This window comes from Lolium perenne, chromosome 4, assembly GCF_019359855.2.
Source record: "Lolium perenne isolate Kyuss_39 chromosome 4, Kyuss_2.0, whole genome shotgun sequence".
NCBI lineage: Eukaryota > Viridiplantae > Streptophyta > Magnoliopsida > Poales > Poaceae > Lolium > Lolium perenne.
This window is the reverse complement of record NC_067247.2, coordinates 69,317,635-69,389,723: the sequence shown is the minus strand read 5'-3', so window position 1 is coordinate 69,389,723 and position 72,089 is coordinate 69,317,635. Positions and strand designations below refer to the sequence as shown.

The following is a 72,089-nucleotide window of genomic DNA, read 5'->3' as shown; positions in this document are numbered from 1 at the left end:
TTTGGTTGATCACCATTTGAAATAGGGAAAGAATTTGGGGTGATGGTTTTGGGCAAAGTTGTTCACCTTGGTGTTGTCTTGGATGAGGTGCAAAGATTTGGCAAAGTCTAGAAGAGAAATCTCTAAATAACAGGGCTCAAAGTAGGTACCAGATTAAAATTGTCACAAGTGACCATATTGCATGTAACTTGGAATTTGAATTTGATTTTGATTTGATTTGAGTTTCTTTGATCCCAAAAGTGTTTAAAAGTGTTTAGTAACCATTTACAACCAATGGTGCAAGCCAAAGTGGTCTAAGTTAAGAATTTGCAAAAATGGCATAAGCCATATGTGTGTGTTGAGAAGAATTTTATAATTTCTTTTATAATTTCTTTTTCCTTGTATTTGGATGATCCAAAGATTAAAGTTAGGGTTTGGGTGTAAGTGTAATCACACAAGAACATATCATGGCCAATTGCACACTTAAGTAAATAAACAAAGTGGTCTATATGCATAGCACTATATGATGACAAAAAGTTTTTGTTGGTTCTCAAATTTGGGTTTTTGGAACTCTCTCTTTCTTCTTTATTGAAAAGTTGGGATGTTACAACTAGGACACATAAAATGCACAATGCGGCTCCGCGGGATTTTCTGACTTCGTTTAAAGTGCCATTCGGCCAAAACGGGCCCCCACGAAGATGCGATATGCCGTACCGGGCGCGCAGGTGCACCCGTTCACCATCGCGCTAAATGGAAAACATTTAGCACATAAAGTGATGTGTCGTAGACCTAAAAACATTTTTCCCGGAATTTATTGAGCGACAGAAAGTGTAGCCCTAGTTCAAATCCGGTCAGTTTCCAGTGGATTCGGCGGGACACCGCAGGAAGCCACATGGATTCCAAGATATCTAGCGCGCACATGCATATGGCATGTGATATGTGGTACGAAGGCGGTGTCCTACCACTAAGCGGAGGCCTCGCGCAATACTAAAATGCGCCCATGTAGCTGCTTCACAAAAAAAAACCTGTTTTGGCACCCCGAAAATGAAAAAACCATCGTCCATGGGTCGGACTGGAAATCCGCTCCCGGGGCCTTGCTACCCATCCCAGGGACCACGCACGTGCCAAATATGGCCTCGTTTCGACAAACTATGCGGTGTCACGAGCCGTTTCCTACTCATTTCCCCTAAAAGTCATAGAACTCCGGACTTGATAGCCCTGTTCGTGAAGGATTTTCCAAAATAATTGCCGTATCCCAATTTCGTCTTTGGAGTGGTTACTAGGACACATAAAATGATGCCATGCGGCTCTGCGGGATTTTCTGACTTCATTTAAATTGCCATCTGGCCAAAATGGAACCCGAGGACATATAAGAAAGTGTTTGAATTGTTACTATGTTAACATGGTAATGTACATGATTCAAATATGCATGATTTTGATATAAACGGATAGAGGATATTTTTCTGAATATTTTGATACCTTATACGCATTTTTCTGACATCTATGAATTAGTTATGATTTTTACAAAATTAGTCAAATTTGAAAAATGGCCTACGCCGAGGGTGGCCGTCGGCGTAGCCCTGTCTACGCCTAGGACCAAAGATATACCGAGAGCTACCATCGTAGACCTTGCTACGCCGACGGCAACGCTACGCCGAGGGTCTGACCAGCAGGTTGGCCATACGCTGCCCCGACTTTTGGGAGGCCTCCCATTCCTAACCCTAGTCTGGCGATGATGAGGATCTCCATAAATACAAACCAGCGCAAACTCAATTCTAGTAGCTATATTTATAACCATGGCTAAAATAACATGATGATTAGAGAACTTGACATCAACTTGAACTTCATCGGTCCACAGAAGCCAAAGACCACCCGAAAGGCCATTAGAAGGTACAACATAACTATCAGCAATGTTAAAGTGATTATTAAGCTGTACTGAGGTGCATTTAGAAGATCTAGTTTCAGACACAAAAATTAGCTGTGCTCTTGTTGACGACATCAAATTGGCAAGGTACCCCATTTTACTAGAACTATGAAGATTCTTGCCCTTACCTTGACAATTCCATCCGATCATCTTCATGGCACCTTGCAGGCTGACGCCGCTTCCCCATCGAACTGCTTGCTGTATCATGTGACGATCTCCTGTAGTAGAACCATGTTGCTGCTTCCCATTGGTAAAGACTTCATAACCTCCTCTTCTTGCAGGCGTTTGGCAGGAATCTAAAGCAGAGTCAGGAGGTCGGCTTCCCCCACCATGGCGACAATGGAAGGAACGCTGGTGCCCAGCCATGGGCGTTCTTGTTCTCTCCCAAAGATCTCCCTCCACCACTTGCTCGTCCTGAGGGAGCTCAGATCGAGGCCTATAGATGTTGGAACCCTCCCAGCAACAAAGCTGATTGAGTGCCCTTACTGACGAAAATCTTTGGAACACGGGATGAGGCCATAGCCGGAGGGGAAATTCGGTTGGTTGCCTAGAGATTGGTTGGAAAACAACTGAATCTTGCTTGCTCTGGTCGGATGGCTTGGGTTCCTTAGGTCGCTCAGGATTATGAGATGGAATTGGAGAGGAAGCACATGGGGAGAGAGTGGGACGGGGCAGGGGAAAAACTGAGGATGCGAAGGAGAGGAGAGGGTCACTGGTGAAGGAAGGAGGCATGGGGGAGGAGGAGAGAGAGACGGGATCGGAGGGGGAAGGAGGCAAAGAAGGTTCTAGAATCGGCATCACGCCAGTCGCCATAGAGGTATACCTTATCCAAACATCAGGGCTTGCAGAGGTTTGACTCGTACTCACCGCGGTTGGAGGAGCTATGTACGTACATGGCGCGTTCTGGCGGAGAGGCGCCTGTTCCCGTGCCCTGCGCCATGCCAAGTTAGGGTCGGACTCGTGTTGGTACTTGGTACGTGTTTGACTAGGTAAGTTAGTCAAGTTAGGCTCGGATTCGTGTTGGTACGTGTTTGTGCGCGAGTCTATATAAGCAAGCAAGGGCATGCATACCTGATACCTACCGTCAGTTGACAAGAGAAACGAAAAGAAGAAGGAGACGATGGCCGCGGAAACGCTCCCCGATAACGCCATCCTGGAGATCCTCGCGCGCGTGCCGGAAGTGCCCGCGCTCCTCCGCTGCGCCGCCACCTGCAGGCGGTGGCACGCCCTGGTAGCCGACCGCTCCTTCCTCCGCCGCCGCTGGCCGGACACCGCGTACTCCCTCCTTGGCACATTCGCCCCCAAGAAGTTGAACCGCGGAGACGAGGCCTCCTTCCTCCCGGGTCCGACTCCGAGCTCGGCCGGCGACCGCTTGCTCAGCTCTTTCGTCTCCGACGTCGGCAGCCTCCCCGCCGACTACGTGTGGCCGCTGGCGTCGCACGACGGCCTCGTCCTGTTAAGTCTCATCAACCAGAGCCCCGGGGCCGAGAAGATCGATGGCGTTCAGCTGGCCGTGTGCAGTCTGCTCGCCGGCACATGCGACGTGATACCCCCTTTCAAACGGTATACATACTGCAAGGGCCACGCCGTTCTTTCTTTTTTTCTTGAGAGGGGCCACGCCGTTCTGAGAAGTGCGGACTGCCGGCAATCTTTCAAAGTGCTAATGATCGAAGGTCACGACGAGAGGGGCTACGGCCTCCACACCTTCGTGGCTGGCCAGCCGAGCTGGAACGCGCCTACCTTGCACCGATGCAGGGAAGCGGTGGGCTCCCTCATGCACAGCGATGCCGTCGTGTGCCAGGGAAGGGCGAACTGGCTCTTTTGTGCGTCCTCCACCTTCCACATCCTTCACGTCGACGCCGACACCGGCCGCGTCTCCTCAACCAAGCTCAGGAGCCCCATCAGCTCGTGCCCCCATGGCGCCGGTACCACCAATCTCAACGTCGCCCGGCGTGGCCAAAGCCGCCTTGCTACCACCATCGATGGAAAGCTCTTGTCGCTTTGCTTATACGACGCGGACCTCCAGATGGTGGAGATCTGGACGCAACCAGCGACACGCCGTGGACAAGACTGGCCGCGCACCGGGGTGATCGACCTGAAACCATTCCTGGGGCAGCAGCCTCCATGCATCTGGCTGGGACAGAGGTGCGGCAACGGGAAGCTGCTCATCAAGCTCGCACAGCGCCACGGCTACGTTGCCAATCTCCAAACTGGGACGATGCAAGAGCTGGACACCATGTCTTCTAGCTTGATCGCTACAGGCGTCGTCTGCATGGAGATTGATTGGACCACCTTCTTCATGGCTCGCCTAGCATCCAAACCAGCACGCTAGGCAGATGGATAATGTGCAGATGTTGCAACATGCAATCAAGTGACAAGGCGAATTCATTGGTTAGGAAATATTGTCTTGCCTTTCATGTAACCGAATATGCTGTCATTATAAGGCATATTCGGATGAGACACAATCCTGTCAAATCTCCCCTAATCACTCCCTGTAATTCATTGTAACCGAAGATGCTGTGATTATAAGGAAATATTGTCTTGGCTTTCTCATGTATCCAACCTTTTTTTAACGAAATAGTTGTTCTTGATCCGAAATTGGAACCGTTTGCATCTTCTACATTATATTAAGTGATGGGTTGATTACAAGTGGGTGCGAGGGAGGAAGATTCATTCCACTTATTTTTTTTCACCTGACGACCTCTTCCTCAAACACATGTCGACTCGGCCCAATTTATATGGGACCGGCAAAGGCGTCATGAACATAGAGGCAGATGATTGTGCATCTCACTGCAGAATGGACGGAGACACTAGTAGAAACATAGAAGATTTCCAAAAAGGAAATTGAGTTCCATCAAAATGGGGAACACTCCCACTAATCCACTATGGTTTATACTAGACCATGAAAAGCGCGCGTTGCTGCGCCCGTCCATTTTCACGGTAGAATTGTAGAGAATTATATAAATATATAGACATGAAACATGGAGTTAAATTTGCATGAATTTCAAAATATATTGGTTAATTATTGAATACTGGAACTTTAATGAGTTTGAAATGAAATTATGTGGTGGCAGCCCACCGTATATCTCACATGAGCCAAAGTAGACATGAAGAGGGGAGTACAAACTGTACTCTGTATTTTTGTGAATAATTCTGTAAAATAATTTTGGGAAAACAAACCACCAAGATAAGCTCAGATTTAAAGCATAACCACTTACAAATTACCAAGTGGGAAGAAGTTTCTAAAGTCGTACATACGATTTTTTAGAAAAGAAGAGAGTTGCATATATTATAAACTTGATCTTTGGCATACATGACTGAAAAAAGTATAATCCCTTTCATGACGTAGGAGCCATTTCCAACATACAGAAGGTGAACCTATCTTATCAAATAGAGTACCACCCCAAAGGGTGCGCGCCCTGAATCTGTTAGTGGGTGCATCGTAGCTGTAAGTTTGGAAGTAATATTAATTTGTGTGGAGATCACCATGGATTATACTTAAGCTTTCACTGATAAATGGAATTAATACATTTAGCCAACTCCTTTGGGATGATTCAGCTTTTGTGGGATAATATGCTAAAACTTGTTCAAATGGTTAAATAAACAGCAATCGTTATTGTCCAATTGAAAGAAACAATATGCATATCAGTATTATGATGGATTAAGTTGCTAAAGCTGGCATGCACATCGATTTATGTAACTAAACTCAAACAAGTGAGTATGCTACATGAAAATTTCTATGATGCGGAGTAAACTCTTCACTCGCTATTCGTGGAAGCTTACATATCCGTAACTGAAATAAGGAAAATTGCCTGAAAGTGGTAATAATAAAATTTGAAGATGCTTCAGAAGATCTGACAGAACAGTCAGGCTTAATAAAATTTCCAAAATGTGCACACACCTTGAGGCTTGTTCACTCAAAGCTCAACGTTATCCATGAATCTCATTGCTATTTCAATAGTACCAAGAAAATAACTGATCAACCTGCTAACATGGAATGTAAAAAAAAATCAGCACACATAAGTAGTTTTAGTGCAATTAGAAGAGACGATATAATATATTGGACAAAAAGTTCAATAAATAATGGTCTAAGAGGGAAAGCCGAATTACGAAGTCAAAATCTGAAATGTAACATAAGGGAAGGCCTAACTGAAATTTAGAAGTATTTAGGCCTTCGATGGAAATAAATGGAAACAACTCAAACTTAAAACAATAAGCGGACATGCCTAGCAGAAGCTAAGGTTGATATTGTCATTATGAATCAAGTACAGTTTGCATCTCTTACAAAACTATCTAATTGGAGCACACAGCACCAAGAAGTGTTTTAGCATAACAATATTCAGTTGTTGATCCCTCCTTCTATTGCATCGTCAGTAAATGGCATCATAAACATACATCATCGTAGTAGCAAAAAGAAATTTCAGTCTAGCATCTAAAGAAAAAATAAGAAACCTTAAGATAAAATAAAATATGCAGGAGTGAGAGAAATGAATCCGTTGGTAACTTGGTACACATGAAGCAACAAACGCTATGAGAAAATATGAGTCTAAACTAAGTCCTCCAGCTAACTGGTGGTAAATCATTCAGATACACCAAACTGTGTTGAATGCCTGCAAAAAATCACAGAGAAAGAGAATTGGCGCAAATTAATTGAAGTTAAAATTCATAGTGAGAGGATTGACGTAAACTGTGTTGAACAATAAAGTAAACTATAAGATCGTACAATATTTATACATAAGGAGCATGAACCCAACGGTATAACTATTAACATTGTTTCTGAAATCCATATGAAATAGAAACATATATATGCCTAGCAGCATGTCTATGTAAGGTATAGTGCATATAGTGTTCAATTAAACATACTTTGTCAACAACACAGGCAAGCATAAAAAAAATCACGGAAATCCATACAAAGCAGCATATTTGTGATAAATTGTACTTAATTAGTAATGCTCATCAGAGCTTTTTGTAGGATGACCCTGAAAACATGTAGAGTTGGTATAATTATCACACATTGCTACTGGTGATCTGGAATCATAGAAACAAACCATATTTGATGGATTTCATATAGTTATACAAGCAATAATACACTATATTGTAATCAAATAAAAGAAAAGAACACACTTTCTCAAAAAGGTTAAACAAAATATACAAGTAAATATATAGCATGAGTATCTTTTCAATTATGGCCTTGCCTGAATATATTGAAAAAGCAAACTCTTTGCTGAATTTAAGTTGGGTCAACCTACTTGCGGTGGGAGTAGATAAATGGGCAGCCATAATTATGATTCACGAAACAGAGGAAATATAAACCTTTTCACCTCTGAGTTCCGCACGGCGACGATCAGATGTATATATACATGGATCTATGTCCATTGCATAACTTCCAAGTAGTACAATTCAGTTAGATCCAAAGAGTTCAACTCTAAAAACAAAAAAGCTAAACAACACTAAGTGAGAATAGCCAACAAGGAGGCAATCTATTAACAATCCTATGATTTTTTTTAAGAAAGCCTAAATCTTTATTATGAAACCAGGGGCAAATCGCCCACCACAACTTCGGACATGTGCCGGTACATCATTCACCCAGATTACAGACTCCTCTGCATTACACAATTTACCTAGCTTGGCAACCTCATGCGCAGCTTACATATTACTATAAGATAAGAAAACCAGATACTTAACTGAAGCTTCAAATCATCCAAAGGTACCGCCAAGGGAGAAGACGGAGTCTCGAAAATTTAGTGCCAAAGCAAGAAGTGAATTTGTTTCAAAGATTGCCCTTATAGATCCAATATGCACTGCCAAATCTATTGCATTTATTATTGCATAAAGCTCTGCATTATATGCATCTGATATACCATCTGATCTACCTTCAGATGCAGTAATGAGTATTCCCCATTGATGCTTGATCCCAAACGATTATACCCCACCCATCTTCATTTTCTCCATGGGCATAAGCTGCATCAGTATTTATCGATCAGCAGGAAACCATCCTTAGGTGGTATCCATCTTTCCACTGCAATATGAATCTGTTTCATTTTCTTGCAAAACAACTCCATAAATTCTCCTTCCAGCATCTTGTTTCTATTATTCCACCAATACTACCAGGTTGCGAGAACCAGCACCCGCACCTCCTCCAACAACTCCCTTAACACCTCTTCTTCCCAAATTATTCCGCAACTCTAGGAAATTATGAGCAATACGCCACATAAACATCTTAATCTTATTTGGACATGGTAATGACAGACTCTCTTCTAGAATTATCCTCAGAAGAATTTAGATTTCCTACAATCATTGTACTACTGCCAGAATCTTCCCAACGCTACCTCTTCTCAATTTCCACACATAGCTTATAGGCCGGTTTCACCAAATAATAGATTATAAACCTATATCATGAAAATGCTATGATATTAATTCATCAACACCATCTCTTAAACGGATTTCCAGTATCAATTTTGCATCAGCTTCAGAAAAAGTATAAAATACTAAATTTTTTTAAATGGAGGCAAAAGTTTTGCCTCATCCATTAATTAAGCAGAAGGTGCCCGGTTTTTAGGAGAAAATCAGGCAAAAATCAACAACAACAACTGTGCCAGAGCACACCCACAACCACACACACTGCCACAAGGCACACCCAGCCACACCCTGGCTACCCACAAAAGCTAAGAAGCTCAAGCCGGCCTATGCCAAACAGATGGCTCTTCGGGAAGAGACCGGCAGCTCCGCTTCTGAAGACGAGCCTCGGAGAGGAGATGCGCAAGACAAGCACCGAATAGGACCTTCATCGGGTCGCCCCTCACAGGTCATCGTACACCGCCCGAGGGTGGCTTCGACTTCACAGCAAGAAAAGACCACCACGAAGACATTCGAACACGCCGGAACGGAGCCGACTAACATGAACTTGCCACAAGCAAACCTTGGCCACCACCATCGTCGTTGCCTCTCAAGCCTCCACCCGGAACACCCGCATCTCCAGTTGACCACCTGCCAACCAAGATGACATGTGTGCCGAGGCCACCGGAGGGCGCGAAGGGGATCACCAACTTCAAGACGACGCCCTCAAGAGGGGGCACGATGAAGAATCGACGCTGTCATCCGATCCCGCGGGATCTAGGCTTTCACCCGAAGACATGAACCCGAGGCAGCGAAGGCCGTAGAGCTCCACGACCGCCCCCCAATAAGGACAGCGACATCCACAGACGCCGCGCGGTCAGGCTTTCGCCCGGAGCAAACGAGCCACCACACCCTCACGCAGCCGAACAGCGAGACGAAGACCGAAAACGCTGCCAGCCTGCACTCCGAAGACACACCTCATGTGCAGAAGCGGCGCCACCGCCGCACACAAGCCACCACCACCACCAAGACCAGACCAAGGAGCTTTGCGAGCTCCGCTACCACCACCCGCACCGCGCGGGGTTGAAGAGCCGAGTCGCACCATTACTGACGACCAAGCTCACCGAGAAGAGCTCCGCGGGGGTCGCCAACCGCCATAGAGAGGGGGCTTCAACGGACGCCAACACAGGGGTCCAAGGCCGAGCCGTCGGCCGCAGCAGCACGAGCTTCCCGGTCCAGCCGCCATGCCGCCCACGCAGCCACAACGGCCGCCAAGCCACCCATGGCACAAACCGGGCCGCCGCCCCGCAGACCACCCCCGCAGCCACGCACTTGGACCTGTGCGCGCGCTGCCACACCCCGCCCCGCTGCACCACCAGGACAGCACGCCGCGCGCCTCGGCCATCACAGCACCGCACACCAAAACCCCTGCCATCCCCGCACCGCACGCCGGCCGGGAACCGCGCGCGTCGCTGCCCTGTCGCCCACACGGCCCGAGTGCCGCCAGATCCGTCAGGCTGCCGCCACGGCCCGCCTCGCCATCAGATCGGGGCTCACCTGCCCCGGATCCACCACCCCACGGTCCCGGAGCCGCCGCTCCGGCGTCCTAGCGCCGGCGAGCCACCATCTCCGCCCCAGCCAGATCCGGCGGCCGCCCGCGATGCCACGAAGAGAGGGAGCCACCCCCGGCACCATTTGGTAGCGGGGGGCCGCCGCCACCGCGGCGCAAAGGCCGGCAGCAGCGGCGGCGGAGGGTGGCCGAGGAGGAGGACGGGGGGTGGTGCGGGATTTTTGCCCCCGGTGCCGCCTGGGGTGCGGCACGGGGGGAGCTCGGCCAATCCTAATTGTTAATCCCATATTCCCATTCACTTGCTAGGTCCATGCTGTTATATTCTTTTTAATTGCCATAACTTGTAAAAATTTATTGGGGGTCTCGAGATGCTCCTCACTCTGATGCTGAAGTGAGAAAATGATCTCTTGTAGGCACAAGCTATACATGAGGGTATTGCATTGTGGTCATCGCCTGGCGGCCCTCCAGATGGGCACGCTGTCACAACACATGGAAAAACTTGCAACAGAAATCTGAGGAGAATACAGAGTTTCGGTGAGATACAGATCTAAGATGAAAACGATAAATTTGCTGACAAATGATTCACCTGGGTGTTGAGCCAGACAGACAATATGCTCGCTGGCGGCCGTGGGATGCGGTCGTCGCCGCGGAGCAGTGAAACCATGCTGGTCTCTGTGGCTGGTGATTAACTTCTGCGGGGACCTGGCCGACGTCAGAGGTAGAAACGGATAGTGCTGGACGAGCGAGGACGGACAAGGGGTTTCATCGTGGTGTCGACTGTTGAATGAACCAGGCCACCGCTAGGGTTTGCAGTTCTGTGGCCATGAGGAGGGCAGCCGCACGCATGGACAAAGTGTAATCTGCCCACGGAGGAGAGAAAGCGGAACTGGGCCTGGGCCGTCGAAGAATTACGGAATTCAGTACGAGGCCCGACGAAGGAGAAACCGCGCAGGTAGTTCTGTAGAGTAGCAGCCCTCACACTTTTGACGATTAGTATAAGCGCTTCGCTAGCGACGGGTTAAGATGACCTGAACCGTTGGGTGAGTATATCGGACGGCTCCAAACTTCAAATCGCTGTGAGGGGTCCTAGCTAGGTGAGTTTTACTATTAACTAATGAGGCATGGGTGAAGTGTTTTTGGGATAGTCATGGTTGACTTGATGGAAACCTTCTAGAGGAACCGAAGTCCCACTAGAGGTTCCACTAGTTAGGTTCTTAAGCATGACAGTCATTTGTGCCATTTGGCTTTGGACTTCATCCTCCTTTAACTTTTTCTCAGCATCATATGCCGAGAATCTGGATTTCATCTCCTTAACTGAAAGGGTAAAATCTTCATCCAGACCCTCGAATAGTTTATCCATCTCACTCTTAAGGCTGTGAGGCCCTTAAAAAGAGTCCAGGCTCTGATACCAATTGAAAGTTCAGAGATGGTAAACCTAGAGGGGGGTGAATAGGTTTCTACAGATTTTAATTCTCTCTTTGCAATATAAGGCTTTGCGGAATACAAATGTGAGCCTAATGCAAACTAGGTGAGATAACCTATATGAGGATACAAGTAACTTGGCAATGGAGCGGGTTTGGAAAGATATATGGAAACCAGATCCATGCCCAAATCCATCAACCTTGCTCTGCCCTGCCCACAAAAGTATCCATGGGTCTAGATGTCGCTCCAAATCCAAATCCGTCGGATATCCGGATATCCATGTGTGTACACACTATGTACATTAACGTAATAGTATTTGAGCATAACAGTAACATTTTGGCAGATTTTCATAGTATTTTCTATAGCATTTAAACAATAATTATGTGGGCAATGAATAGGATGGGGAGGAAGGACGACGGGATGAGATCAAGCCCACAACCCACCTGCGCGTATTCTAAGCGAAGGAGAGCCGGTCTACCGGAGAGGTGGTAGGGAGGGTCGCTGGCCAAGCCCGCCCTGGCAGCGTGTGAGGGAGTGAGAGGGGATGCCATGAAATAAGTGATAATCGGGGGTTACATGTTAGACTTAGTGGGTCTTTGGTGATTTTACCCTCAAGAGAGGGGCATCTAGGCCTAGGAAAAATCTCATGTCTCACTAACATGTAGGTCCCACATGCTAGATGGATATCTGTTGGATATCCATGGAGCAAAACCTCTACCCATGCCCACCCCATGACTTAACGGATATCCGTCCCATGAAATCCATGGACATAATCTTCCCTCCATACCCATGCCCGCTGGGCCGAATATCAGTGGTTACCCGGATCCATGGATAAAATTGCCATCCTTGTCGAGCACGAAGACTCTCACAGGCAGTTATATCACAAGTAAGGAGTTCGGTTAGAGATAACCGATAGCACGCGGAGACGAGGGTGTATTCTCGTGTTCCCTTCCTTTGCAAGAAGGTACGTCACGTTTGGAGGGGTGGAGGTCCCACGAAGGATTCCCCAACGCCACGAAGGCTCACCCTATTCTCCGTAGCCTATACCACGAAGGAATAGCTCACTCACTTGTGGTAGACTTTGAGGTAGCCTCCAAACCTTCACAATCTTGTCACGAGCAAATCCACAGCCCGGATGCTTCCGGACCTCTCTTGCCCACCTAGGGATTCCAAGGAACCCTAGAGCGCAAGTTTCTTGATGAATACAAGGGGAATGAGATTTGGCTTGGTAGAACAGTAGATCGGGGCCTCCTCTATCTTTTCCCCGGAGGGATTTGAGTTTGGGTGGAGGAGGAGGTAGATCTGAGGCTTTTGGTGTTTCTAACAATGGAGTATGTGAGAGAGAGCTCAAGAACAACTTGTAGTGTAGTGCCTACCCCTTCAGAGGTAGGAGAAGAGGTATATATAGTGTCACTTGAAATATGGTCGTTGATGACTTGCCACCTCAGCAACTTCCTCGAGGAACCCGGTCAACCGGGCCTGGGACCGGGCCGGCCAGCACAGAGTCCGGTCAGACCGGGCCAGGGACCGGGCCAGCCGGTCCAATCCTGAGCTGGGACCGGATCTTGACCGGGGCAGGGCTTTGTCTTGCAGTAATGCTCCCGGATGTCATCAGCGAAAGATCCGGTTGGCGCTGGGGCGCCCGGCCCATAGCCCGGTCCGACCGGGCTCCATAGCCCGGTCCGACCGGGCTCCTGACCGGATTGGTCCGGTCCAAACCGGACCGTCCACCGGGCCGGGAGGTCTCTGTTACTTACAGTACATCCTCCGACTGTCATCAACCCAGGGGCCGGTCTGCGCTGGGCTGGCCAGTGCCAGGGCCGGTCTGACCGGGCCCCTGGCCGGCTAGGTGCTGAAGAGCCCTTCTTGTTTGTTGTCGAAGTGGGGGGTCTCCTTTAGCCTTCTTGTTCCATTGATACACCATTTATGCCTCTTTGGCTAATACCTGAGATTAACCTTATAGACATGTATTAGGCCAAATACCCTAGCACGGTGGCATTGTTACCAAAATAATGGATAAGAGTAAAATACCCTTACAGATGGCCCTCCTCCCCCTCTCGCGCGCAACAACGCCGCAGGACGCCGTCGTTGGTGGAGCGCGCCGGGCCGCACGCTGGAGGTCATCCTCACGCACCTCGAGGGCGGCAACTACCCCGTGCCGCAAATGCCGTCGCCGAGGCTGGTGCTCTCCGTGTCGCGACGACACGGGAGCTCCTGGATGCCACGACGTATGGCTCCCTCGTCGTCGTCATCGGGCTCAGCGTCTCGATCGGCGACGAGGTCGTCTAGATTGGCTCCTCCTGCGACGCCGAGGAGCGGCCTGCGCCCCGTGAAGGCCGAGCAACCGAGGACGCAGTGCCGTCGCCATCGTCATCCGCGAGGGACGTGCCCCGTCTCAATCATGTGGGGGAATCGCACGACAAAGAGGGAGGCCGCATCCGCCGAGGAGGCCGCGATCCGTGAGGCGATTGCGAGGTTGCTGAACGACCTCATCCCCGCCGACAACACCCCCTGCCCATGGACGCGGCTCTCGCCTGGTCCAGGCAAGAGTTGGAGAGGGAGGAAGCGGAGCAGCAACAATGACTGTTGGAGGAAGCTGCCACGCACCGCCCCAGTCATCAAGCTGGAGGACATCAGCGACGGCGAATGGTATCGGCCGTCGCCGTCGCCGCCACGCCGCGGTGACCCTTGCCAGGGTTCTAGCCGTTGGGGACACCCCGGCCAGAGCAGCAGCCAACAGGCGTCGGCCACGCCGCCCAAGGACGACGGCGAGGACGGCGACGACGACTACACGGCGTTCTACCGCCATTTCGACATGTAGAATTGCGTGTTTAATGTTTAATTTATATTTTCCCCTAGCCGAATTGAAATATATTACGAATTCGTCCTATATACGTACAAACTCGCCTATAGATGTAAAATATCTCTAAATTTAGGCTATGTTTGTATGAATTTCGCCATGTTCCGTTTGAATTCAGCCTATTGCCAGGATTTCGGTGTAGGGAGCCCAACAAATAGAGGTGTACTTACTAGTAGGGAGTACTTGCTTTCACTTTCGAAGTAGGACAGATAGAAATTCTAAAAATAAGTAGGCCTACCGACCTACAGATACGATGGAACACGTCGCGAACACATGTAGTATTATTAAACGGAAAGCCTAACTCGCGCGCGACCCCGTTCGCAGCCCAGCACTCAAAAGCCCAGAGGTGGTCGGGGGAGGCGGTCAAGGTAGGGACGAGCTAGGGTTCTTGCAATTTGGGGAGGCTGCAAGTTTCAACTATTCCTCCATCAGGATCCCAGGTATTTCTTCGTATATCCCTTGATTTCGAGCCAAGTTAACTTCAAATGGTCCCCTTCCTTTGATTTCGCGCAAGTCTTGATTCCAAACGATCATCTTCCCTGATTTCGAGCAAGCGTGGGAAATTGATTGTAATTATTCTAGATCGACGCTTGCAGGAGCGGGCCTTCATACTGCTGCATATTGTTCTTCTGTCCTCCCGGTCTTACTGCCGAACGGCGGCGCCCTCGGGTCGTCATCGGCACCAGTCGACGCTGCCGACCCTCAGTCTCCACGCCGCCGACCCTCCACCTGTCCACTGCCGCCAGGTCCGAACCCCCCCTTCCTCGCTTCGCTTTTCCTCATCGTCACCTCCCACCGCGAGGTCGGATTAGGCCCATCGCCGTCTCAGATACCCAACCCCTCGGGCGTGCACCTCTCTCTTTCGTCCCGCCATTGCCGCTGCCTGTCCTTCGGCTCACCTCGTTATTAATTGCTAAAGAACCGATTTTTCCTTATTTTTTTGTCTATTACTATGCATGAGACGATGATGTCCAAAGAACGTGCTGTACTTTTGTCAGTGTTCCTTCTGTTCAAGTTTTTTTCCAAGGACTTGATCATTCCTGCATTCATAGCTTGCTCCATCCATGTGATTGATGCTCTCCTGTAAGTCCAAGAACACTTTTTTTTGGCATCGAGTACTTAGGATTGTACCTGTGAACTTAAGACTTCTTGCATGTTCTTATGTAGTGTCATGCTACCTCCTTCTATAAAACATTTTCTTACCAAAGAATGTAATTATAAGGATGCTGTATCGTGGACTCCACTTATCCACGGTATCTTCCTACTCATTTAGATGTGCTAACACTTTTGGATCCAATTCTGCTGACCTCGTTATATGCATATGCATCTGTGTTTTTTCAGTACTATTCTAGAGCACTATTGATTTTATCTTGAGGATACTGTAGCTGGAGCAAAAATATGGTGAAAAAAAAGTAGATTGATTGATATATATAGCACGCTATAATGAATCTAATCATCTTTAAGCATTGTTTTTTTGGTAGGCTACTCATTGCTTCCCCCCCTCCCCACTTCACTGTGGAATGGCTAGTATTTCTCAATATGGAAGTGTGGCTGTGTGCCAAAGTTTGCAGAAGTAGTTTTAGCAGCCAAATCTCAGTACACCCAATCTAACAATTACTAGAAAAATTTGGAGGATATCTTCAGATACAAGATGAAAAGTAAGAAGGAGAAAGGGGAGCAGAGCCGAGGTGGGAAGGGAGAAGCCACCGTCACCACTTCGTGATCCAACTTGCATCGTTTGTGCGTTGTCCCTCCTGTTATATATGTAGCTTGTAGTCCCAGGCTGGTTGCCACATTGGCTGGGCTTGGATGTCAGTTCAGAAGGCCGACCCACGTTAGGAAGGGTCCTAACATCCCTCCCTCCTTGAAAAGCGGCTTGTCCCCAAGCCAACACCACTAAGAACCAACAAATATCCCATTGGAGGCGATGTCCGTTGGTGTAGTCGGATTCGTTGGAGACTTGGAGTAGCGCAGCTGTGTCCCTAGTAGTCCTTGATCCCAGATGGTTGCAGCTAGCGCATCAAATGTTCCTTGGCAGCAAGGTGTAGCTGCACGTCCAGGGTCCCATGACAATGGCAATCAAAGATCCTTGTGTCGATACACCGCTGGCATATGCATCCCTCCTTGTAATGGTGCTTTGGTTGTCGCAGGGAGGCAACCACCGACACCATGTAGAAACACCAGGGTCCCATGGTGCTCTTGTGCGCTGCATCCGAACTCTGCGGTTCTTCCTTGTGACTGCGTTTTTCATCAGCATCTTGAGTTGACAGTAGATATCAGTAAGTATCAGTAAGTATCAGTAAGTCCCTGGCTGCCATACATAATTCCATTTTCTTATTGTCATGTGGTATTCCGGAAGCTTGCATCAATGGTCTGCTAGTGCTCTGGCAAAAAAGAGTGAATCCAGTGTCCATTCCTCCTCCTTACTCAACTTCTCTGTCCATTATGGTCGACCAAGGGGGGCTTTGGCTGTTGGCACAAGAACAAATACTCCCGAGGCTGTGTAAGAAACTGATTGATTCTAGCTCGGTCCGACTGCAACATAATATGTTGTACATGTCCAGCTGCATTCCCTGATAGTTGCGCCTCTTTCTCAAGTTGACAGAATAAACAAACTGCAGTTATCACTTCTCTCATGGCAGCTGAAAATTATTATGGAACAGGACAGCAAGCTGATGTCCCAAGTCATCCAGAAATTGCTGACACAAGGAAACCCACTTGACAGGAGAATGGCCCGATCACAACAATCAAGAGCCCCGAGATTTTTAGCAGCCCCAAAGTTCGGCACCCTTGATTTGATCGCTACTTATAGGCGTGCGCTCAAAGGATACAAACAGGGATTCACAAACAAAAAGGGGAATTCGTAGTCATTTTTTCGTGTCGCGTAAAAAAAAAGTCTTTACGCGAGAGCAATAGCGGTTGGGATACGTCTATCTCTTCTGCGCAACCTCTTCTGGATTCTTAAGACCACCCTTGCAGTAGGATAGTCCGATCACAACAATCAAGAGCTCTGAGATTTTTAGCAGCCCCAAAGTGCAAATAACCATACGCGAAGTGTCAACAACTTCATGCAGAACATAGGATCCGTCTGCAAGCTTGTTTCCTTGAAAGAGAATGTAGGCGTCTGAACCCTTGAGAAGTATACGCAAGTGACCAGCACCATGAATGAAGGCCAGGGCATGGACCAATGTACTAGTACCCTACTTGTGATGCGTCGACCTGGGCTCAGCCTGAAGAGCTCCTGGTTGGTGTACTCAGTTGGAGTTGTCAGTGAGGATGTAACTAGCCATGGAGTCGCCTTTGGCTGCCGGACCGGGCAATATGTCGAGTAGGTTGCATGCGCCGTGGTAACTCCTCCCTGAGCCATCGTGGTGACACCAATAGTTGAGGTGGTGCCGTGGTGGCCTTCTCTGGCTTGAAGCACTTGAGTGCGGCCACCTTTGGAACCTAGGTATCCAGGCTGGTAGTGTTTGGTGATGATGAGCAGTGGAGCGCCCCTGCCTCCACCATGAGCTCGGAAACACCATCCTGGAGCAGCACCACAATGGTGACACCGGTGATTGGGAAGGAGGTGTCCTTCTCGGGGTCGGGCGCCGTCCCTTCCGACGCAATGATGGCTTGGGTCGCGCATTCAGCCGAACATGATGCATCACGATGTTGATGTCGATGGGAACCGCAGCGGTGAGCATGAGTTGCGTGGTGGTGGGGGCGGAGGCGGCGGTTCGGCGAGCCCCACCGATGCAAATATGATTTCGGTCATGCTAGAGCTCGCCTGCACAGGCCCGGTGGCGCCGCTGGTGGAGTCGTCAGCGGGGGTGGAGTTGTCGCAGTCCAATGCACCGAATTTGGTCAGTGGTCGGTGAAGAGTACCAATCATCTCGTCGTACATATGCTTGTGTTCGGCCTTCCACCATGGTTTTAAAGGCGTCGCTTAGACGACGCTTAAGCGTCCGAAAGCGTTCCAGGAGGGCAAGGCGTCGGCGTCGCCTTTGATTTCTGACCAAGGCGTCCAAAGGCGTCTCTGAGGCGTCCAATGGCGTCTCCTAGGCGCAAAAATGGACGCTTTGCAAGAATCTGGATGCTCTGCTCGCGTTGGGGAGGCCGGCAGATGGGGGAGCGGGAAAGAGAGCTGGCGGCGGGAAAAGTGAAATTGGGGCCAAATTGGAGAGAAATTGAGAGGGTAAAGAGAGGAGAGAAGGAGGGGAACACACCGTGACCTAAATCGAGTGGATTGAGAGAGAGAGAGGAGCTCTCTCTTCTCCGGCGGCCAGCTCCTCCTCCGCCAGATCTCCTCCTCCTCCGGCCAAGCTTCCGGTCATCTCCTTCCGGGCGTCCTAGGAGTCTGCAGCACCGCCGGGCGCCGCGGTGGCTGCCTCTCCGCCCGGCCTCCTCCTCCTCCTTGCCCCATCTCGGATGGCCTCCTCCGACGGCAACAGCAGCTGCGGGGACAGAGAGGCCGAGGTTGAGTGTTATGTGGCTGCTAGGGTTTGGGAGGGAGAGAGAGGGCTGCGAGGGCGCGAGAAGGCCGGCCGGGGGCCTTTTGCCCACGGCCGGGCAAGAGGGAAGGGATTTCCTTCTTAATTCTTGCTTGATTAGATTGATACATCTCCTCTCCATATATAGAGAGGTTTACTTGACTCCCAAGCAAAGCTTACTTGACCCCTAAGCAAACCATAAGACTAACGGGCCCAGGCCCATGACGTACTCTAACACTACACCCCACCTGGACATGCAGCTCGTCCTCGAGCTGCAACCTAAACAAACCATGACTCGACGCAACACAACCCTAATACCTAAAAACAAGCCTTTTACATCTCGGCTTGTTTTATTACTCTCAACCTGCTGGGACGCTTTATTGTTGACCCCTGAACATAAAGTGGACACCATCCGCCCGTCGGACGTGCACCTGTACAACCACCTGGATCCCATGGAAACCAGCGGGACAAAAGGAGCCCGCGCGGCGGCCGGCGGCGGAATGCAGTGGTGCTACGCGGTGCGCTCCTATCGGTGACACCATGCCTTCTCCCCGCCGGATGACTGTCGGTGGCGCAGACTTTGAGGTCGCTGCCCGCGGGAAAAACAACATGTTCGCCGCCCGTGGGGGAAACCGCACGCCCAAGATCCCCAACGCAGCGGACGAGATCGAGGTCCCTTGCGCAACGAAGCGCAACTTGGAGGAGCTGCAGATCACGCATCTCCCGCACACGCCGACGCACTAGGAGGCCGCGCGCAGCAGCCTGCAGCCTCACCGCCGCCTTCCTCTCCCTCGTCCAGCACACTTCCACCCCTACAATCTACGTAACCGGCCTGGTAGGATCTCAGATCTTACCAATTTGGTATCAGAGACCTCTACGATCATGTCTTCGAGCCAGCCCACCGCCACCACCGCCGCCGCCTCCGAGACGCCGCCGGCCTCCTCCGCCGCCGCGCACCTTCCGCCGCCCTTCACGGGCGCCGCGACGCCCCTGGCAGATGTCGCCGCGCCGCCCTCCTCTCGCAGCAAGAGCTCTCGACGGCCATCCGCGACCTCGCCACCGCCGTCCAGGGCATCCGCCGCCTCGCCGCCTACCCGGCCGCGCCGGCAGCCCTAACCGGCCAGGGCGCGCCTGCTCCGCCCCGGCCGCACCGCCGCCGCCGCCGTGGGCGTCATGGCAGCCGGCCCCCAGCGCGGGCCCCGCCTCGCTGCCCCAGGGCGTGCCCATCCAGCGGGTACAGTTTTCGCCGTCACCCTCCCGACTTCCGGCGTGGGTGACCGCGACGGAACCCCCGCCCGTCTACTCGGCCGCACCGGCGCCTTCCCCCGTCTACACCACCGCCGGGGACCCTCCGCGCCCGTCCTTCCCGGACCCGCCGCACGCACGGCAAGAGGGAAGGGATTTCCTTCTTAATTCTTGCTTGATTAGATTGATACAACTCCTCTCCATATATAGAGAGGTTTACTTGACTCCCAAGCAAGGCTTACTTGACCCCTAAGCAAACCATAAGACTAACGGGCCCAGGCCTATGACGTACTCTAACATTGAGATGCACGTATTTGCTCGTCCAGCCCCGTCTCGTTGGGCCAGTTGGGCCGGAGATAATTCTTTTTTGCCCTTTGAGTAAACTGGGCCGGAGCCCTTTCCTTCGTTTCGCGTCGACCGAAGGCGTCGCCTTGCAACGCGCCTTGAGCGCCTATGCGTCCAGGCGCACCCCCATCGCCTTGGGACGCCTAGCCGCCTTTAAAACCATGCCTTCCACTCATCGAGGTACGCCTTGAGCTCGGATTCATGGCGGAAGTGTGGGTGGAAAAAAATTGCAACAAAATTTAGGGAAGGTGATGGCTGGCTGTAATACCAGATGTTAGCATGACACCAGATGTTAGCAGCCAAATCTCAGAACACCCAATCTAACAATTCTACAAAAATTTGGAGGATATTTTTAGATACAAGATGAACAACAAGGAGAAAGGGGCAGCAGAGCCGAGGTGGGAAGGGAGAAGCCGCCATCACCTGTGTTCGTGATCCAACTTGGCTTTGTCCCTCCTGTTGTATATGTAACTTGTAGTTCCAGGCAGGTTGCCACATGGGCTGGGCTTGATGGCAGTTCAGAAGGCTGGCCAATGTTAGGAAGGTCCTAACAAGTAGCATGTCAAATACCAAAGCTAAGTCAGATTTTCAACATTTTATGGACAGTTAAGTGGTGTGGAAATACTTTCTTGTTGACTTCCTTAGGGACATGAAAACTTCAATTTTCGTTGTAATGCCGAGAATTTAGTATATTACAAGATTTTGATTACTATTCATGTTATGGTGTCAATACAGTATTTGGATTTGTGTTAACTCAAATCAAAGATATGAAGGGTTCATCCTTATGCTAGTTTGGTGCCAGCTGCCTTCATTTACAAATATTTTGAATAAATTTTAAATTCATGCATATCTGATTTCAGCAGTTTCAGTAGACTTCGTCAAGTCACGGGTTTTAGCTTCAATTCCTGGATTTTACTTTCGCATGTGGTATGCTGCTAAGAAATATTGTCTAGCAAACAATGTTTTGGGAATTTCTTCCCATATCCAGGTTAGTGTTTTTAGTAATATTGTGTATTTCTAAGAATTATGGGCCAAAACCTTCCCAAATTTGATTTGTTCCCCCTCCAATCTGTAATCTAACACTGTTATTTTTTTGCAGGGGGTCGAGATGCTATCTCTGGGACCGCTTAAGACTCTTACTATCCTCCCGGTATGGGTTTACTCAGTTTTTTTCCTTTAAACTTGTATGTTTATATTTTCTTGTGGAACTTCGAAAAAAACTTCATTGTCTGTCACAAATGTGTCTTTTCACCTCTGTGCAATCATTTTTTTCCTACAAATGTATCTTGTAAGGTAATATTAGTTTGAATCAATCATATTTTTGGGTTGGATTTATTTTAAAAATTGTCAAATAAAAGAACTAGCTCTTATCTATTCAATGAAACTCATTGTACTGCTTGCTCTAATGTTAAGGATTTCAAATTCATATCTTCCCTAATGCGATTGTATCATATTCCAATTCTATTTCTTTGCATTTCACGAATGTATTTTCACTTGCATTTACTTTCTGTGATTACTCTATATCAAGAATATCATAATTTGGAATTTGTATTGTTTATTACTATTCTAATGAAGTTGAATCCTTTCATTTTGCCTGTATTACCAGTAACATTTGTTATGTTCGTTTTATCAGCTCTGGCTGAAAGCTGAATTGATCCACTGATTTTATTTACATGCAATTAGTTACCAAATCATTCTCTGAATTTGATGATGATGTGTAAATGAAATGTCAATTTTATCAGTTCTGGCTGAAAGTGGAATTGATCCACTGATTTTATTTCCACGCATTAGTTACCAAATCATCCTCTGAATTTCATATTGATGTGTAAATACATTGCTTCCTTTTGCATCTTTAGCCTGGACTTTTGATGCGTGACATTTTCTGGGTGGTGTTCACTTCAATTATTGTCAGGGTGGCTAAATCTATTTATGCTCTAATAGATGTCGTAGATCTCAGTGAACTTTTAGTAATAACATTGTTGGTGAGTTCCTTTTAGTTTAATAATTCAACTAATCTGACTCTGCACTGGTTATGCACAGTTCCCAATTGCAGGTGCTGCGTGGCGATCCTCCTTGCTTACCAGTGCTGACACTGTAATACCTGGTTAGTAACATAATAGAATGGTAGTTCTTTTGTTTGTTATTATTACATTTTGGGATAGTTCTCCTGAAACTTGCAATGGTAATAGATGTTTCCTGATGAAAGGTAACATCAGCTTTACTATGACTTATGCGTGTCAACTTCAGTTGGCACAGTCGCCTGTATTTATAGTGAGACCTTAACAAAGTTCTTGTATCATTGCTGCTCTTTCTCTTGTTGGTAAGAGAGCAAAATAGTAATTATCAGCATTTTCTTAGTACTAGTACTTGTACTAGAGTGGACATCTTTGGAATTTTATCTTGTTCAGATGCACCCTACTTGTTTGGTTGTTTTACTTGCTCGGTTGCTCCGTATGGGATCCATGCACTCTTTTGTTGTTGCCAATATGACCAATAAATGTTTGTGGCCCAAGGGGACGAGACAGAATGCACCACCGAAAACAAATTATATTTTGAAGTTTGAACTGCCTCTTGTATTAACTACTGTATGCAATTCTGCATATTCGAGCAGTTGCTGTGTTGGTCAGCACATAATATGCATTTCTGCCTTTTGATTCCAGGTATATTTGTTGCACTTGCCCTGCCTGGTGTGATTGGTTTTGTTGCTGTTCACTGTTTATGGGATGGAGAAGTAAAACAGGTAAGATTGGTTTTTTTTTTTCCATATTATTGTTTGTACACTAGATATGCTAGCTATTGCCAGTCCCAAAACATTTTTTGGTGATTGATGGCATTCTGTGGTGACATATCCTATTTGGTAATCTCTGTTCTTTTTTCCGCTGGAAGGATGACACCAATCAGCTGATGGGTAAAGTGTGGGATTGGAACATGTATGGGGCCAAACTGAAGTTTGATGGATGGGTTCTTCACACTGCCAACGAGGATGGTGAAAGAGGCGAGGATGATGCCACCGCTCTCCCGGAGAATGGCGGGGATGGCCCTGAGGATGGCGGGGATGGCCCTGAGGATGGCCGGGATGGCGCTGAGGATGGCGGTAGTGGCCCTGAGGATGGCGGCAGTGGCCCTGAGGACAGCAATGATGATAGTGTACCACATATTCAACCATTTGGCCAACGTGCGGTGCAATTGTTGGCCATTTGTGCAGACTTCCCTATCTGCAAAATCATTGGCTATGACTGGCAGCATTCTCGGTACATCTATGTGCAGCCTGAGGGGGAAGTACAAGAGGTATATACTAGCTACTTTATATTATATATCTACTATATGCTTTATGCCTCGTACATACTGCTACATATTGTAATAAATTCAAACCCTTCGCATCTATACTTGCATTTGCAGGAAGGAATGGTCGATTTGGTGCCTATTGGACCCCGTGAAATTCTCATGGCTTATACTTCCTTCGGCTTGGAAGTTTATACCGACAACGAGTCTGGTCCTCCCATCACAGATGCGTGGGTTGTTGATGACGACGAAGAAATTGAGGAATACACACAAACCATCTGTGCAGGCCCTAGCCGCAAGTTGGAGATCACATACTTGGTGATTCCCTCTGCTATTGAGGCCAAAGTTGAGGTGAAGTTAAAGTTGAAAGAAATTGGTTCTAGAAGCCGTGCCATTTATGGTAAGATCAAGGCAAGTGCCACTGACTATAGGAACAAAAGCGTACACCTCTTCAGTTGTGAACGAGGGAGCAGCTTGTCCTTTCCCTCAGGCTCCACATCCATTCTTCTGTTGAGGCCGTGTAAGGTTGCTGTGCCTTCTCGTTTGCAGCTCGAACTCAACATAGAAGTGGACCTGGCAGTAATCACAAGCGATAGTCAAGAAGAGCAGGACAAGAATTTAAAATTCATTCTAGAATTCACTCGTGAAATTATGAGCCACAAAAGAGAAGTTGATGATGATCAAGTTGAAGTGAACATCATGTGGTATCCTATCGGTTGATACTTGGTACCACGAACTGAGACGTGATGTAGTAGTGGCAGCGCTAGATGACTATGAAATAAGTGAAGGGGTGTTATAGTAGTCACAGCACAAAATCTGGAACTTTGTGTATGTTTGACAGGTGATCTTATCTATTTCCTTTTCGATTTGATCAATTCATGTCGTTTTTATTTGAACTGAACTATTCGTGTCATTCGGTGAGTGGGTATCAAAAAGAAAGGCGCCAGCGCTGAGGCACATGAAGTTTGTCAGGAAAGGCCAATGCTGGACATTGACGTCTCAAAATTATATACAAGCATGGTTGCGTTACAAGGCTTAACATGGTTATATGTGAAAGTAGCGCACACATTTTGCAAGCATTTTTTTTTTTGCATTATTACAACGCTTATAACAAGAACAGGACGTGGTCTTTCATCTTTTGCTTTTACCCGGAGGCTCTCGTTCGTTGGCTTCCATTCCATCGTCATGGACAAGACAAAACTTCCCGATCGAGATCCCGAAGTTATCGAGACCATATCAGGCTTCCAACCAGCGCACGATGGTTGTGCGGACGGTTCGACCGGAAAAAACCGAAACTGTCGCCTCCACTGGTCTGTTAGGCGCACTGGATCGCACAAGGAAGCGAACCGGGAAATTGGTGGTCGAACCGCCGGTTTTCACTCGAACCAAAGTAAACCAGACGTTGGTCCAACCGGTTAGAAGAAATCTAAGCTCGCGAAGTGGTAAAAGAAAGGTGCAGGCGCTAGGATTCGAGCCATGGTAATATGAAACTTTGCTGATTGTAACATGAAAGTTATCCTACTTGAGGTATTTTTCTATTATGAAACTAGAAATAATATTTGATTTTAATTACCGGTCCAACTATTGAACCGAGTGAACCAGCGGTTGGACCAGTAAACCGTGAACTGAGAGCCTCGCCGTTTCGACAACCGGTCCGGTTTTTAAAACTATGGTTTTAACCTATGGTGGAGAAAAAGAAAAGTTATATATTACCTCTATTAATAAAAAGATGTCGGAGATTTGTCTAAAGTTATATATACATCCAAATTTAGACAAATCTCCACCATTTTTATGGATGGAGGCACTATAAATCAAAATTTAGACAAATCTCCAACATCTTTTTATGGACGGAGGAGATAGGTGCATCACTTTGGCGGACAAAATCTCTTGCATGTATGTGCAATGATCTCAAGTGAACAGAAGGGTGCTCAAATTACACCTAGTCAATGAATGAACAACACCACTTCTTGGGGGATAAAAAGAAAAACTAAAGAAAAAAAGAACCTAACACCACTTCCCTTGCATCCATCCCCAAACAAAAGCATAGTGACAATACAACATCATCGTCCAACCCAACCAGCAACCATCCCCTACCAAAACATCCTATACACACTTTACAAACACTGGCCTCTACCCCCATGGAACTCTTTCTCCTGAAAAAAATACAAGAGCAGGAGGTAGAACCAGCACATAATGCACAGTATAAGATTATATTGTCAGCACAACAATGCCTCGATCGCCTCATTCGCTTCTTCCCCCTTTCAATATGTTTCAGTTGTATTTGGCCTTACATCATCCAATGGCCTGCACGTCGAGAGGGGTCTCCATATGGCACGTTTCTGCAAGCCGAGCCCAACCCTGTGCTCTTGTTGTCAGCACAAGCAGATGCTTGTCAGTTTACCAGATATAATCTAATCAATTGCTTTCGATATGTGCAGGTGAATCCTGATTTCTCTATTGCTATGAACCCTTAAAGCTGTCATCTTTCAGTGACCATGAAAACAAGCGACCACTGGCATCCCCGCTCAGAAGCTGCTTCAGGTCGGGTGTTAGACAAAGGGCAGTGACCGGGTGCTTGTGTGACTTGAGAACCTTCTGAAGGAGTAGCCTGTATTCCAGTGTCTGGCCATTCAGGCCCGGCCCTCCAAAGGTGGTTGTCGGCGATTTGTTTTTGCTGTCTGCTGCTTCATCAGACGTGCAGTGAACCATCTTCCATACCTTGACAGCACCACTTTGGTGACCTGTCACATACCAGTTTGTATCCTGCCAGTCTGAGTGTGTGGTGCTCGCCACTGACAAGATGAGATCAGAAGGAAGCTGAGAGGTGTTCACCACAGCAAGACAGTCTCCGTTAACGGTCCAAACAGCAAAAAGAACACCGGCACCAGTCAGAATCTCACCAGTGAGGTTGTTTACATGCAACGCAGACACTGATGCTGGGAACTTAGGTAGCTGCTTCACAAATACAAGGCTTGTCAGGTCCCACAAGATGACGGAACAGTCATCAGAGCCTGAGACAATTAACGAGTAAGGCTGGCTGACATAGACACATGTTATTTTGGCCGTGTGAGCACACAGGGCTTTCTCCATTCTCAAGAGACGACGAATGCCATCTTTGACAAATCTCCATACCGCGACTACTCCGTCATCACCACCTGTGGTGAGAATGTTGCCATCATGGCTCACTCCAGTGCACTGTATCTGACTACCACCATGAAGGTTCTCATGTGTTGATTGAAGTCTATCCTGATCATAGGTCAATATTCTCAAACTGCGGTCAGGAAATCCCCATGAGATGTACTCATTATAAGTTACTGGTTTGAGCAGGCTGTTTGCTGCAGCAATTAGGATCTTATCATTGTAGCTCACAATCTGGGACACTGCTGATGCAGTTTTTCGAATTTCTTGGTGTGTAAGATAAGCGCTGTAGCGTAGAGGATGAGGAGGAACTTTCCTATCGGTCCGTCGCTGTGGATGGGCTTTTTGGAATAACTGTTTGGGGGTCTGTCCGAAATGATTGATCTGTGCCAGTATCGAAGCCTTCATTGTAGGATCTGATACCGCATCTATATCAACATTGCCTTCATATGTGTAGTGATAGAAAACATTGACGGCATCTTCAGCTGCCTGCCATACACAAAAGAAAATACCATTAGAAATCCAGCTAGTCAACAGGACTAACAGTCAGAAAGTGAAATATGGAACACCCTGTTTCAGATTACAAATCACTCCCTCAGTTCACATAACAGGTTACTGTTTGCAAATACAAAATAAGTTCTCTACCAATATGGCCGCATAACACAATTGAAATCAATGGTCAAAATTACATCTCAGGTTCCATGGTAAACAAAAAATTTATCCAGCTTTCCTATAACAGAGACGATATGCCTGATTTAACCATAAACGTATTTGTGTTCTGTTGTCACACTGATGGAAGTGGCAACATTATTAGGGCCAAGAGGAAACAGAAATTGCAGAGATCTGAGAAGATATATACCTTTCCTCTCTGCTTATATCCAAAAATAAGATCAATCCAGTGATGCAGATTCTCAGATACGAAGTCTGATTCCAGGGCTTCCCGGTGTTTCCTAATGAATTCTCGGGTGCTACCTTTAGCCCAAGGTGGCAAAACAACATCACCGACCTGCAACAAAGATGAAATTTGGTTAGGGCATTATCAGTACACCCAGCACAAAAATATTTCACTTATGTGGAAGTATACCTTCTCTCCTGATTGTTTTTCCCCCAGGTCCAGATTAAATCGGTTTTCCAAAAACTCAGGCAAATAATAGAACTCCGGAATGAGTTCCTTCACATCTGATGTGTTGCTCTTACCAGCAGCGCTTGACCATGTATCTCTCACACTATTGAATAACCGGTCTGCATGGTCAAATTGTCCACCCTGCAATTTCTGGTTTTCCATGCTGAAGGGAGGAAGCCTTAAGAGATAGAAAAGGACAATCCCAGCACTTGAATAATGAGAACCATAATGGAACTTTGGTACATCAGGATCATCCCAGCTATCATATCTGAAAGGACCGCGAGAGATTATTCAATTGTGTTAGATGTTTAGAAACACTGAAGACAGTAGGGGGTTCTCAATTAAAAAAGAAACAAATGGGTGTTAAATAGACAAACCTCTTGCGGAATTCCTCTTCTCCTCCCTCTGTTTGACATCCCATTGGTTTATCAAGCTTACGAAACGTCTGCGGGTTTGTCAGATCTAAGGTATCACTGTTGTAATCTGCAAGAACCCATGGAAATACTGGGTACTGTGTAAGGTCACTATACCCTCGACCAGCAAGTGTATTTAAATGCATCAGATACTGGAAGTTGGAAATTTCTCCACTTTGCCACCGTTTGGAGAACGACTTTGCCATGATTTTGAAAAGACGGCTCCCCTCACCACTGTCCTGTTTAGAAGAAGCTGATATTGTCGTATCCAACCTGCAAAAAGTCATGTTTTTGTGTATTATTATCAAGTTCCTGTACTCAAACATCCTAATGGTAAGTAAGAGTGATAACTGAAAGCATTAAAATGCTAAATTATACAACTTAAGCTAAAATCCTTTGACTGTTTCCCGAGCTATTATAAGAAACCATGTATTAGGTAAATAGATAGCCAAAAAGCTCTGGTGAATTAACAAAGTCTTTCATATTTATATCATGCAGCCTGAAATGCACATCTATCTACAAATTTACGCTTTTAATCACAACCTGTATCCAACAGAGGCAATAAGAACATTTGGAACTCTGTGACTGCTATACCAAGAGTTCCCAATCAAGGACCCAGATCTTGCAAATTTACATGGTTTTACAGCTGCCTGACAGGTTTTGACCGCATAGGCCCACTTGTCATGTTATGTTACCAAGAATACTATTTATTATGCTACTAAAAAAATAATTCGATATATATCAATATTTGGTAAAAAATACTAGCCAGTTCCCAGCCCAATCGTGTTTGAAAAGTTATTAAACCTACCATGCTAACCAAGGAAACACAGGAACCGGTAGTGACCATTTTTCTGGGCATCAATTCCAAGATGGTTTCTAACCTACAGGCCTAAATACTGAAATCACAGAAAAAAAAAACTAAAATGCTGAAACATGGGTGCCACTTCCCCAGGAGGAGGATATGAACTGACCTATGACCTTTCATGCCACTATAGCTACAATGATTCTTTTTTGTACAGACCCCTACTTCGTTGTTTGTAACTAATTTCAGTTGTACTACCTAGTAAGAACTATGAAGTGATCAAATAAGCAATTGTGCAACGAATTAAATGTGTGTATGTAACTGCAAAGGATTAAGAATACAAACATGCTATTCCGCGGGAGGTTCATGCCAATCAGAATTTTGAAAACTTCCTCCCTCTCCTTTTTGTGGAAAACTAAAAGCTCATTGCATCCATCCATACTGAAAATCTCGATTGCAACAGGACGAAGCTGGTAGTCACGTTTCAGGAGCTCATGGACACTGTCAAGCTTCCACATGTGCCATGGATGAGGCAGGTTACTGCTACTGCAAAGTTTTTCCTTACCCCAAGCACCTCCATTGTATGCCCATGCTCTGCCACCAAGTGAAATATTTGCAGTTGCACCCCATGGTGCAGGTGATTTCTGCTGGGAATCAATGCTTCCCATTATATCCTTTTTCACACCTAAAGCCTGATCGATGACAGAGAGCTCATCTTGATCACCCTTTTCGCAAATGCAATTGGAATCATCAATGTAAAAGTTCTCGATGATATATAAGCAAAGCTCCCCAATTAGAAATATCCCGTCGTGCTTGTCAAGACCAGCAACACGTTCACAATTGTATTTATGCCTAATCTTTTCAGAAGGTTCCAGATAAGGTCTGATGAGATATTCTCCATTGTCAAGCAACTCCTTTTCCGATTTATCCTCTGAGGTTCTTGTATCAGTACCTTTAACTGAAGGTGGTTGTCTTGGTGAATTAAACTCAGATTTACCTTGGGCACTCTCTGACATGTGATAAGAAAAAGAACTTGATTTTGCTCCGAAATCATTCGCAGAGTGAAGACTCTGCTCATTAATGCTGCTTTTATCATCAGTCCAGCCAACTGGAGGTGACATTGTGCTTCCTCCTTTGAATATGTCATCGTCCTCTTTGAAAGAAGTGAAATCAGCAGCATCAAGTTCCCTCTGCTCAGTTTCATAGGTCAAAAGATTCAATCCCGACATTGTATCTGACCCAGATGTCATCAACATGTCTCCATCCTCTTTCTTGGCCGCAGTAACATCATCAAACCCAAGACTGCTGGTTAGAACATTCTGAATAGTATCTAACTTAAATTTGGAGTTCTCAAGTTTCTTCCGCATTCTGTATGGTCCTTCAACTGCACATAGCTGCCATGCAGGTTCTGTGGATACTTGGCGAATGGGGAAAATACCTCTTTCATGTACAAGCTGTTGAACTTGACTCTGCCACTCACTTTCTCCATGCAATATCCACCCATATTTGTCTTGACGAATTGCTCTTAGCTCTGTGGACATCACATCACGGACCAAATCAAGATTATATCTCCGTTCATTTATCTGTTCCCAGAACCTTGCATCTAATTTTACAATTTCACGTGATTTCCGTCCCATCTCTTTCTTGCGCCTGACATCCATGCCTTTTATTCTGACACCAGGAAATTTTGCTGAGCCAGTAATGTATTGAACCCACATTATCAAAGCACACTGATCTAGCACTTTACTAATTGTTTGCTGAGAATTCTGAAGCCACTCAAAAAACATTGATGTACTCCCAGTCAGTAATTTGTCAAGCCCTCCATGCAGGATGTCCGTTTGTTGCCCCTGGTTAGGCTTACAAACTAGCAGGTCCTCGAGAGATGGACGCCGGTGCACTACCAGGTATTTAAGTAAATCCACCGCTAAGTTTTGAGCACTTAATCTCTTGTCACGAAGAAGTGCCATCAGATTTATGCAGAAACAGCACATCAGATCAGTATCAACATTGCTTGGGCAAAGAACCAATCTCTTGTTGGCAATCAAAAGCTGAAGAATGGTGCAAATATCAACAGCATAATCTTCCTGGGGAGGTTTAGAAGCTAAATTTCTCCCTGTTTCCGTTAGGAAATCCAGATTTGCCAGCAGGTCATCTTCCCCGAGATTCTTTAGGAATGTTGGCAGGAAACAGTACATTATCATCCGGTTTGTGTTCTTCAATATGGCATGGATGTAGGGATCAAGTTGCCTGGTACCTCGAGCAATGGATAAAATACCTTTACCTGAAGGTACTGCGTCTTCAATACGGCCGTCTTGATTGGCAAGCTGTAACATGGACATCAAGAATTCTAGAGTTCGCAGTACACCGAGTGGGGTTGGAAAGCAGCCAATGTATACACGATCAACAATCAGCCAGCAAAGTGGTTCCAAGTTGACAGACCAGCGGCTCTTGTCAAGTTTCTTCCCATCTTCGTCGTCATCAAGCAAGAGTTTTCTTTCAAGGAAGTTCATCAGTCTGCTTAGACACAAGCCTTGAAAAACCAAAGCAGAATCAACATCTACAAACAGAGGCACAGACTCAAGAATGCTCTCAATAAAGAGTGTTGCTTTCAACTGTTCGGAGATAATATCAGCGAGGATTTGAGCAATGAAATCAAGGATGGCAGTGGCTCCAGCAGAGCAAGGGCCACCCCCATAACCTAAATCATCTATGTCAAGCAGAAGCTTGGAACTGATTGGGAAGAATGTGTTCACTGCAGGTGATCCATGAATGCTTGTCTTCAGATCAGGAGATGAATCAAGGTCCATCGCAGATATAGTTGAAGACATGGAAGGAGAGGCTGTTAGGTGTCTACCATCAGTATATGATCCTGAGCTACCAGCCCAAGAAGTGAATGGGGCCATGGGAGACGCAGTAGGGGTGCTTGCTGCTTTGTGAGTCGATCTCTCAGATAAAACAGGGGATCCAGTGTTAATCATAGAGACCGAGCTGGGCGAATCAGCTAGTTGGTGAGAATCACCGATGCCATTTGATCTCACAGCTGATAACTGTCCTTTATCATGAGCATTCTGAAACGCTTGGTTTGCTTCCCCATTGATAATCTTAGGGTTGAGCTCCTCATTGGGAGAGCTATCTGCTTTTACTTCACCATTATCAGAAGAGTTCTGCACGTCAGTGCTTCCTGAGCTGGTACTTTTATGCTCCTGAGGAAAACTTGCAACACTTAAAGTTTTTGCAGATTGTTCCTGATTCTGTGGCAAACATGAGAAGGTATCTTTTGAACTTTCATTGTCATCATCATTCATATTCTTCTCATCTGTTGTTGCAGTTGTTAGATCTTTTGCCATCTTCAGTGCACAATGGGACCTGTACAACAAAAGGAAGGTCAGTTTGAACATCCAGGACACCAGGTAACTTGATATATGCACATCATACCAACCTTGCACATGAGAAATATAGGTCAACACAACTTTCTAGGAATTCATGCCGCCTGCAAACAGCAGAGAATGGTGGGCACGTCTTTGCCAGATCAACCATGAACCGCAATATTGAAGTAGCAACAGCAGGTGCTGCTGCTTCACCACCCATTAATCTTGCGGCATATGTCTTATGCATCAGAGCTTCTCCTTGAAGATCTCCTCCCATGTCCGATGTTGCTTCCACAAGATCCGCAACCAAGGTGCCATTAAGGTGTGAAAGATTGTTATTCTGGTGTGCAAGCATAGACTTCATAATAAATGAATCAAATGTAGCTTTTGCCATTTCGATAACAGTATCCAATAGATCCACAAACTTCAGTTCTCCATAGTTTCCATCACTTGGCATAAGAGCATGAAAATCAAGCATGCGGACCTCCGGTACTCGAGGATAAACAGGCTTCCCAAAAACCAAACAGAATATTATATAATATATTTCAGGAGAATCATAAAAGCTTGGAAGCACATGATTCAACCCTTGGAAACCGCCACTTGTACGAAATTTCAGAGCAAATGTAGTAGATGATGTAAGGCAAACTCCTAATAGAGTCGTGATCCATCTCATACTTGTCGGATGCACAGCTTCATCAAGGAAATATGTGACCAATCTAGATGAAACAACTTTATGCCATTGCTCCAGCAACTCTTCAGCATTTATTGTTACTTGTAGATCAATGAGCATTTCCAGTAACATATTCCTCACGATAATATGCTTTCCCATAGCTTCCCGGACAATCTGGCGGTTTGGCGTAAGTTCTGGAGGATCAAATGTCATGATTATGAATCTTACAACGAGCTCCAACTCAGAAGCAAGAAAACCATCCTCCAAGATGACACCAAGCAGCACAACTAGCTTCTCTAACACAGGAATTTCAACGTCACCACGTTGTAAAGTAACAAGAAGATGCTGCACAAGATTAATCCGACGCAATATTGTGAGATTGTGGCTCCTAAACCAATGCATTGATACCATCCTCTCAAGAAACCCAAGAAGAGTTATTTGTACTGATATAGGAGCACCAACCCATATAGTCCAGTCCAAGAGAACATGCTCAACCATATCGGCATTTGACAAGACTATGAACTCAGAAGTCTCACCAGCTAAGTCAGCATTTTCAAGCTCGGACAGATGGCTAAATGAATCTTTTTGAGCTGAAAAATCATCTAGATCTCCATGTGATCCACCAGAAGACACATCATCACCAAACTTGAGTAGGCTAAGTTCATCAAGACTGGCCTCTGGTGAGATTCCAGATGCATAGCTCGATGTTCGTTTTATATTTGATTTCTGTGGCTCAGGAAATGAAGCCTCACAGGCAGCGATCCGGAAGAAGATATCAAGAGATTGCATATCAAATAATGACATTCTCCTGTGCAGGAAAAGAGCAAGAAGATGGTAGCCCCTCAAGGCCTGCATGTCTTTCACATTTTGATGGCTCTGCTGAAGAGATAATGCAAGCAATTCCAGTGCCATATGCAACATATCCCTAGTTTCGGCAGCCTCAACAAGAGCAAGCACAACAGGCATTCCTCCGACAGTTTGAACAGTGTCACCAATTGTGCATTGATTACACACGTAAACATCACCACTTAGACGTCCATATCGTGGTATACCTGTCAATGTGAAGCGCTATTTCAATATTGACATACTCCAACGAAATGACAAAGATAAAACACAAATTAAATAATTGGAAGTTCACGCACCTCCTATTGGGGATGCAGCAGCAGAAGTTGGATCAACAAGGTTCAGCAAGGAAAGAGTCCCGGATGCACGAAAAGCATCTGAAGATGTTCCATCAAATGCAAATATTAGCTTCCTCCCAGACAATTGCAAGGAGAGATTTCTTAACCTTTCCATATCCCATACAATTCCACTGCTCTCAAGTCTAAAACTCCCTTGCTTCATTGAGCTATCAATGCGCTGGCTGCTTGATGGTACAGCTACTTCCACTTCTAATGAATCAAGAATCGCCATTACCTCCCCACCACAGGCTCGGTTAGGGACAAATCTCAGAAGATCACTGTCCTGGAACAATCCCCTGTAACCTTGTCCAAGAATATACATGAAACAAATGCTCCCTGGTGTCAAGACTTCCTCAAAAAGGTAACAACAGCGGAGCTGCCATGATAGGTCAGAAACTTTGCCACGGATAGCAGGTGTACCGAGTGTTACTTGCAAAGATTTACCAAAGGGGGATGGCGAGTATCCAAGCTTGCCAGTGTGCCTCAGCTTTCCATCAAGGTAAATGCTAGCTACACTTGCTTGAAACAGGCCAGCTAATGCATTTGGTTTGCTATGAACAACTGCAAGATGATGCCATTTCCCCTCTCCCATTTCAATACCAGGAAATGACAATGAACTCGAATTGCTTGTGGCAATAGTAAAAACACCATTGTCATTGAGATAAAGTTCTGCATAAAACGTGTTCGCATCATCCACTGTACCCACAGAAAAGATGCGCAAAACTTGTCCACTCCTTTTACCATAAGCCCCTTTTAATGTTTTTTCTGTTTCCTTAGAATGGCTTTTAAAGAAGTTCCTAAACTGGAACCAACAAACGAAAGAGTATCCAGAAACAGGTGGCCATGTCCTTTCTCCTAATGACACCTGAATGGATGCATGGCCTGCTTTGCTCATGTCCATCTCAATGAAAGGGGCTAGAGATATATCTCCTTGTCTGACATCTTCCATTTGAATTAGCTTGTCCATCATATTAACAAAAAGATGACCTGAACGCTTAACTTTCAGCTGAAGTATATATCTCACAAGAAGTCTTAGTTCAGAAGAAGACAACCTGAAACAAAACAAAATGTAAGACAAAATCAAAGGACAAGAGCTAGTGCAACGAGATCAGCAATGGAATTTCACGTAGTATAACTGACCTGTAGGCACCTAGCACTTCAACAATTCTCAAAGCATGATTGAGAATAGGAGACGAACCCTCCAAAAATGGGTTGATTGTCTCAAGTAAAAGACCAACACAACCTGCATACCAAAAAGGGCAATAGAAACATAAGGGGACTCTCATCAACCAGAGTTACAAGAAAAGAAAGGGTAACAAGAACTTATGTCCATACCAACAGAAGTTAAATTCTCCTGGTTGAAGGGACCAGCATTTGCTAGCTTCTCAATAAATCTCAGCAACTCCAGTTGAACTTTAGGTGTAAATGTTAGCAAGGATCGGATCAATACGACAACTGCACTGGCATTATAGGCTCGTTCCCCATCAAGCCTTGGAAGTCCAAACGAGGTCGCAGATAAGAAACCTGGCTCGTCCTCTGAAGTTTCAGATGAGATGCTCTCTACCTGCAGGTTGCTGGTGGGAGGAAGAACAATCTCAAGTGCAAGCTCGAGCAAAAGTATGATAACTTGTTTTTCACAGTCCACACAAAGCAACCCAGACTCAGAGAGAAGATCATAGAAAGTGTGCGACGACAGGATTGTGTGCAGCCTTATCCTATTAACAGGATTGTTGCATACGGCAGCTGTCATAGCTCGCATCAGAAAACCAAAGATCTTCATGTGAGTAAACAAGGATGGTTCAGACTCCTCATTTTCACCTTCATTCTGGAAACTATGAAGTGTTGTAAGTAGCAGAGAAAAACCAGTGGCTTCTCCGAAAATTCTTTGTGCTGAACTGTTTGCCCCAAGAATACGCCACAAAGCACCGAATGTATCACACTTTGCATCATTGTCAAGCTTGCACTGAGAACCCAGTGAGGTTGATACCATCCCACTCTTCAAGATTTCAATCAGTGATCCTATTTCTTCTGGATGAGCCTGAAAAGAGCAAGTTTTCACATGTTAAAGAAATCACAGTTCACCTGGCATGCTGCTAGAGTTCACTTATATAGCACACAGTTGAAACAAACAAGTCACGTGGTAAGCAAAGGCACTTAAAACTTGTGTGTGTGTGCTCCCCTTAAGCCAAAAAAACTTAGGACCCTAAAATAAAACGATTCAGATGGAGAAAAAAAAGGCAAGAGCACAAACCTGAAGAGAATCTTCAATTATCAGGCATGACAATAGCCGTAGCACGCCAGATCTGTGGCTTTCAGATACCAAGAAAGGAAGAATGGTGTTGACTCCGTTGGAAGATCGGAACGATTGCTGGTTAGTCTCGGCTCTCTTCAGCAGATAAAAAAGGCAATCCCAGGCAACAGTAATTGTACCTTCATGATCAAACATGGGAAATTTTGTGGAACCAGAAGCCATTAACTTCGGTGAAAGAATGGAGTCTTTGTTGTCCACAGTTTTCTGAAAATCATCTGTGTTAGGCTTAATCTCTGGAGAGTAAAAGATCTTGCTTTGCTGCTCGTCTCCAGAGAAAAGCTTGTTTTGTTTCAAGTCATCTAACAATGCTCCCAGAACTCCAACTTCCCTGAGAACTTTTTTGTACTGCTGATCAAAGGAGAGGAGCTTTATGAAGAAAGAGAGTACTGTATGCTTAAGACTGGTTGAAATTGGTTGCTGCAATAAGCAGCAGAGTGATAACAATTCCTGCTCCGGAATGCAGTTTACAACAGTAACTGCATATTCTAGAATTTTTAAGATGACCTCTTGAAGTGCTGCAGGGAAACCGCCCATATTTAGGATGAAAAGTGGGACAGTTCGCAGTTGTTGACACAGCTTGTAGTTTTCAAGATGGCTCGAGAAAATCTTGAACATTCTATTGAGAACTTCAGCTTGTACTTCCAAGTTGTCTGCCTTCAGAAAAATGTCCTGTAGCATCTGAATAGCTTCAAGATCTTTTACCTTGGGACTACTAATTTCCAAAACATCGTCTGAAAACTTCTCAGCTGATGGAGTCCGGCTTCTGCTGTGACCTGTTCCCTTCCCATGAGAAGATTTCATACTTTTACCAACAAAATCTTCAGAGGGTCCAGTTTGCGACAAATTTACAAGAACATCAAGCAACCGGGACAGTTGAGGTGAAAGGTCACATGGAAATCTATCTTGTTCTAATCTGTGGGATGGATCTGATCCATCCTCTTCGGATACTATGGTCAATGATTGCTGAGCCTGAATTTTGTGTAAGCTGCATAGTGTAAGAGCAAACTGGACAAGGAACTGGTAACCATGAGCATTATGTATGTCTTCCCTGAGCCTAATAGATCCAGCCTCTGCAATTTCAACGGAAAGTCGCAATATTAGCGCGCAGCAAAACTGAACATTTTGTAAAGAGAATTTTGAATCAACCCATCTATTCTATTATTGGAAGAGACACGTGGGAATGGTAAAAAAGTCTATTGATTTACCAGGCCTGTAGGATAGCTCAACGCATTCCAGTAACAAATCCACAATGCCCATGGTGTAAGCAGCATCACCACTTTGAGGTTTGAAATCTTTCACGGCCATAAGGAGCACTTTAATCTAAAAGGCATAATCAATAATGTGTCAATAGACTAATCAGGAATATCTGCAAAAGAATAAATGTAACAATGCATGCACACGCATACACCAAAAAATGTAATTATCTATTGTAGATGCTTCAGTAAAGTATTGTATTCTTGAAGAGTTCTATCATTTGCCATGAAATATCAGTACAAAACAGCAGGTTTCAGCTAGAGATATATAGTTTAAATCAGGACTAAATGACTGAGGACACTTTTTTACATGGTATTTGGTGGCAATGAGCCATTTAAAATGAACTAGTCCACAACGACGGAACAACAAAATTGGAATACTTCCATCCACTTTGAAGAGATAAAGAAAGTACCAACTGATGCTTCCTTATGTACTTTGCAGAAGTCCCATTGTCATTTGCGAGAAGAAGACCAAGAACCTGTTTGGTTGTGAATTTACATTTAGTAACATGTCATCTGAGAGGAAAATCTATAGATAATGCTGCATCATATCGACTTGCCTGCATCGCATGGCGATGAAGCTGAATTGTGTGGAGAGGAACAAGACCCTCCCTGAACTGAGAAAATACAGACACTGAACCATTTGCAACCATGTGGAATAGAAGCTGTAGAGCATCATCTTCAACTAAACTTGGTGCAGCAGATGAATGGCTCGCTAGTGCCTTCATTATATGCACCACACTTCCCTCGATCTTCATAGAATAAGAACAAGAAATGAAGTCCAAACCAAAATTGAAGATGAAAAATGAAAGTAATAAATTGGATAATCATATCACGTTTTTAAACATAAAGCAAAGGACTTGTAATGACCTTATGAACATTCAAGAGGACAATACCCAAAGTACAGCAATACAAGTTAACAAGCTATGATTTAGCCCCAGCATAAGTCCACAACTACGAAATCTTGCAAAGGAAGTCCTCTGTCTATGGGAATTACCTCAAGCCGGCGAGATTGCATAGGACCCCAATCTTTATTCTTCTCACTTGTTGATCCTTCTCTCCCAACGGGTAAGGATTTTTTGCAGGATTCATCAGGACTCAATAGGGAATTGAGGATATATATCAGGCAGCACAAAATACCAGAGTCCAACAAAGGCTGCTTATCAATAGTCTGCAACAAAGAAATTAAACATGAAATGCAAGTTGCTCTGAGCATTTGGCACATGCTGTTTTATTATAAATTTGAAATACCAGACCTCAGCTTTGGAAGACCTTATTCCAGCTAAGTTTTTTTTATCAGAAAGATAAGCCTCTTCTTTCATACTATTTAATTCATGCTACAATTTTGAATACACTGTAGAAGTTAAAACTGGAAACTAGAATTGTTGTTTTTGTTACATTAATCTATGCGATTGTACTGGAACAGCGATATAATACCAAACATTAAGCTTGGTTACTTATTGTTTAGCAATATGACGCCCTTCAAAACATCCACTGGCAAATATTAGAAAAGAAAAACATTGGCAAAATAATGAAGTGGCGCCATACAGTACAACAGTATAAAGCATTGTTTTCACAATGTTTGCAGTAACAGGGATGAGCTTCCTTTTACTTCAAACTTAGAATCATTTTCAACCCCCCACCCAATAGTTCGGACAGTGCACTGGCAGATAGACAAAGTAACAATCCAATTTTCTGCTAAAAACAGCATTGCAAAGGGAAATAGACAAATTATCAGTAGCTGCTAGGATTATAAAGTTTAACTGACTTGGTATGACACATGTGATGATATTCGTGTCAACAACAAACTGCAACGAAATTTCTACCACCTAGCATTAGCTATTAAAGCCTTACGCGGACTGCAATACCAGTCAGTATCAAACTGAACACCATATGAACACACAATCGCAAGAAATAAAATACAAATGGAAAACAGAACAGTATCTCAGTATCTTAACAAAAGGAACTGCACAAACCTCTGTCACGAGAACTTCGACTGCATATAACAAGTTTGAACCTGGACATATGCCAAGCTGGATCATGGAAACAAGTTGTGAGAGTGTATGGTCACCTGAAGTCTGGAAAATGCACCATATAAACATAATGAAGACAAACCTCTGTGATCTCAGAAAAGAAGCCAATGACATCATCAACATGCAACGATCTTCCTTTGCTGTGGATTCTTAGCTTCTCCACATCAGTAACAAAAGCCCTTCCAATAACGAAAGCAAAAACATGTGCTTCTACTAACCTGTAGCAATCATGAGAAAGGCTATCAATAAAAAGATATGCACTGAGAATTCTTGCATAGAGAAAGCTCGTTAACAACAAAGCAATGTGAAATAGAATCTGAAAGTATAGAAAGTCATACTTCGCAACTAATTGAGCTACACTAGACTGCTGCTTCACTAGTCTACAGAAGACATCTACTGCCAAATTTAAGGCCCTTTCTTTCTCCTGCGCAGAGAAATAAAAAAAACAAGTGTTAGGGTAAGAAACTAGCAAGATGTTGTAGCCTCATGGTGACAAAATGGAAGAAGCAAGATACCTTTTCAGAGCTGGAAGAGCGGAATTCTTCCCAGAACCTTCTGAAGTCTGACTCCAGTTCATTTTTTCCCCTGCGGTTACAAGAGGAAGAATTACTAAGAATGGCAGTATGTAGTACAACCCATATATCTTTTGCAGAAAAAAGATAATTATTCATTTCAAGCAGCAGAACCAAATTCCTCAACAATATTTCAAATGAAGGACTGCATTGCTTCTTTCACTGCTCTAAGGTAGAATTCATGCATCAGAATCATACAGACATCAATTACCTGCAGAGGTTAAAGGCAAATCTAAAAGGTAAAAGAGAGAACTATTATATCTAACAGGTAAATCTAAACTGCACAAACCTCTGACACCAGTCGGACAGTATCTCAACAAAAGGTCCTGATGTTATAGTAATCAGACTATTCACCCTTTACCAACAGGTTACCCAGTGGTAATTCATAGCAGCCTTCATTAGAAATTCTCACGCTAATACTAACTGAGCATGATCTAGAAGGGGTCACAGAGAATGCTAACCATCCTGTTGGAATGTATCGATCTAATAGTTGAAGCTTCTTTCCAGTGGAAACACGAGCATAACTCTAGCAAGACAATTCTCACCATCTTAATCCCAGAACATAGTAGGTGGCATAGGTAATGTGAACATTCCAGTCTATGGAGCTGGCCTCAATCGTAACAAGAACTAAAACATTCCAAGTTTTCTCTACTGAAACGAATGGGACAAACTGGCATGGTGATAGACTAGAGACGTATTGGAACCCATGAATTGACCGTGCAGCTAACGGTTCTTACAACCCCCATCCCAGCTCAACATCATGGGCAAGACAAAACCAAAGGAACGAAAAAAAAGCTGCAGCAGCTGATATACCGTAAGCTTGAGCTAGGAACGTGATTAGGTGAATCAATCCGCGGGGTAGAAAACGGTAATCTAATGCCCAATCCCGCATCTACCAACTAAATCTCCAGAGAAGGAGAGGGAAACGCGTGGAGAGATGAAGGGGGGGAAACAAGCATCCCCCGATCGAAAGCTCCCTGAATCCAAATCCGATCGCCATTGCCCGGCCGGGAAAACGAACGCGGGCAGGATCGCGTGGGCAGGACAAGGGGGCGGGCGGCGGTATATTCGATTCGGGCGGCGTGGGACCCACCTGGTTGCGGCGGAGGAGGGCGAGTAGCCGTCGAAGGGTCCGGCGGCTTCGTCGGCGGGCCCGCTGCCCCCGCTGGTGGATGCGGAGCTGAGGCGCGGGGTGGCGGCGTCGGCGTGGTCGCTGTGCTGGCTGAGCGGGGACGCCGGGGCGGGCGGCGGCGGCGGCGGCGGCTGGCCAGCGAAGACGACCTTACTGAGCAATGTGGACCATTTCATTGTGCCGGCCCCTCATCCGCCGCGCAGATCCCGGCCGGATCCCGCCGATTCGCCGGAATTCCGACGCCGATCCCGCCCTCCCCCCTCGCTCGCCTCCAAGAAATGATTTTTTTTCTCTCTCTCTCGCTATTGTTCTTCCCCCTTGGTGGCCTGCTGCGTGCGAGCCTGCTCCCTCTCCGCCTCCTCTCGTCGCCTCTCCTGCCTCCGGCTCCTATTTTTGTTTGCTCTTTCTTTCCTCTATTTTCTTTCCCCTTTTTTCTTTCCTTGTTCTCTCTCTCTCTCTCTCTTCTTCCTCCTCGCCCCTTTCTTGTGTGAAGTTTTTGTATTGCGACCGTGTCTTCTCTGTTTGGTCTGGTCGTTGCTTGCTTGCTTCCGCAACGATTATCACTTTTCTTGTCTAAAACAAAATACTACAAACATAGAAAAAACTGCAGGTAACATCGTTAACCACTGCTAACCCTCTCTGACTTTGTCTGTGTTTTACTTTAATCCATGCGACTTCTGCCTGACGTGCACTGTGAGGGTGCCAACCTCGTGTTTGGTGGGTGTGGAAATTAGACTAGTGCACTAAAATGCACTAAAAAGAGGAAATTGCTAGGCAGCATGTTGGTGCCTTTTCTACCAAGATTTTCCTAGATTATTCAACTCATAACTTAGTTCTTTTCATTGTTCGGCGCACATAAAAATAATATTACACAGTCAGTGAACTGTAAATAAAACATAGAGCTTTCAAAAAAAAACATAGATAGCCCTAGCGGAAGAGAGAGAAAAAAGACGGGGAAGAATGAAATACCTTTTGCCGGCGTAGACAGAGAAACCAAGTGGTTAAGAGGCCGCAACGAACTAGACGGATGCGAGATTTTAGGCACTATGGCTTGATGTTGCCTAGGTTTTGAATTTAGGGCCCGTTACTACTGACGGAGAAAAGGAAACCATAAAATGGTTGTTTTGTGCCTGCCCTACCATCTTCGTCGACCACATCGGATCCATAGACTATAGATCAAGGCATGCGCAAACCAACCAGTATGGATCCACAATCTCCGTCAAAGAGTGGCGAACACCTGAAATCAAAACATGAGCAAACAACAAGTGATAGTGCCTAAGATGGCTTCTTCGTGCAGATCTTGTGGGATTTCTGCCCACTGTATAACGCGCGTTGGCGGCTGCTCTAGCTGATGGGATGGCTGATCAGCCAATTCTATCGACTCTAGATATATGGATCTGTGCTAAGCCCTCACACATGTTCGCCATATCACCAGATCCTAGATCGGGGAAGACTGTGACCCAACTTTTTACATGTTTGCCATCTCGGCAAACACTAGATCTACACTAGATGCTCGCGGATGGTGGAGGGGCCATGGCGCCATTTGTGGCAAGAGGAGACAGTTGGATCATGATTCGAGCGAATCGGGGCGTCAGAGAGATGTTGGCGAGATGGCGAGGAAGAAGGACGACAATTCTGCGGTGGTTGTTTGTGCTGGAGGTCCAAATAAGAGGTGGGTTGGTAGGAATGGCAAGTTGGATTTTTGACGGTGGATGGCACAAGCTGAAACACTTATGCGGGAGCAAGGAGTGTGCGTTTCCGGGGCGAAAGATATTGTTTGACACTCACTATTAGTGGACAGATATAATGCAATATTGTATAAATAACGTCTTGTATGGGGGCTCACATTACGTGTCAATATGATACAACGAGATCAATAGATGTTGAATTTCCCTGTACTCATAACATGATCATCTTGTTAGAAATAGAAAGAAAGACAATGATGGGTGGGGGTAGATATATGGGCATTCCCCATGCCAGTCATTTTCAAGTTGGGTTTTAAAACCCTGACCAAAAAATGGCAAGCTTGTAACTAGCTCGAAACATTTGAACAAATAGATTCTCCATGTTAGTTTCAGTAATTTTTGGTGTATTACAAATACATCTGTCATGGTTTTGACAATTTAGTGTTTTTTGGGCTTTTCGGGTTAGGCTTCATGTAGAAAACTGGAGCCAAGCCCACCCAGGCCAGCCCAGCCATCTATCAAAGTTTTAGGCTCGGCTCGATAAGCGGAGCCCACACCTTGGCCTAGGTGGGGCATTAATTCGGAATATTTAGAAAAGAAAACCCCATTAATGCACAATATCTTTTACCATATATACATAAATCGCCTATAATAGATAGGGACGGTTGTAATTTTGAATAAATGTGCTTCATTAAAAGTATAGAAAGATGTTAACACCCATAATCTATCGTGTAAATCCAGATAGATACGCTCGTATGGCTACAGGTCACGCATTAATAGAGTTGAACAATATAGAATATTTTCTCTATAGCTCATGACAGGCTATTTCGGGCGGGTACAATATTGCTCAGGGCAGTACGTCATATAAAGAGAACAAGATGTTAATGGTTGTATGGTATTGCTCAATTAGGCGTTGTTGTATTTTGACCCAATGGTTATAACATCTTTGTTAAAGGGGAGATCACATCTGATGACAATGTTAAAAAAAAACATCTAATGACAAATAGGATACGATGAGATCACCGGATGTTGAATTTCCATGCACGAGCAACATGATCATCTCGTTAGATATAGAAAGAAAGATTATGATGGTTGGGGATAGACATGGGCATTCCACAAGTCTGGCATTTTCAAGTTGAGCTTTAAAATTAACCTCGACCTAAAAAATTTCAAGCTCGGGATGGGCTGTAAGGAAGTGACCAAATAGCTTCTCCATATTGGTTTGAGTACTTTTTGACATATTACCATGGAAAAAAATAGCGCGCTATTGCGGCGCTAATAGCACGCTATAGCGTTTTTAGACAGCCCACACTACATCATTTCGGCGCTATAGCGTGCTATAGCGCGCTATTAGCACGCTAATAGCATATTTTTCGGCCGACGCTATTTTCTTATAGCGCGCTATTTTTTTTCTTGCATATTACACAGCTTGTGTTTTTGGTAAAAAAAATGTTGGATTTATTGTATTTAGTGTTTCTTTGGGCTTTCTGGTGAGTCCTCGGGTCGAAATTGGATCCGAGCCCAGCCCAGCCATCGGGCTAACTTTTAGGCTCGGCTCGTCAAGCTGAGCCTAGACCCTAGCTTAGCTAGGGCATTAATTAAAATATATTTAGAAAAGATAACACCATTAATATACGATATCTTTTATCATATATAAATGTATGATATCTTTTACTACCATATTTACTTTTTTTAGGATATACTGTCATATATAAATAAATTGCCTAGTATAATAGATTGCGATGTAGGCGTCCCATTGGAAATATACGGACAGATGTTAATGCCCATAAATGTGATGTAAATCTAGATAGATACGCGCACATAATGTACGGCCGTATGGGTATGGCTACAGTTCATGCATTATTTAATAATGCAAAAAAAATACATATTTCTATATAGCTCATGACAGGGCTATCACCAGTATAGTACGTAGTAAAACCTTCCTAATCTCAAATGCTCTTTTCTTTTCAGCAGTTTCCACAGGCCCATCATGAGCCGGAAGCGGGTTTTCCCCGCAACAGCAAAAGCGGCCGGCCGGGGCCACGCCGGACGACCCGGTCCACGTGGCGGCTCGGGAGCAGACGTGCGGGCCTCTCCTTGGGCACCATCCAAAATCCGGGTCCACCACCCACACACAGCGCTCCCGGCCCGGCCCCACCAAATCTTATCCGGCGCGACGCTCCGAATCCCGAATCGCGAGGCAGGCGCACTTGCGTTCTGTTTCTTCGGAAAGAGCGTGATTCCGGCGAGTGACGGTAGCAGGCGTGGAGACAAAGGCTAGCGCCCAGCGGCAGCTGACGGAGCGACACCGCTCGCTGGGATTCAAATTAAGCTGGGAGCTAAAGACTAGTCTTTGTCTCGGTTTAGCTTGTTAATTACACCTGGCTAGCAGCAGCCGGCGGTGGTCTTCGGCGCGCGGTGGAGGGAGACCGGGTCGGAGCGGCGCCCGTCTACTTGCCCAACTGGTAAATTTTGTAATGTCGTCCATGTGCTCGCACTTGCGTGTTTCTTTTCTTGGTTGACCAAAAACTATGTAATCGTATTCTCAGTTCCTCACATCTTTCCGGTTATCTTTTGGAGGTATTTGGTTCCACAATTTTCTAGCCATTATCAGATTATACAGCATAATTTGGTTCCCTTAAACATGTTCAGTTGGCCCAGGCCGTAAACTGATAGTACCTCCGTCCTAAGGAATAAGGCGCACACGTATTCCAAGGCGAACTTTGATCATAAAAATTGAGCAATAAAATCTTACTTATATTAGTATCGTTGGATTCGTATTGAAAAACACTTTCTAATGATGTTAATTTCATATAAATAATCTTTATACATTTGAAGTAATTTTTAGTCAAACGAAAAGCACGTAAAACAAGGATGTCTTATTCCTTGAATCGGAGGTAGTACAGTGTAAACATATTCTTGCCAATTTGTCTTTTTAGACCCGTTGAACGCACTTGGGATCTCAGATGACTAGCTGGAAATAAATAGCTTGCATCGGACTCTACAGATGGGTTTGATACAGTAATTAATATATGTAACCATAATTTTTAGTTGAATCCTAAGCTTCATTCACTTTTAGATCAATTCCAATAGTGTAGCTAGTTGTTGGCTATAAGCCAAGTGCCATGTCATCTATAGCTAATTTAAAGTCAACATATACAATAGTGAGCTATAAAAATATAGTACTTTATTAATGTATACCACTTTTCACTCTTACAAAATGACTAGGAGCATGTGCTAGAGGTAACTCTTGCATAAGAGCCCATTTTTCTTCTCTCTCCTCCAACTAAGCAATAATATACTATTTTAATCCTTATAGTTAGCTGATTAGATTTTATTGTACTTGCTCTTATGACTATATAGTTTAGCACGAGCAAACTTAGGACTAGGAGCAGGAGCCCGCAAGAAACTCGCATGCATGTGTTCTAACAGTCAGTCAACCTGCAGGTGATTAGCACAGCTCGTAACGTATCTACATACGAGTTTACGGGATGTCCACTTTGCAACCCTAACCAAAATGTAATCGTTTTCTCTACGGGGAGTGAACTGTACGTAATCAGACCACTACAGTGTTGTTCCCTGTGTTAACGCCCTTTTTTGTGCAAACAAACCTGGATTAAGTACTAAGTGTCATGATTTATGCGTGTGCAGCGCGGGTGAGCGTGTTGATGGGCGTCCTGGATCTAAAGCACGACGCCGTATATAGACTAGAGAGTCGGTAGTAAAGAATGTTCACGTGGTGGCAATAATTTTGCAGTGCCGGAGAAGTTACTACACGGTTTCAACTTTCTTAGAAAGAAAGTGCCTACAGAAAAAACCAAATAAAATGTGGATTAATACATAGTACACATTAAGAAAGATCAGCAATGACGAGTTTCACTTTTGAAATAAACCTGCTTAATTAGCTTGTTACATGTTTTAAACCATTTTTGTACACCAACCAGTTTCAAAATACTTAGCTCCTAAGACTGCACAATGGAGGCCGCGCTATTTGTAGCCTTTTATTTTAAAATTCAAAAATTATATTATAAAGTTTTAAAGATAACGAATACTGTATCATATAAGCGTGCAATATCTTAATGTAAATTCTTTATATTCAAGGCTACATAAAAATAATAAAATATAACAGGTTATTGTCTTGAAATGTGCACTATTTACTATACTAAGAATACAAAGAAATTTACAGTAAAATTTGCACGTTTGTACTATCTCTATCCCAAGACTTAAGGCCTATAATTTATTCAGAAAGTCAAACGAAGTAAAGTTTGATCAAACTTTTAGAAGAATTTATGAACAAATATGATATTTTGTAGATACATCCAGATTTTTTTCGATTTTTTAAAAACTATGCAAAATATATTTTTCGATTTTTTTAAACTAAAAAACTACATGTAGTTTGGCCTCCATTTGTAGTTTTCGTGGCATGTCCATTTAAAACCGTGTGAAACCAAGCGATGCGCGAATGCGCGCTGATCGTCTTATCGATCGATCGGTCGATGCAGGTTCCTACCTAGTAGTACTCAAATATCTCGCGGGAGCACGAATGCACGATTCGCACAGAAAAAATATCGTGGAAGCACACGCTAGATCGATCGATCACGACCGCGATCCAACAGGGTATTCTGTATTCATAGGCGAAACTGTAATCTTCTTGCTCTGTTTTGACACGGTCCATGGCTCCAGGTCCACATGCATGCGCATGCGCACCGGGTCACCCTTCACCGTGACATGTCCAGATCGATCAAAGAGACGTCTCTTGAAGCAATCCATCGTCGTTTGAACCCATCGTGCGTGTGTGATCTAGCCATGCGTGGCAAATATACATGTAGTAAATGACATCAACTTGATAGATGTTTTTGTTTAGTTTACAATGCAAAGTATACTACTCCAGGTCTCCAGTTGATGATGGAATATGTGTCGCTCGACTGGTCGTCGTGTAGGAGTACATCTAATTAGGAACATTTCTTGGTTCTTTTTTCCTCTGAAGAATGAAGAAACCTTAACCAATAATCTATCACGATTCACGAGAACTTAGCTACTCCGGAGCACCACTTGTCCGGTGCGTGAGTACGTGCGTGCACGCACAGTCCGTGTCCGGTGCCGGCGCGCCGCCGCACTGCGCGCGCTCGTGACATGCTCGGCCACTCCCGGCAAGAAGTTACGCCGGTCGGCGGCGTGATTGGTCCAGTTATGGACAAGAGGATCCCTAGCTACGGGTGGTCACCAAACGAACTAAACAATCCGGTGCATCATGCATACATACGCGATCCGTACCAAATTCGTACCTGGTGTTCATGCATCTGCGTGTGATCGATTAGCACATGACATACATGATCATCGATCGGTGGGTGGGTGGATAGGCCGTCGATGTCAGCGAAAGAAAAGCGCGCCGCTAGCTGCATATGTACACCTACAGGCTACAGGGCTGCCTACACACATGTACTCAGACAGTATACCTTGTATATATACACATGTACAAGAAAAACTCCAGAACCTGCGCTGTACTGCTATTCAGAACTCCACGTTGCACTACTCCATCTAGCCCTTAAAATCATAGTTTAAAATAACAGGCTATTTCATTTAGCCGCAATATTTTTAGGGGCTATAAAAGGCTATAGCCGAGTTATAGCGGGCTATTTCATTTAGCCTTTTTTTCAAGAAGAGGAAAACTATGACTCAAATACGATTCATGATACAACTTATTTAACTATTCAAAGCAAACAAGTATTCAGATATTCAACTCACAAGCTTTATCTAATTATACTGAACGCCAATTCGGAAAACAAGAAATAAAAAATAAAAGAGAAGATAAATTCAAAATACAGAAGGTTTAGCGGCTAAATTAGAGGCTAAACATGGGCTAAATTAGGCTATAGCCGGTTATTAGCGGTTTTTTCTCATTTAGCCTACAAAGGGCGCATAGCCGCAGCGGCAGGTCTCTTGAGAGGCTATAGCCGGGCTATAGCTAGGCTATAGCCGGCTATTTAAAACCATTATCACATATTCAATAAACTTAGATACATTTTGGCCGACGCTTTACCTAAGCGTGTGACTATTTCTCAGTCAACTCGGAACTAGCTTCATTCTCAGTTAGATGATGTTATCAAATTTTAGTTGTAACTAGGGGTTTGGAACTTCCTTAGTGCAAGGCATGGCAGCTAGCCTACCTTGATTTTTGGTAACTACATTTAGATATACGTGTGTTTCTGAACAATTTAAGTGGCCAACAAAAAGGCAAACTTCGTACGAAAAAGTTATGCTTGTTTTATAGTGAACACTGCTTAAAACCGGCTTAGAACCAAAACACGAATTAGGTATAAGAAATATAGACTCACTTTTGTAGGTTCAACATGAATAAGATTGCTTGACTTACATAGATTTATCATGAACATTATTATATACTAACATTGGGCTATTTGTTATTCATACATGGAGAATTAATGGCTTTAAAGATTTCGTGATATTTGAAAGGCACATCATGGTTCGTCCGATGACATTATCGGCTCGATGAATTGGCTTTGCTTTTACCGGCGGGGACGATAACAACCAAAATATATTTCCCGACGATAAAAATCATCAAGACCGAGTTGTGTATCGAACGAGAGATACTCAAAACTCTTAGTCGATAGAATTTTAAAAGTTTTTTTAAATAGTAAAGATTTGTCAATTAGATGACAATTTTATATATCTGTAGGTTCTAATTATAATCAAATAATTTTTTTTTATATTTTTCAAGTGATTGTGTTACAATCATATATATCACTAATGTCTTATTACTACTTTTTTTTGCATTAGTTTCTAAGAGTTTAGTCGCCCCACCACAGATTATTTCCGTCCTTCGCCAATGGTTGTAACATGAGTTGCAACTGATAGCAAACACGAATCATGAGACAAATCTAACGTCCGGATATTTTTTCTCAGTTGCATCATCACATGCAACTGAAAGAATCTAATTTACAACTTCACTTGCAACTGAAAGCAACTCAAGTTATAACTCATAGATATGAATCATGATGCAATTAAATGGTGTAGGACTTGACTGAGCACAAACTACTTAGCAAATCGCTTTACCTAAAGCTGCAACAAGTATTTAAAGCCTGCATTTTATCTAAAGTCACAACAAGTATTCAGGGCTAGGGGGAGTATTAACAATTCGCGTCCGACTAGCTTGTATAAGATTTGTTAGCAGGGGCAGCTAAAGAGAAAGCTAGCTCCATAAGTAACATCATGGCCCAGGTTACAAAGTGAAATCTGCGCTTTATGGTCCCAGCCCAGCAGCCCCTCCCCTTTTTTGTTTATATTGGTATAAATTTTACTCATAGATTGTATAAGATTTGTTAGCAGAGGCAGCTAAAGAGTAGCTTATTTATTCTGATCATTTTCCCCAAGAAATAAAGCAGTCAGAATGAGTGATATGTAACGAGTACAATGTATGTGTTCCTTTGAACCGAAAATTGCGATCCTTGGTCCCAAAATAGAACTGTCTGGATTATTGCTCACTTGTAGTTTTTCAGCGGATATCTAATAAATATTTGTAAATTCACGATGTCGGTGCATTTCCTTGTGTATTTTATAGCACTGGTTGTTGGGACGTGCTCTAGCGTCTTAATTGTTTTTCTCTTTATATACACCGCCCTTCCTTCCTTCTTTACTTACTTGCTATGCTTGATAGTATCCACGGACTAGAACCCAGTTCTCCAAAGTTCAGCTAGGTGTCCCCTCCTAGCTTGTTGATCCAAGGTTTGCTATGAGTTAGAACTATAAGCTATTTGATTTCAAACAAGGTAGAAAATGTTGGGATTGGAAGGTATTAGGATACATAAAAACAGGATAAAAAGAAAACGCAGAGACTTATGTCCGTCCAGTGCAGATAGTTTACATGTCTGTCATACAAGTCTGGGATGTTGAAGTTGTTGTCTTGTAAGCTTAGATGAAGGCAGGGGATAGCTTCAATAATGAATCAATCCACCTAGGTGTGTGGAGTAAGAATCTATTTGACGAGTTAGAAATACCGAAAAGATTTTGCGTATAACATGGGGACCAGGTGTTTAAATCTGATAGCTACGCCCCCACAAGAAAGAGAAATCCTGACTGTGGTTTGCGAAAGCCTTTGATCTTTGCAACAAATTTTGAGTTCCTTTTGCCTGCTTTCGAAAGATCTTGGTGCTCCTTTTCATTCCAAAATCCAAATGCCCCAAACAAACCACACTGGATGTTTAAAGAATCGGTAATAGTTGTGTGACATGGTGGAATTCAAGGACTTTTTGTTGGTGAATGTGTATGCATTCACCATGTACGACTTTGAGAAGAACAACAAGAAGATAACATACCATGGATCAAGTTTCTCATACAAAGAGGTCATTTTAAATATAACCAAGCATGTATGCATACATACGATACACTGCTCATATAATTCGTTTGTGTACCGAAGTAAAGTTTCTCATACATCGATTGTTTGGGATCTCCAGTTCCATTTCAGTGGAGATTTAAGAGATGCTTAAAAACTTGTGATGTCACCACATTTCTTTGTGTTTTTTATTGCACTGGTTGTTGGGCTGCGTTCTAGCATCTTAGTTGTCTTCCTCTTTATATGCACTGTCATTTCTTTTATCATTACTTACTTGCTATGCTTAATAGTATCCACAGGATAGAACCCAATTCTCAGTCCAGCTAGGTGCCCCCTCCTTTTTTATCCTAGGTTTTTTGTGAGTCACAACTATGAGCGATTTGATTTCAAACAAGGTAGCTAGTGTTGGGATTACAAGATATCAGAATAAAGAAAAATAGGACCAGATAAAACCATAGAGACTTCTGCCTACCTTGTGCAGGTCTGTTATACCAGCTTGAACAGATGTTCTGGGGCGTGGAAGTTGTTATGTCTTGTAAGCCTAGACGAAGACAAGGAATAGTTTCAATAATGAAGCAATGCACCTAGTCGTGTGAAACGAGAATCCATTTGACGAGTTAGAAATGCTGAAAAGAGAAACACGGGACATGGGGACCAGTTATCTAATCTAATAACTACACCCCTCACGAGAATAAGGAATCCTCGCAGTGGTTTGTGAGAGCTTTGATCTTCACAAAAATTCCAGGGTCCCTTTTTCTGTTTCGAAACATCTGTGCGCTTCTGTTTATCCCAAAATTCAAACGCCTAAAACAAACTATTAGGACCTCTTTGATTCATAGGATTCGTACAGAAATTATGTAGGATTTAGATCATATGGGAATTTTTCCTACACTAGTTGTTTGATTCATATGGATATACCCTATATGAATCCTGTAGGAATCTTGTAGTGCAAATCGTATAGAAATAAAACATCAGGTCATACCTCATGGAAAATTTTCTTTGGCACAATTAAACACAACTCATCTTCCTACCTGATTCAACTATCTATGACATCTCAATTCTATGCTTTTCCTATTTCTATAATTTTCATGTCCTATGAATCAAAGGAGCCCTTATAAATGTCTAAGGAACCAGGAATAGTTGTGTGGCTTGGTGATATGATTGAGGAACGTTTTGTTGATGAATATGCATGTATTCACCCCTAGAAAAACAACAAAAAGATAACACAGACCGCGGATCAAGTTTCTCGTACAACAAGGTTCGTTTAAAAAATTTGAAGTAAGCATGTATACATACGTTCGTGCCATAGTAAAGTCAATTGGATCATCAAATATTGCTCACGTGTACTTATTCAGCGGAGATTTAAAGAGATATTTCTAATCTCATTAAGTTAGTGCATTTTCTTGTGTTTTTATCGCACTGGTTATTGGGCCGTGCTCTAGCCTCTTAATTGTCTTCCTCTTTATATACACCGGCCTTCTTTTCTTCTCTACTTACTTGACATGATTGATGGTATCCAGGGGCTAGAACAAAATTCTCCAAAGTCCAGCTAGGTGCTCCCTCCATGTTGATCATAGGTTTTACATTAGATATAACTTTGAGCTATTTGATTTTAAATAAGATAGCCAGTGTTTTGGATTGGAGGGTATCAGGATACATAAAAACAAACCGAGGAGAAATGGTCGAGACTTCTATCAGCCCTAAGCATATATTTTACATGGCTGCCATACCAACTTAATCAAACGCTCTGTGCCCTGGAGTTATTAGCCATCCAAAGAACCTTAGAACAAAGAGGGATCCTCATGGTGGGTTACGAAACCTGTGATGCTTGCAACAAGTTTTGACGTCCCTTTGTGTTATTTGTGATCCAAATTCATATACTAAAGGGAGGCTAACTTCTGACCTGCGGGGGGCGCGGGGGCGGCAGCCCCCCGCGGTACGGATCGTTGCCACCGTCTATATATATTCCCTGTAAGCCGCCGCTAGGGTTTTATCGCATCATTGTACACCCACGGCGTTTGTAAACATCATCGAAATAGTGAAGTTTTGCTGGCTGGCGCCCGTGGTTTTTCCCTTGTGTGTTGCAAGGGTTTTCCACGTTAAAATCTCGTGTCCCCTGCAGTGTTTTACTTTTCGTTCTTCATTTATTGTGCATCTCGATTATAGCAAGTGGTATCAGAGCCCGTGTTCTTTGGATCTAGGGTTTACAAGATGTCGTCACTGAAGTTCGATCTACCGCAGCTGGACTACACCACGAGATTTGCTTTGTGGCAAGTGAAGATGAGGGCGATTCTCGCCCAATCTTCAGATCTGGATGAAGCGATCGATGCTTTCGGCGAGAAAGCGAAGGATACCTGGACCGATGCGGAGAAGCGGAAAGACCGTAAGGCTTTATCGTTGATTCAACTCCATCTGTCCAATAGTATTCTGCAGGAAGTGCTGCAGGAGAAAACCACCGCCGAGTTATGGGTCAAACTAGAGGAGATATGTTTGTCCAAGGATCTCACGGGCAGACTGCACGTGAAGATGAAGCTGTTCTCGCATAAGTTGCAAGAGGGAGGTTCGGTAATGAATCACCTATCTTCCTGGAAAGAGATTGTTTATGATTTGCAGTCTATAGAAGTTAAGTATGAGGATGAGGATTTAGGTCTTCTTCTTTTATGCTCGCTGCCTAATTCTTTCAGTAATTTTCGTGACACCATATTATTAAGCCGCGACAAACTAACTCTCGCGGAAGTTTATGATGCTCTCCAACAAAAGGAGAAAATGAAATCTATGGTGCAGGCTGAAAGTTCGTCCTCCAAGGCGGAGGCATTAGAGGTCCGTGGCAGGCCTGAGCAGCGAGATAACTACTACCACAACAACAGAGATAAGAGCAAGGGCGACAGAGGTCGCTCAAAGTCCAAAGGACGTGACAAGTTCTGCAGGTATTGTAAGAAATCTAACCACAATATTGATGATTGTTGGAAGCTGCAGAACAAGGAGAAAAGGAACGGAACTTACCAACCGAAAAATAATGATGGTAATGGTAAGGCTGCCATTGTCACCGGTAAGGGTGAGGCTGTTGTTGTTGCTGGTAGTGATAGTTCTGATGGAGATTGCTTAGCTGTCTTGGCTGCATGTGTTTCACGTGATGATGAATGGATTCTTGATACTGCATGTTCGTTTCATATTTGCTGTAACAAAGATTGGTTCAGTTCTTATGAGTCTGTGCAGAGTGGAGATTTTGTGCGTGTGGGGAATGACAACCAAGGCAAGATTGTTGGCATTGGTTCTTGAGATCAAGACCCATGATGGGATGACACGCACGTTGACAGGAGTGAAACACATACCCTCCATGGCGAGGAATTTGATCTCTTTGAGTACCCTTGATTGTGACGGGTACAAGTACAAAGGTGGGAACAAACTTTTGAAGGTATCATCAGGTTCTCTCATTATTATGATTGGTGATATGAATTCTGCGAAATTATATGTCCTTAGAGGTAGCACTTTGCCTGGTATTGCTGCTGCTGTTAGTTCTGATGAAACTAGTAAGACTAACCTTTGGCATAAGAGTCTTGGACATATGAGTGAGCTTGGCATGGCAGAATTGGCAAAGAGAGAGCTAATTGATGGCTGCGATTTAGGTAATCTTGAGTTCTGTGAGCACTGCATCTTTGGTAAGCATAAAAGAGTAAAATTTAATGCTTCCGTTCATACCACCAAAGGCATTTTAGATTATGTACACGCTAATGTTTGGGGTCCGTCCCGTAGAACTTCTAATGGTGGTGCTAATTACATGCTTACTATTATTGATGATTACTCAAGGAAAGTGTGGACATATTTCCTGAAACATAAATCTGATGTTTTTAATGCTTTTAAGAAGTGGAAAGTTATGGTAGAAACTCAAACTGAAAAGAAGGTTAAGATACTCCGTACTGACAATGGTATGTAATTTTGTTCAAATGAATTTGATGAGTTTTGCAGCAATGATGGGATGGTAAGACATCATACCATTCCGTACACCCCTCAACAGAATGGCGTGGCTGAACGCATGAACAGGACCATTATTTCGAGGGCTCGCTGCATGTTGTCTAATGCAAAGATGCATAGAGGTTTTTGGGCTGAAGCAGCCTCCACCGCATATTATCTCATCAACAGGTCACCTTCTGTTCCACTTGATAAGAAAACTCCAATTGAGGTATGGTCTGGTTCGCCTGCTGATTATTCAGATTTGAGAGTTTTTGGTTGCACTGCTTACGCTCATGTTGATAATGGAAAGTTGGAGCCAAGGGCTGTTAAGTGCATCTTCCTTGGTTATGGTTCAGGAGTTAAGGCATATAGATTATGGAATCCTGAAACTAAGAAAATTGTGTTGAGCAGGAATGTCGTTTTTAATGAGGCGGTCATGTTTAATGATAGTCCATCTACTGATATTTCTGATGTTATTGATTCTCCTGATGTTTCTGATGATGAGCAGCACAAAATTGGCGTGTAGGTGGAGCACGCAAAGGAGAACGAAAATGTGGTTCCTGAAACCAACAATGATGATAATGATGTTCCACCTTCACCACCTTTTGTTCAGCGACAAGGATGGTCTATTGCTGCTGACCGCCCTAAGAGAAATATTACACCTCCTACCCGATTAATTCAAGAATGTGATATTGTTGATTATGCTTTGAGTTGTGCTGAACAGGTGGAGCATGATATTGAACCAGCTACATATACTGAAGCCATTGCTTCGGTTGATAAAGAGAAGTGGGTAGGTGCGATGCAAGAAGAGATGCAATCGCTTGAGAAGAATGGCACATGGGATGTTGTGCACTTGCCTAAACAAAAGAAGGCTGTTCGCTGCAAGTGGATATTTAAAAGAAAGGAAGGTTTGTCTCCTAATGAGCCTCCACGGTTTAAGGCGAGGTTAGTAGCAAAAGGTTTCAGTCAAATTCCAGGTGTTGATTATAATGATGTATTCTCCCCGGTTGTGAAGCATAGTTCTATTCGTGCTTTCTTTGGTATTGTTGCTATGCATGATCTTGAGCTTGAACAGCTAGATGTAAAGACTGCTTTTCTGCATGGTGAGTTGGAGGAGGAGATATATATGGACCAACCTGAAGGTTATGTTGTGCCTGGTAAGGAGGATCTTGTTTGCAAATTAAAAAGGTCCCTTTATGGTGCAGCTTGATCGCCACGCATGCTGGTATAAAAGGTTTGATTCATTTATGCTTACACATGGTTTTGAGAGATCTCAGTATGGTAGTTGTGTGTATATCAAGTTTGTTAAAGGATCACCTATTTATTTGCTGCTATATGTTGATGATATGTTGATTGCTGCCAAGAGCATGAAAGAGATCACTATTTTAAAGAATCAATTAAGTAGTGAGTTTGAGATGAAGGATCTTGGTCCTGCTAAGAAAATACTAGGCATGGAAATTAAAAGGGACAGAAAGTCTAGTTTGTTGTTTCTTAGTCAGGAAAAGTACATTGAGAAAGTTCTTCATCGTTTTAATATGCATGATGCGAAGTCAGTTACTACTCCTATTGCTTCTCATTTCAAGTTGTCAGCTTTGCAATGTCCTAGCTCTGAAGATGATATTGAGTACATGTCTCGAGTTCCCTATTCTAGTGCTGTTGGTTCCTTGATGTATGCCATGGTTTGTTCACGTCCTGATCTGTCATATGCTATGAGTTTGGTCAGTCGATACATGGCTAATCCTGGTAAAGAACATTGGAAAGCTGTTCAGTGGATTTTCAGGTACCTTCGCGGCACATCAAAAGCTTGCTTGAGGTTTGGCAGGATTGGTGAGGGGCTCGCCGGATATGTGGATTCAGATTATGCTGGCGATTTGGATAAGAGAAGGTGTAATATCCCAGGTAATGGGGTTACAAAAATAGAGGAAACAGATGTGTGCATTGCATTCATGCATAGAAAATCTGGGGAATTTTCACGCTTTAAAGTAAAACAGTCACAGTAACTGAAGTTTCACTTGACCTTGGTGGAATTGAAGTAGCTCATCAAGTCAAGCGCTATAAACCTCAATGTGACTTTGCTAAAACCTTGCTTTGGGTAGAGATAGTTTGAACCAAGGGGTTAGATCAAATGGAACTGATAATCAACACAACCACACTTTACTCAATGATCAATTACTTGATCTTATAAAAGATTATAATATGGTAATCCTTACCATAACATATGAACATACATCTATTTGGAAACCAACTCTAGAAATATATATTCTTCTCTATTCCAAATAGTTAAGAATCAAACCTAGAGAGGTGAGAGTTCTATTGTAATTATTAGAGAAGCATTACAAACCTTGAGTTAAACCTTGGATATGCATCCAAGTATTCAAAACATCATCTTTAAGAGGAACCCTAGGATATTATTCAAGACCTTCCCTAGAGAGAGAATCCATTTATGTTAACCATAGATATTGGTGACTACCTCATTATCTATGGAGCCTAACCTTAGGTTAGTATTGAAGTCCTTCCAAATGAGAGAGACCATTCATACCACTCTTAGCTTTACCTAATTAAGAACAAAGGACAACCTTTGAACTAAAGTATTAGGTTGTAAACCATTCCCCTTGGAGTGGTGAGATAATCTAATATCACATGGAATAATATCATATCCATGAATTAGTGAAATAAGGATAGGACTAATCCAATTAAGTTAGACAATTGAATCCTTAGCTTAGCTACCTAAATGAATATTGTGAGTACACCATAAACCCTAGAATAAACATTCCTTTATAAGAGAGCCTAAGCTATGGTGTTACACTCAAGTAGTTGAGCCAATACTTGAATGTGAGGGAGAGAACTATCCATATACCCAGATGATTATATCATCATTAATTAAGTAGAACCCTAAGTAATATCTCAGGCATTTTCCTGGGATATAACCTATAGAGACAACCATAGCCATGTCCACCCAAGAAACTATAAGGGAGATATTATGTTTAGTTAATCAAGACAACACTTGAACATGGAAGTGAAAACCATTCCATTAGAAATACTTTAGGAAGCCCAACCTTGAACATTATAAATTGAATGATGATCATAAAACCTAAGAACTTGAGGAAATGATATCAAGAACAAGTTGATCATGTCTAACCATGATCATGCTCTTGAGATATGTAAGGATAAGATAAACCCTAATAGGATAAGTAGATATCATTCACCACATGAAATCATGGGGAAATCATTACTAAGTAACCCTAGACTTATATCCCAACCTTTACTTGTGAACCACTTGGTGCTCACAATTAGAATACTACCATATCTACATTTCCTAAATTAAGGAACCCAAGAAAACCTTAGAGTTAAACACTATACTTTATATGGTGAGAAACCATATATCCATATGACCAAAGTTAACTATAAAAAGAACTATAACCACTGTACTTACTTTGATGAGTAATTGAGGATAATAATAGAAGTCCACTGGAATCAGATAAAACCAATTCCCAAGTCCTTAGAAATTGAAGGAGCACATGAACTATTAAGCAAGTAACCATTTCATCATGGTTATGGAAGATTAACCCTAGCACATGCAATATGGTGCCATCTCATCTCACAATCTAGAATTAAACCTCAACCCTAGTTTGTGTATCACTATGGTGATCATAATACTAACCAGGCCATAGATGAGATTCAAACCAATTGCCATTAGGTGAATCTCATAAGAACCTTAGAAATTGCTCACAAACTATATCTTAGGTTTCAATTATGAACCTAAGATTAACCTTGTGCTATATTTTATAATTAACACCCATAAGTGATGATCAACCACTTAGCATGATAACCAAGACCAAACCCTGATTAGAGTAACATCTACTCTAGGTACTTCAAGGTGTTAATAAATCTAATCCTAGTACCACCTTTGAAATATGGTTATAATCAAATCTACAAAACCTTAACAAGCAAGTGCTCACATAAAATTATGCACAAGTGAGAAAAATATCATTGGAAAACAATTTGAATACTTTCAAAATGATATTCAAATTCATGTCCATAGGAATATGTAAATCCAGATAACCATAGTAAATAAGGAACCAATGTTTTAGTACATATTAATATCATTAATACACAACAATAATCTTTAAGTGCCTGGAATGAACATTACTGGAATTCAATCAATCAAAATTACAAAATATGGTTGAATTCAAAACAGTAATTAAATCAATGACATAGAAAACAGAAAATAAATAAACAGAAAATAAGAGAGAAAAGAGGCTTACCTGCCAGGCCACCGCAGCCCAGCACCACCGCCCACCAGAAGCCCACCTTCTCAGCCCAGCACGGCCCAACCAGCCCACCATACCCCTTCGGCAGAAAAATAAAACAGAGGAACTCGTCCTCATCCTCTTCACGTCTGGAGGCCAGCGAGACGCCGTGGCCAGCTTCTCCCTCGCGCTGGCGCCTTCTCCTCGACCGAAGCCATGACGAGGCACGCGCCCAGGCGTCGTATAAAAGGCCTGGATGAAACCCTAGCTCCGTTTCCCTCTCTCTCTGCTCCAATTCCGCCCAATCCCGAAACCCTAGTCGACCGGCCGTCGACCATCGCCGCCGTTTGGAGCTTCCCTTGGAACCGTCGTTGGTTCCATCGACACCGCCACCCTCGACTTGCTCTGCCCGCAAAAGGAATCGAGCAGGGGCGACCCATAGCGCCGCCGGCAAGCTCGTCTTCTCCGATGCCGGTACCGACTAATTCTGGCGAACTAGCCATCCCCTCGCCTCGCCGTCAAGCCCTGCGTGCTCCTGGTGAGCCAGTGATTCCCCTCGCATGCGTATCTCGCTCGATTACGTTCCGAAGCACATCCCGCGACGTTGGCCCGTGAGCTCTGCCGCTCGGCCTCGCCGCCGGCCGAGCTCCGGCGACCATTTGGCGGCGGCGTCACCACCACTGGGATCGCCTCGGCGTCCTCTTTCTAACCAGCACACGCACGCCCTCGCGGGTGGCCGGAATCGCCGGCGACGTCCACCTCTGGTCGCCGGTGAGGCACTTGGTTGCCACGTCGGCACCACATGGCCGCCAGCGTGGACACGGCCCACCAGTCATGGACTGTGTGGGTGTCATGTCTGTGTAGCTTTAGTCATTTCCTGTTTAGATTTAAATCCAGAAAATTACTGCAACTTCATTTAATTATAGAAAAATCATATTAACTCAGAAAAATAAAAATAAGACATCAAAATTCTTATAAAAGTAAATTCTATTTAATAAAAATATAATATGAAATTTTTATTTTTAATAAAAATTTAATTGTTTAATACTAGTTAGAATCCACATAAAATATGGGAAATCCTATCACTACTAACTAGCATCCCATGTGTTCATCTTCATTAGACCTAAATAATCCAGTAGGGCCAACCAAGTGGAAACCCTAGATTCCATTACCAAAAACCACCATCCTTAATTAACCATGCTTATCATCACATCCTTGTGATGAACCATAATAGCAACTATACTTGCTATTCTGTATCACATACCATATTCCACTAAACCCTACTAGTGTTGGATACTTATCCACCATTCCATTTAGGAGCCACTCATTCTTTACTTAAATAGAACCAACAGTAAAACCTAGACCACCTAAACCCTAATTGTTATACTTCTTATTATTTAAGAAGTATGTTCTTCAAAAGTTATTCTTTTGAAGTAAATAAAGAATCATCATCAACCCTGCTTATAAGGACCTATAAACCCTAGCCAGCTATCACCAACAATGTATACCACCTTGATAGCAACTATTGGTAATTAAGATGTTTAGGCTTAATTCAACAACACAAGCCTAGTAGCTAATAAATACAACTAGGTTGTGATCCATCTAATACTAACTTCAGGAACTAGATGAAACCATAGTCAACCATAGAACCCCACCAGTCTAATTATCATACTTGTTCTTTATTAAAGAACATGTTCTTCAAAAGTTATTCCTTTGACTTATATACTAAATAATCATCAACCATGCATTATAGGACTAAAAATTGACAACTGCTCTTTACTTATCATACAACTACTATTTCCTGGTGTGTATGATTGTTACTATGCATTTTACCACTTGCTTATGATTTTAACACAACACGACCCTGAATAAGAACCTTGTTTGTGAATCACTCTAAAAGTGCAACACACCCTGAACTAATCATTACAACTCACTGATCCTAAATCATCAAGGTTAGACCACGCTTAGAGCGATTGCATCTCATACTTATGCATTATTGCATCTTTGCCAATCTTTTAAACATTCGAAGACCTTGCCTGCATAATCTTGCAGCCAAGAAAGGCAAGTTCATCACTTGCTCATGTCATTTGTGTATTTCTATCAAATTACTTGCAAAGTACTATGATTATCACTATTGCATAAAAACCAAAACCACTATTTTCATAACTATGAATATGACTATGTGGTGGGCAATGGAACCATGGATTGTGTTGATATGGTGGAGGTTCCATTGCAAGGGTTTATATCCATCTAGGATTAAAAAAACAAATGTCGCCAGTGATTCTTGTGCCGTAATAACCGTGTTAACCATAAGATCTGAAATGGGACGGACTAGTCAATCGTATTTCCACCTCTTGTACATCAACGGATGCGCTTACCGTAGCAGTTGTATCTTGCGGAGCAACTTGTGGGTGGGGAACCCATTCTAAGTCCCCACGGTTATGCTGTGCATACCGTAGCGGTTGCGGCTTGCGGAACAACTTGTGGGTGGGGAACCCATTCTAAGTCCCCACGGTAATGTGGTCTATGATGGGTTGCAGCTACCGGCGAAGGAGTTTGGTTCGATCCTGCATCGTTGTCGTGGTCGGGGTCCGTCCTTAAATGGTGTAAGTGGACCGACGAGGACCCAGGGTCGGGGTTTGCAACAAAGGGTGGGTGTGCGAGGTAGCGGAGGAATATGATTGGCTATGACCTTATACCGGGCCTCACACCATAGGAAGTGTGGACGGGAAGATCACCCGGTTGGCACCAAGGTTAAGATCTCTTATGGGTAAAGCAACACACCTCTGCAGAGTGTAAAGAACCGTGACCTGTCACTCCCTGTTCCGGGATATGGAACTGCGAACGCGGCCGGAAAGGAGCTCCATGAAGTTCTAGTAAACCGGTGAAGGCTGACGGACATAGTTCTTCTGAATAAAAGTACCCTTTTGAAGAAATGATTATGAAAACCTGCATTGGTATTAGACTTTCTGGTCTAATGCCGTAGCTAGTGCATTAAACACCTCTTTCCTATAATGAACTTGTTGAGTACGCTCGTACTCATCCCACTCTTAAATCCCCTGCTTAGATATGGAGGCATCGGAGGAGGATCTACAGTGCAACTCGAAGGCCGAGGAGTCAACAACTACTTCAAGAGACAAGACCCTGTCAGAGGAGCCAGATACCACATCCAACAAGGATAAAACCTAGTTTAGCCAAAGAAGGGAACTAGCTTCCTCAACCTAGCTCCTATTTAGCCAGAATCTATTCTTAGCCTCTATAGCTAGGTAAATACTCTACAAATAGAGTTCGTGATAGGATTAGAATACGAGTCGTTCTTTTGGAGTTTATTTGCAGATTTACCTCATTGTAAAGTAGGAGGCTGTGATGATCTTATGTAACAGAGTCGATGTTGTAATTCTATAGACATGCCTTGGACCCGCATATGTTTCTGTTGTACCACTCTGAGCGATATAATACTCGTGGAACGGTGTTTCATTGGTGTTATATCAGACTTGCATACTACACCATGCAGTGGTATGCCGGGTCACCACAGTTGGTATCAGAGCAAATGCTTTGACCCTAGGATTAAAACCCTTTAAAGGAGACCAATAGGAAGGTTAGTGTCTATAGGAAGTTGTCCTAGGTAAACCAAATAATTCTTATTGACTTGAGATGGATATTCACTTGAGAATAATCCTGACACACTTGAGTCAACATTTCTTACCAAGATAAAGTAAAGTTAGTCAGCTAATTCCAAATATGCAGTATACCATTAAGTCATTAAAACAATAGATGAGTAGATCACAGTTGGTATACAATACATGGTAGTCCAAAGAGAGGATACAACCATAAGGAAGATATCCTATTGGAAGATGTGTACCAACACATGTTATAGTTAAATAAGAATTACTCAGACCTGCACTAGAAGTAATATCAAGTGATGAAGATAATTATGATATCCTAATAGAAGATGTAGACCCAGACAAGTAATAGGGTAAGTAAATTATCTAAACTTGTGAAACAATTGATAGTAAGTGATAACTATGAGTGATATGAGATAGTCCTCAACAAAATGGAAGTTAAGTAGTACTTCCAGAGAAAATTAGGTTAACCTTAACTATTCCAGACCACTTTGATTCAAGTTTATCTCATTGCAATTGTGCAATTCAGGTAAATGTCAAGACAAATAGTAGAATGCCAAATTTATGTGCTAAGTATCACGATATAAACCTATATTACGTGGTGTTATATACTACACATCTCAGCCTGATGTTTAGAGATGTCCTACTCAACTAGTATATTCAGGCTTATGATGGTGTGTATTATAAGCACAAAGCTGAATCTTCTTGGATTCTATTGGATTTTCATTGTTTGACTAGATCCATACATGAAGTTTGACATTGATATGCAAATGCATGTTGCAATATCAAGTCCTTACTTGATGCTATAGATCTAGAGGGTAATGGTATTCGTGTGAGGAAGTGACGAATTCTGGAAGATTCTGAAGACAAGATGAAGGTTCGTCAGATAAAGGAAACAAAGTTGTGAGAAAGCAACCACAATATTTAGAAGGATGTACCAATCAAAACTCATGCTTTACCTCAACAGAGGAGTACTTTAGTACGAAAGAAGCATGAAGGTGAGAAATATACTGATTCTGGTGAAGCTCAAGCAGATCCATAGTCAATATAGAAGAGGAAATGCATGGGAAATCACTCAGAATACTATATTCATAGTGTTAGCTAGTGGTTTTCTTGCAAAATAAACCCTGAATGAAGAAAAATGATATATGAAACCATAGCAGATATAAGAAGACCATAATTGGTATCACAAGACCACAGTTGTGGTATAGGATCAATACTACGAGATAAAGTAGAGGATGTCTCATCCAGTTGATCAGCACCTACAATAGAGTCCATTTTTTTTGATAATGAATAATCACAATTGGTATCAAGTAGTCCACCATTGGATTAATTGAACCAAGAAGTTATGAACAAATAATTTTGTCAACCGAATAACAATGACCTATAATCATTTAGTCGAAGGATTAACCTTGGATGTCCACAAATTGAGTGGATACACCACAAGGATTCTTCACAAGACCTTAGAATAATACAAACCAGGCCATAATTGAAAGTACAAACCATAAGCTAGATCTAGACCAATATTCTAATCATAAGTCCAATAGTTGGAAGAAAAGGAGTTGAAGAGTGATGGCGTGTAACTCACACGTTCGTTGGGAACCCCAAGAGGAAGGTATGATGCGCACAGCAGCAAGTTTTCCCTCAGAAAGAAACCAAGGTTTATCGAACCAGGAGGAGCCAAGAAGCACGTTGAAGGTTGATGGCGGCGGGATGTAGTGCGGCGCAACACCAGGGATTCCGGCGCCAACATGGAACCTGCACAACACAACCAAAGTACTTTGCCCCAACGAAACAGTGAGGTTGTCAATCTCACCGGCTTGCTGTAACAAAGGATTAACCGTATTGTGTGGAAGATGATTGTTTGCAGAAAACAGTAGAACAAGTATTGCAGTAGATTGTATTTCAGTAAAGAGAATTGGACCGGGGTCCACAGTTCACTAGAGGTGTCTCTCCCATAAGATAAACAGCATGTTGGGTGAACAAATTACAGTTGGGCAATTGACAAATAAAGAGAGCATGACCATGCACATACATATCATGATGAGTATAGTGAGATTTAATTGGGCATTACGACAAAGTACATAGACCGCCATCCAACTGCATCTATGCCTAAAAAGTCCACCTTCAGGTTATCATCCGAACCCCCTCCAGTATTAAGTTGCAAAGCAACAGACAATTGCATTAAGTATGGTGCGCAATGTAATCAACAACTACATCCTTAGACATAGCATCAATGTTTTATCCCTAGTGGCAACAGCACAACACAACCTTAGAACTTTCTCACATCGTCCTGTGTCAATGCAGGCATGAACCCACTATCGAGCATAAGTACTCCCTCTTGGAGTTACAAGCATCTACTTGGCCAGAGCATCTACTAGTAACGGAAAGCATGCAAGATCATAAACAACACGTAGATATAACTTTGATAATCAACATAACAAGTATTCTCTATTCATCGGATCCCAACAAACGCAACATATAGAATTACAGATAGATGATCTTGATCATGTTAGGCAGCTCACAAGATCCGACAATGATAGCACAATGGGGAGAAGACAACCATCTAGCTACTGCTATGGACCCATAGTCCAGGGGTAGACTACTCACACATCACATCGGAGGCGACCATGGCGGCGTAGAGTCCTCCGGGGAGATGATTCCCCTCTCCGGCAGGGTGCCGGAGGCGATCTCCTGGATCCCCCGAGATGGGATCGGCGTTGGCGGCGTCTCTGGAAGGTTTTCCGTATCGTGGCTCTCGGTACTGGGGGTTTCGTCACAGAGGCTTTAAGTAGGCGGAAGGGCAAGTCAGGAGGGGGCACAGGGGCCCCACACCATAGGCCGGCGCGGCCAGGGGGGGCGCCGCCCTAGGGTTTGGGCACCCTGTGGCCCCACTTCGTTTCGTCTTCGGACTTCTGGAAGCTTCGTGGCAAAATAGGCCCCTGGGCGTTGATTTCGTCCAATTCCGAGAATATTTCCTTATTAGGATTTCTGAAACCAAAAACAGCAGAAAACAAAGAATCGGCACTTCGGCATCTTGTTAATAGGTTAGTTCCAGAAAATGCACGAATATGACATAAAGTGTGCATAAAACATGTAGATAACATAAATAATGTGGCATGGAACATAAGAAATTATCGATACGTCGGAGACGTATCAGCATCCCCAAGCTTAGTTCTGCTCGTCCCGAGCAGGTAAAACGATAACACAGATAATTTCTGGAGTGACATGCCATCATAATCTTGATCATACTATTTGTAAAGCATATGTAGTGAATGCAGCGATCAAAACAATGTATATGACATGAGTAAACAAGTGAATCATAAAGCAAAGACTTTTCATGAATATCACTTCAAGACAAGCATCAATAAGTCTTGCATAAGAGTTAACTCATAAAGCAATAATTCAAAGTAAAAGCATTGAAGCAACACAAAAGAAGATTAAGTTTCAGCGGTTGCTTTCAACTTGTAACATGTATATCTCATGGATATTGTCAACATAGAGTAATATAATAAGTGCAATAAGCAAATATGTAGGAATCAATGCATAGTTCACACAAGTGTTTGCTTCTTGAGGTGGAGAGAAATAGGTGAACTGACTCAACATTGAAAGTAAAGGAATAGTCCTCCATAGAGGAAAAGCATCGATTGCTATATTTGTGCTAGAGCTTTGATTTTGAAAACATGAAACAATTTTGTCAACGGTAGTAATAAAGCATATGTATCATGTAAATTATATCTTATAAGTTGCAAGCCTCATGCATAGTGTACTAATAGTGCCCGCACCTTGTCCTAATTAGCTTGGACTACCGGATCATCACAATGCACATGTTTTGACCAAGTGTCACAAAGGGGTACCTCTATGCCGCCTGTACAAAGGTCTAAGGAGAAAGCTCGCATTTGGATTTCTCGCTATTGATTATTCTCAACTTAGACATCCATACCGGGACAACATAGACAACAGATAATGGACTCCTCTTTTATGCATAAGCATGTAACAACAATTAATAATTTTCTCATTTGAGATTGAGGATATATGTCCAAAACTGAAACTTCCACCATGGATCATGGCTTTAGTTAGCGGCCCAATGTTCTTCTCTAACAATATGCATGCTTAACCATAAGGTGGTAGATCTCTCTTACTTCAGACAAGACGGACATGCATAGCAACTCACATGAAATTCAACAAAGAGTAGTTGATGGCGTCCCCAGTGAACATGGTTATCGCACAACAAGCAACTTAATAAGAGATAAAGTGCATAATTACATATTCAATACCACAATAGTTTTTAAGCTATTTGTCCCATGAGCTATATATTGCAAAGGTGAATGATGGAATTTTAAAGGTAGCACTCAAGCAATTTACTTTGGAATGGCGGAAAATACCATGTAGTAGGTAGGTATGGTGGACACAAATGGCATAGTGGTTGGCTCAAGTATTTTGGATGCATGAGAAGTATTCCCTCTCGATACAAGGTTTAGGCTAGCAAGGCTTATTTGAAACAAACACAAGGATGAACCGGTGCAGCAAAACTCACATAAAAGACATATTGAAAACATTATAAGACTCTACACCGTCTTCCTTGTTGTTCAAACTCAATACTAGAAATTATCTAGACCTTAGAGAAACCAAATATGTAAACCAAATTATAGCATGCTCTATGTATTTCTTCATTAATAGGTGCAAAGCATATGATGCAAGAGCTTAATCATGAGCACAACAATTGCCAAGTATCACATTACCCAAGACATTTATAGCAATTACTACATGTATCATTTTCCAATTCCAACCATATAACAATTTAACGAAGGAGAAACTTCGTCATGAATACTATGAGTAGAAACCAAGGACATACTTGTCCATATGCTACAGCGGAGCGTGTCTCTCTCCCATAAGGTGAATGCTAGGATCCATTTTATTCAAACAAAACAAAAAACAAAAACAAACCGACGCTCCAAGAAAAAGCACATAAGATGTGATGGAATAAAAATATAGTTTCAGGGGAGGAACCTGATAATGTTGTCGATGAAGAAGGGGATTCCTTGGGCATCCCCAAGCTTAGACGCTTGAGTCTTCTTGATATATGCAGGGGTGAACCATCGGGGCATCCCCAAGCTTAGAGCTTTCACTCTCCTTGATCATGTTGCATCATACTCCTCTCTTGATCCTTGAAAACTTCCTCCACACCAAACTCGAAACAACTTATTAGAGGGTTAGTGCACAATAAAAATTAACATATTCAGAGGTGACACAATCATTCTTAACACTTCTGGACATTGCATAATGCTACTGGACATTAGTGGATCAAAGAAATTCATCCAACATAGCAAAAGAGGCAATGCGAAATAAAAGGCAGAATCTGTCAAAACAGAATAGTTCGTATTGACGAATTTTAAAATGGCACCAGACTTGCTCAAATGAAAATGCTCAAATTGAATGAAAGTTGCGTACATATCTGAGGATCATGCACGTAAATTGGCTTAATTTTCTGAGCTACCTACAGGTAGGTAGACCCAGATTCGTGACAGCAAAGAAATCTGGAACTGTGCAGTAATCCAAATCTAGTACTTACTTTTCTATCAACGGCTTTACTTGGCACAACAAAACACAAAACTAAGATAAGGAGAGGTTGCTACAGTAGTAAACAACTTCCAAGACACAAAATAAAAACAAAGTACTGTAGCAAAATAACACATGGGTTATCTCCCAAGAAGTTCTTTCTTTATAGCCATTAAGATGGGCTCAGCAGTTTTAATGATGCACTAGCAAGAAATAGTATTTGAAGCAAAAGAGAGCATCAAGAAGCAAATCCAAAACACATTTAAGTCTAACATGCTTCCTATGAAAAGGAACCTTGTACACAAATAAATTCATGAAGATAAAAATGACAAGATCAGGAAGATAAAACAAGTGTAGCTTCAAAAATTTCAGCACATAGAGAGGCATTTTAGTAACATGAAAATTTCTACAACCATATTTTCCTCTCTCATAATAATTTTCAGAGGCATCATGAACAAACTCAACAATATAAGTATCACATAAAGCATTCTTATTCACATGCATAAAAGTATCATTACTCTCCACATAAGCATAATCAATTTTATTAGTTGTAGTGGGAGCAAATTCAACAAAGTAGCTATCATTATTATTCTCATTATCAAATATAGGAGGCATATTGTAATCATAATCAAATTTATCCTCCATAAAAGGCGGTACTAAAAGACCAATATCATTATCATAAATAGGAGGCAAAGTATCATCAAAGTAAATTTTCTCCTCAATGCTTGGGGGAATAAAAAGATCATGAAAACCAGCTTCCCCAAGCTTAGAACTTTCTATATTATTATCAACAATGGTGTTCAAAGCGTTCATACTAATATTACTACCAGCACGCAAATAAGATTCCATAGGTTTTTTAATTTTCGCATCAAACAATCCATGTTTTAAATCAGGAAATAGAATAAGAAGATCATTCTTGTCCATTATGCCAAACTAGTGTAATAAAAACATGCATGATATTATAAAGTAAAACAAGTAACTAATTTTTGTATTTTGATTTAGTGCAGCAAACAAAGTAGTAAATAAAACTAAGCAAGACAAAAACAAAGTAAAGAGATTGAGAAGTGGAGACTCCTTGCGGCGTGTCTTGATCTCCCCGCAACGGCGAGAAAAAGAGCTTGATGGCGTGTAACTCACACGTTCGTTGGGAACCCCAAGAGGAAGGTATGATGCGCACAGCAGCAAGTTTTCCTCGAAAGAAACCAAGGTTTATCGAACAGGAGGAGCCAAGAAGCACGTTGAAGGTTGATGGCGGCGGGATGTAGTGCGGCGCAACACCGAGGATTCGGCGCCAACGTGGAACCTGCACAACACAACCAAAGTACTTTGCCCCAACGAAACAGTGAGGTTGTCAATCTCACCGCTTGCTGTAACAAAGGATTAACCGTATTGTGTGGAAGATGATTGTTTGCAGAAAACAGTAGAACAAGTATTGCAAGAGATTGTATTTCAAGAAAGAGAATTGGACCGGGGTCCACAGTTCACTAGAGGTGTCTCTCCCATAAGATAAACAGCATGTTGGGTGAACAAATTACGCTTGGGCAATTGACAAATAAAGAGAGCATGACCATGCACATACATATCATGATGAGTATAGTGAGATTTAATTGGGCATTACGACAAAGTACATAGACCGCCATCCAACTGCATCTATGCCTAAAAAGTCCACCTTCAGGTTATCATCCGAACCCCCTCCAGTATTAAGTTGCAAAGCAACAGAGACAATTGCATTAAGTATGGTGCGTAATGTAATCAACAACTACATCCTTAGACATAGCATCAATGTTTTATCCCTAGTGGCAACAGCACAACACAACCTTAGAACTTTCATCCTTTGTCCCAGGTGTCCATGCAGGCATGAACCCACTATCGAGCATAAGTACTCCCTCTTGGAGTTACAAGCATCTACTTGGCCAGAGCATCTACTAGTAACGGAAAGCATGCAAGATCATAAACAACACGTAGATATAACTTTGATAATCAACATAACAAGTATTCTCTATTCATCGGATCCCAACAAACGCAACATATAGAATTACAGATAGATGATCTTGATCATGTTAGGCAGCTCACAAGATCCGACAATGATAGCACAATGGGGAGAAGACAACCATCTAGCTACTGCTATGGACCCATAGTCCAGGGGTAGACTACTCACACATCACACCGGAGGCGACCATGGCGGCGTAGAGTCCTCCGGGAGATGATTCCCCTCTCCGGCAGGGTGCCGGAGGCGATCTCTGGATCCCCGAGATGGGATCGGCGTTGGCGGCGTCTCGGAAGGTTTTCCGTATCGTGGCTCTCGGTGCGGGGTTTCGTCACGGAGGCTTTAAGTAGGCGGAAGGGCAAGTCGTGAGGGGGCACGGGGCCCCACACCATAGGCCGGCGCGGCCAGGGGGCCGCGCCGCCCTAGGGTTTGGGCACCCTGTGGCCCCACTTCGTTTCGTCTTCGGACTTCGGAAGCTTCGTGGCAAAATAGGCCTCGGCGTTGATTTCGTCCAATTCCGAGAATATTTCCTTACTAGGATTTCTAAAACCAAAACAGCAGAAACAAGAATCGGCACTTCGGCATCTTGTTAATAGGTTAGTTCCAGAAAATGCACGAATATGACATAAAGTGTGCATAAAACATGTAGATAACTGATACGTCTCCGACGTATCGATAATTTCTTATGTTCCATGCCACATTATTGATGTTATCTACATGTTTTATGCATACTTTATGTCGTATTCGTGCATTTTCTGGAACTAACCTATTAACAAGATGCCGAAGTGCCGCTTGCTGTTTTCTGCTGTTTTTGGTTTCGTAAATCCTAGTAAGGAAATATTCTCGGAATTGGACGAAATCAAAGCCCAGGGGCCTATTTTTCCACGAAGCTTCCAGAAGTCCGAAGACGAAACGAAGAGGGGCCACGGGGTGGCCAAACCCTAGGGCGGCGCGGCCCCACCCCTGGCCGCGCCGGCCTATGGTTTGGGCCCCCCGTGTCGCCTCTTGACTTACCCTTCCGCCTACTTAAAGCCTCCGTGACGAAACCCCGCACGAGAGCCACGATACGGAAAACCTTCCGCAGACGCCGCCAACGCCGATCCCATCTCGGGGATCCAGAGATCGCCTCCGGCACCCTGCCGGAGAGGGGAATCATCTCCCGGAGGACTCTACGCCGCCATGGTCGCCTCCGGTGTGATGTGTGAGTAGTCTACCCCTGGACTATGGGTCCATAGCAGTAGCTAGATGGTTGT

General features: G+C 43.7%; 2 protein-coding genes across 6 annotated transcripts; one reads left to right on the top strand and one right to left on the bottom strand.

Annotated features, from left to right (window-relative positions):
* Positions 1-14,368: 14,368 nt before the first annotated feature.
* Positions 14,369-24,313, top strand: LOC127292903 (uncharacterized). 5 transcript variants are annotated; one of them, XM_071818655.1, is made up of 8 exons: positions 14,369-14,531; positions 14,674-14,837; positions 21,020-21,144; positions 21,256-21,306; positions 22,197-22,260; positions 22,817-22,896; positions 23,043-23,444; positions 23,556-24,313. In XM_071818655.1, exons 3-8 carry the CDS (start codon positions 21,079-21,081, stop codon positions 24,156-24,158), a joined length of 1,266 nt encoding a protein of 421 aa, XP_071674756.1. In that variant the 5' UTR covers positions 14,369-14,531; positions 14,674-14,837; positions 21,020-21,078; the 3' UTR covers positions 24,159-24,313. The 5 variants fall into 5 exon arrangements, with proteins under 5 accessions (XP_071674756.1, XP_071674755.1, XP_071674754.1 ...); XM_071818654.1 differs by having other exon boundaries at positions 14,381-14,531; positions 14,688-14,837; XM_071818653.1 differs by lacking the exons at positions 14,369-14,531; positions 14,674-14,837 and adding exons at positions 15,023-15,174; positions 15,259-15,344.
* A 994-nt stretch (positions 24,314-25,307) lies between these two features.
* LOC127292902 (protein SPIRRIG) lies at positions 25,308-41,823 on the bottom strand. Its single transcript, XM_051322423.2, has 19 exons — positions 41,396-41,823; positions 40,246-40,315; positions 40,069-40,154; positions 39,813-39,948; positions 39,674-39,730; positions 38,695-38,868; positions 38,258-38,449; positions 38,111-38,176; positions 37,650-37,764; positions 36,385-37,514; positions 35,469-36,171; positions 35,274-35,376; positions 34,095-35,185; positions 32,354-34,004; positions 29,260-32,280; positions 28,077-28,385; positions 27,661-27,967; positions 27,436-27,582; positions 25,308-27,065 (listed from the first exon to the last, which is right to left on the bottom strand). The coding sequence occupies exons 1-19, from the start codon at positions 41,608-41,610 to the stop codon at positions 25,899-25,901; spliced, it is 10,740 nt and encodes a 3,579-aa protein (XP_051178383.1). The 5' UTR covers positions 41,611-41,823; the 3' UTR covers positions 25,308-25,898.
* Positions 41,824-72,089: the final 30,266 nt, after the last annotated feature.

Bases quoted from the DNA above. Each gene is read 5' to 3' on its own strand.
- LOC127292902 (XM_051322423.2), bottom strand. From the start codon at position 41,610: ATGAAATGGTCCACATTGCTCAGTAAGGTCGTCTTCGCTGGCCAGCCG. The intron at 40,155-40,245 runs GTATCTTGCTTC...TTCTCTGCGCAG, and splicing joins GCTCTTCCAGCTCTGAAAAG to GAGAAAGAAAGGGCCTTAAA. The intron at 38,869-39,673 runs GTTTGTGCAGTT...TCTTTGTTGCAG, and splicing joins TCGAAGTTCTCGTGACAGAG to ACTATTGATAAGCAGCCTTT.
- LOC127292903 (XM_051322426.2), top strand. From the start codon at position 15,044: ATGCATGAGACGATGATGTCCAAAGAACGTGCTGTACTTTTGTCAGTG. The intron at 21,145-21,255 runs GTTAGTGTTTTT...ATTTTTTTGCAG, and splicing joins GAATTTCTTCCCATATCCAG to GGGGTCGAGATGCTATCTCT. The intron at 21,307-22,196 runs GTATGGGTTTAC...GGTTATGCACAG, and splicing joins AGACTCTTACTATCCTCCCG to TTCCCAATTGCAGGTGCTGC.